Source organism: Salvelinus alpinus, chromosome 9 (assembly GCF_045679555.1).
Source record: "Salvelinus alpinus chromosome 9, SLU_Salpinus.1, whole genome shotgun sequence".
NCBI classification, from domain to species: Eukaryota; Metazoa; Chordata; class Actinopteri; order Salmoniformes; family Salmonidae; genus Salvelinus; species Salvelinus alpinus.
In genome coordinates, this window is record NC_092094.1 from 65,981,573 (window position 1) to 66,053,661 (window position 72,089).

The 72,089-nt window shown below is 41.9% G+C and overlaps 1 protein-coding gene across 1 annotated transcript; it reads right to left on the reverse strand.

Moving 5' to 3' along the window:
- Positions 1-4,453: 4,453 nt before the first annotated feature.
- On the reverse strand, positions 4,454-49,197 carry LOC139530485 (GTP cyclohydrolase 1). The gene is made up of 6 exons (XM_071326959.1): positions 48,658-49,197; positions 26,358-26,467; positions 11,156-11,211; positions 6,063-6,094; positions 5,598-5,682; positions 4,454-5,118 (listed from the first exon to the last, which is right to left on the reverse strand). Exons 1-6 carry the CDS (start codon positions 49,025-49,027, stop codon positions 4,992-4,994), a joined length of 780 nt encoding a protein of 259 aa, XP_071183060.1. The 5' UTR covers positions 49,028-49,197; the 3' UTR covers positions 4,454-4,991.
- Between the last annotated feature and the right edge of the window lie 22,892 nt (positions 49,198-72,089).

Below are 72,089 nucleotides of genomic sequence, written 5' to 3' on the forward strand. Positions count from 1 at the left end.
GCTACTCATCCAAAAATTCCACGAATCAGAGGAGCTGAAGCACATTCATAAAACCTGTTGCCAAGAGACGGGTTCCAGTTATGGAGGGTACCGCTCTTCACAACACCAGCTAAAAAAGCTGAATCATTCTCCCCCAAAAAATCCCTGCACCTCCATAGCAAGTGAACACAATGTTCAGTTATCTGGGTGTCTTATGCTGCGTTCGTAGCCAAGTGGGAGGTGGGAATTTACGAGTTGGATGCATACGTGTGCTTTGAACTCGTTGAGAAACGCTGATTGGCTAATGGCCAACAAGCTGTGTAAACCATAAACTAAGGGCTCTATTCAATCACATCCGCTGTAGCCGACATCTGCGTAGTGGTTTTGACAGTGTGAGGGGGAACTGAGAATGTGTTCAAAAACCATATTACTATACTGAACAAATATATAAACGCATCATGCTCAAAGATTTTAGTGAGTTATAGTTCATATAAGGATTTCAGTCAATTGAAATAAATTCATTAGGTCCTAATCTATGGATTTCACATAGCAGGGGTGCAGCCATGGGTGGGCATAGGTCCACCCACTGGGGGACCAGTCCAGCCAATCAAAATGATTTTTTCCCCACAAAAGGGCTTTATTACAGACACAAATAGTCCTCATGCTGTTTAATATCACACACCTATCAGGTGGATGGATTATCTTAAAGGAGAATTGTTCACTAACAGGGATGTAAAGAAATTAATGCACAACATGAGAGAAACAACTTTTTTGTTCATATGGAACATTTCTGGGATCTTTTATTTCAGCTCATGAAACGGGATCAACACTTTACATGTTGTGTTTATATTTTTGTCCAGTATACTGTATATGGGGGTCCCGAGTGGCGCAGCGGTCTAAGGCGCACTGCATCTTAGTGCTAGAGGTGTCACTACAGACTCTGATTCCATTCCAGCCTGTATCACAACCGGCCATAATTGGGTCCCATAGGGCGATGCATAAATGGCCCAGCGTCGTCCGGGTTTGGCCGTCATTGTAAATAATAATTGATTCTTGACTGACTTGCCAAGTTTAATAAAGGTTAAATAAAATAAATATTGCTTTTCATAAATAATGTTTTGTTGCATTTAACTGCCGGAAATTGCATTAGAGGTAATTTCCTTAGTAGGTGACGTCAGAGGTCAGCATGTGGAAGCAGTAGGAGCACAGGATGATAGACGAGTTCCCCACTAGTAATTATAAGTTGGAAGGCCATTCAAGTGGATTTTTCCCAGTCGTATTTTGTAAATTCCCACTTCCCACTTGGTTACCAACACAGCATTAAGCACAGTATATATTATGCTAGCATCCTGTGATCACAACCAGTTATTTTCATTATTTAGACCAGTCTAAAAATGTGAGCCCAATCAGAATGTGGACAAGATCAGGACAGGCATGTTACCATCAGGTATAAACAGGGCTTTACAAATAAGAGCACAGTACCCATGTTCCTAGTTCACACATACAGATTTATTTTCCTTTGTTGAAAACTCTTTCAAATGAACACAGTAAGAAGTGTAATAATGTAAACGACAGTAGTGAAGGAACCCAAAGAACAAATCCTTCTAAAGAAGGCCACAGAGACGATGCAGGAGCTGTCTGACTGACTAGCGCTCATATACTCCAACCCCCGACACACACACACACTGAACCCCAATGACCAAATCACATTGGTTAAAACCTCCCCATTTCAATATGAGTATTATATATTTCCAATCAATTAAAAAATATACCGCTCGTCAGAATATATGTTCCTTGCTACTATACCTATTTATCCTAACACTGTACATCATTTTCATATAGGTTACTATATTTTATTATCCCTAATTTGCTGAGATAATACATGAAATTGCATACATACAATATATGTGACGTAGCAAAGAGGGATGTACTGTACTCTGTAAACGGCAGAATATTTTTTACATTTGAAAAGGTACACTACAATTCTGAAACATTTATACACTGACATACGTAGATATTTAGAAGTGTAACAGAATTGACATTAGAAGGGTAAGAGAGTAAAACGTGTTTCTTTACCAAGAGATGAGTGGAGACAGCCAATTCCTTTGCGTCTAGTCTCTTCACATTCATCCGCGGAAGTGAACTCTACGTATCAAGTGAAAAATCAGTAAGGCAGAAGGACAGCAGAATATATACTGGGCTGGCCTTCAATGCACACAAACAAATACCCACGCACATAGGCCTACACGACTTACAGAGAGATACAAAGGGGTGCCCAATAGAAATCCTCTGAAAGGCGAAATGCCCACTTGGAGGATACAGAGAAAGCAGACTATATCAGTCACACGTCTGTGAATCTGTACTATCGTGACATTTTCAACAAATAACTACAATAGTGAGTGAGACTATTAGCGAATAATGTAGGGTGTCCATATTAAGACAGGGTGACCTAAAGTGGACACTTTTTAGTCCCATCTGATCATCCTTCGTTGCACTAGCCAGTTATCATCCAGTCACTTTAACTGCACCCTTGGAAACCTTGGTCCTTTGGTTATAGAACAAATGCAAAACTAACAGCGACATTACCTCACATAATTTGACCACCACAGTTAATTAAGGATCGGACCCTTTTTTTCCAATTTTCGCCTAAAATGACATACCCAAATCTAACTACCTGTAGCTCAGGACCTGAAGCAAGAATATGCATAGTCTTGATACCATTTGAAAGGAAACACTTTGAAGTTTGTGGAAATGTGAAATTAATGTATGAGAATATAACACATTAGATCTGGTAAAAGATAATACAAAGAAAAAAACATGCGTTTTTTTGGTCCATCATCTTTGAAATGTAAGAAAAAGGCCAATATATGGAATGTAGGCACAATTTAGATTTTGGCCAATACATGGCAGCAGTGTATGTGCAAAGTTTTAGACTGATTCAATGAACCATTGCATTTCTGTTCAAAATGTTGTATCAAGTCTGCCCAAATGTGCCAAATTGGTTTATTGATACATTTTCAAGTTCATAACTGTGCACGCTCCTCAAACAATAGCATGGTATTCTTTCACTGTAATAGCTACTGTAAATTGGACAGTGCAGTTAGATTAACAAGAATTTAAGCTTTCTGCCCATATCAGATATGTCTATGTCCTGGGAAATGTTCTTGTTACTTACAACCTCATGCGAATCACATTAGCCTACGTTAGCTCAACCGTCCCGCGGGGGGACACCGATCCTGTAGAGGATATTATTCAGTAACCCTCAGAAAGCCATCATTCTTAGTTCCCCCAAGTTGCAGGGTGCAGTATACTGTACTATATATATATATATATATATATATATATATATATATATATATATAGTACAGTATACTGCACCCTGCAACTTGGGGGAACTAACAATGATGGCTTTCTGAGGGTTACTGAATAATATCCTCTACAGGATCGGTGTCCCCCCGCGGGACGGTTGAGCTAACGTAGGCTAATGTGATATATATATATATATATGGTGGGGAGAACAAGTATTTGATACACTGCCGATTTTGCAGGTTTTCCTACTTACAAAGCATGTAGAGGTCTGTAATTTTTATCATAGGTACACTTCAACTGTGAGAGACGGAATCTAAAACAAAAATGCAAATGAATTACTTAAAAATCATACAATGTGATTTTCTGGATTTTTGTTTTAGATTCCGTCTCTCACAGTTGAAGTGTACCTATGATAAAAATTACAGACCTCTACATGCTTTGTAAGTAGGAAAACCTGCAAAATCGGCAGTGTATCAAATACTTGTTCTCCCCACTGTATATATACTGGTAGCGGTGGCTACCAAATTTGAAAGCGAGCATTTTGCTCTCCTTCCTTTACTAGTTAAAGATAATTACAGTAGACCAGGACTGAGCCTTGTAACCGGCTGACAGATTGACCAAAGTGTTGATTGTTTGACGAATGGGTTTGATGCATTTGGCTTGAGCGGGGATATGTTGCCATGTGAAAAGGGCACTTGGCACTTTTGAAGAGGTTTGGCTCAAGGCAAGTTTAAATGCATACCATTAGTAAATTGTCTTAGGTCTCTCTTTATGTAGTGTTGTCATCTCTCTTGTCGTGATGTGTGTTTTGTCTTGTGTTTATATATTTAAAAAATATATATATTTTAATCCAAGCCCCCGTCCCCGCAGGAGGTCTTTTGCCTTTTGGTAGGCCGTCATTGTAAATAAGAATTTGTTCTTAACTGACTTGCCTAGTTAAATAAAGGGTCAATAAAATAAAATAAAAAGTTAAAACTGACATATGGTCCTACTGGGCCTAGCTTACTTCGGATAAAGATATCTTGCAAAAATATATCAGGAAAGAAGTAAAGAATAAAACAATGCTTCTAAAAAAAACATTGATTTTAATGTTAGGATGTTTCTACGTAGGTGTAAGTATCTTTGTCGTACTTGGAGGTTCGATCTAATGAAAAGTTACTTCTTCTTTCTTTTTTTTACAGGATCAAAGTCCTTTAAATTAAGCAACCATAAGAAACACTAATCGTTGATCCAAACTATTCATTTTTAGGTTAAGCCAGCCACCTGACAGACACCATTTAGTAAGACTGTCATGTCCTAGGTTGTCAAGACTGGCAAGACTGTCATGTCCTAGGTTCTGGCCTTTCTAGGGAGTTTTTCCTAGCCACCGTGCTTCTACACCTGCATTGCTTGCTGTTTGGGGTTTTAGGCTGGGTTTCTGTACAGCACTTTGATATATCAACTGATGTAAGAAGGGCTTTATAAATACATTTGATTTTGATTTGATACACACACAAGACAGCTATGTCATGCGACCATGTGATGTGTGTGATTATTTGGAAGGGAGTGGAGGGATAGACACACACACACCCTCTCTGCAAGCCCGGACTCTAGGCTTCGTACCAAAACTGCTGTGTGGACGGCTCTAGCTCCAGGCAGGCGACAGGGAGAGGGGTCTGCGCTGCGCTGGGCTGGGCAGCAGGTTCGTGGGCCAGCCGTCCCTCTCAGTTCCTGATTAGGGTGAGGAACTCGTCCCGTGTCTTGGGGTCCTCCCGGAACACCCCCAGCATGGTGCTGGTCACAGTCTTGCTGTTCATCTTCTGCACCCCCCTCATCACCATGCACATGTGACTGCATGCAGGAAGAAAGGCATCATTCTCCATTACTGTTATAGTTATTAGATTTGGGTGTATGGGAAATGTTCTGTTAATGACACATTGAAGATTGTCCAGATATGGCCTCTCCCTTTATCTTTGGTTTCATTTGTGCATGTTTCTGTTTTGACTGCCGTGACTGCATCATTTAAAAAAGTCAATCAGGTACTTTTACCTATGGGGGTACACCTAAATGGACAGAAATATTGTCCAGAAATGAACACATTGAACAGAAAGAGCACACCTTGTGAGCAAAAGCATATTGTTTTCCTAAGGATTTGTGAGATCATGTATTAATATTCATTTATGCGTATGCACCATCCGGCCTACATTCCAGAAAAAAATTGACAAACGATTAGCAACAAATTCCATAGTGTATCTTTTAATGTCTGTCTGTATGGGCCTGTTAATATCAGTGGTGAGTGTAAAAACAAAAAAAGTGAGAAAGAGACATACGTTGCCTCGATGACGACGCCCACCCCGGCAGGCTGCAGAGCTTCAGTGATCGCCACAGCGATTTGTTTGGTCAACCGCTCTTGAACTGAAAGAGAACAGACGGATCAACAAGGTCCAAGTAAGAGAACGTCAAAGAGAGCAAAGTCAAACCTCTGACATCATCGCCCATGACATGGTATGTTCATGGCAGGTTATTGGTAAGGTGTGTTCTAAGGTTCCAACAACAGCACTGTTACGAGTCAACCAACTGACCATCTCCAAAAAGTAATAGAATTTTAATGGAATTACTCAAATATGTCGCTACTGTAGTAATTACAGTGTGAGTGTACAGGTATAAGAACAACTTAATGTAGTGTTACATAAAACAATAAAATACACAAATAGACAAAAGCTCTAGGTGCAGCTCATTGTATTGTCTGTCAACTATCAAGTGTATAAATGGATTATTAAAACGTATGGAAGTACCTTGCAGCCGACGGCTGTAGATTTCAACAATCCTGGGGAGAGACGAGGGGAAAAGGCAGGATGAAATACTTCCATTACATGGGAAAACCCAAGTGGCAGGATTTACAATGAGAGGCACAGAGAGGCTTACATAGACAAAGAGGGATTAGACATTCTTCAGGGACAGAGTGGAGACTTGAGAGAGACATGGGAGCTCTTCACAACAGAGGTCTCATTTTACAGTGTCAGTCAAATAGGTTGTTTTGTATTGGTTCGGACAGGTTGAAGTTCCTAAGAGATTGTGCTTTTACAAGTGGGTTGGTATGCTGTTGTAATTTGGGTGTTTAAAGAGTAGACAACAAATCCATCACAGCAATGATTATGCAGAATTTGTGCACACACAATGACTGTGAAATTGGATGATCTATCTACAATAGGAGTTTATCTGCTACAGTGTTTCTTCAGAACCAATAATAACTTTGTGATTTTTTTATGTATATGGTGGTAAGAAACTGCTTTTTACAGTTTATTGAGAAAATTCTGCAATTAGTCTTTGAGTTAAATAAGCCCCAAGTCAACATTCACCACAGGCCTGTCGGTAAACTTTCCAAATGTCGACAAAAAACAAAATACATTAGACATGGTGGGATCTTTTTGTGTCTGTAAAATTATATTTATGAGCCAATATTGATATGAGATGGTATATGTTTGTGTGGTCCTCATACTATGACTCAGGAAAATATGCAGTTTTAGGCTACAGATGAAATACTTCACTGGGGGTTGAAAGTGCACAGTGATGAGCGTGATGCGTGATGCTCATTTCCAACAACTATCAAGGGTCTTATTCTGATGACACGATTGATGCTTGGCTGCCGTATGACAAATCAAAATAATCTTGCTCTTTTGTCCATAATAATCTCATCGTGTAGGCTACACCCGCACTGTATCCGTGATGAAGCTGTTGGCTGGAGCGCACGTGCCAAGACCTGAGCAGGCACAATCGCTATACAGTACAACTTTTTTTGCGACAAAAAGTACCGAATATATTAGATGTTTTATTCAGTACATGGCTATTTAACAGCAAAAGTTATTATTATAATTTTTAACATTTTACATTTTAGTCATTTAGCAGACACTCTTAACCAGATTGATTTACAGTAGTGAGTACAGACATTATTCTGACTTTTTCCCGTTTTCTTTTTATGTGCACTACATCGTCACGCACAGCCTTTTATCTGCAACAAGTCAATTTGATGGAAACATCTCTGGTGGGAAAATGCGCATATTGTTTTTATGTAGATTTTTTAAGATTTGCATGAAAATCTTTCGCCAATTGGATCGAAACTTAGCTACTAATACTGAGAACCAGTTGCACGTTCCAATCACCAGTGAGTCAACGTGAGTAGGCGAGGGGCGGGTCACGCTAGCCTCGTTATAGTCTGACATCCCTTCCACTTTGACCCAATGCTCTTTTCCAAACATGACCTCTCCTATCGCTGTAGCTCTGTCACTCTGCGCAGCAAAATGCCACAGAAGAAGAGGATTACGAAGACTTTTAAAATGGGCAGATGCATCGATATGAAGGTATAAAGGTGTTGCATCCATCTCAAAGAAGCTCATTCGTTTTTTGGGGGGGATGCAAAACCAAACTGAGTTCACTTCATAGAGGCCTATAACTCAAGTGTACTCTACAAAAAAAAAGTACTGCAGGTGTAGGACAGCCCAGCCCCCAAAGTGACTCTTTACACTCTATTCAATAATTCCCTAGTGCTGTTTTAGGAAGTCAAGTCTTCTCTGCATAATCTCACCAACCCCCTCTTGTCTCAGGGGTTCTGCTGTCTTTATACCCTGTAGGTCTGACATCTGATTGGAAGTTAAGTCAACAGTACTGGTCAACAACTCCAATTTTGAATCCAAACAACTCAGATGTTATAAAGGGGTCTCAGATTCATTGTCTCATTCTCTTTTTTGTTCCTGACCTGTGCTGGGGAGATACACTCTCTTTCTTTCTTTCTTTCTTTCTCTCTCTCTCTACCCCATGGACTCTTGGGGCATGGCCTTTCAGGCTATGACTTACTGTATCCCTCTCCCTCTCTGATCATGCCTAGAATAATGTTTTGTAATGCGTGTTAATGCTTTCTAACTTAAGCTTTATGCCTTGTACACAGTATATGATTTCAGTCATTTTACAAAGTAATTAAATACACTTGTATTTAGAATTCTATTCTCAGACATTTCTTGATTGTCTATTACTGTACCTCAACTTTAGTCTCTTGCATACTGCTAAGTAATCTTTATTTTAATAGGCTAATTACATAGTCGTCGCATGTGAGGTATATATGATTTTTTAATTATTTGTTTAAATTGAACCTTTGTTTAACTAGGCAAGTCGGTTAGGAACAAATTCTTATTTACAATAACAGCCTAGGAACAGTGGGTTAACTGCCTTGTTCAGGGGCAGAACGACAGATTTATACCTTGTCAGCTCGGGGATTCGATTTAGCAACCTTTCGGTTCCTGGCCCAACACTCTGACCACTAGGCTACCTGCCGCCCCAGGCAGCCTAGTGATATACACATATCAAATATTACCCCACTACAGTAAATGGTAAATTCTGACTTGATATATCTTACGGATACTTTGGACTAAATTGGAGTTTATTCCATTAGATTTCCCGATATTTAAGTCATAATGCCTAAGAAGCCAGTGTTTGGAGGATATATTGGCATGGGTGTTGTTAGGCCCAAGATGTGGTTAAGAAAACAGTGCATGGGGAGGGCTATGCGAAGAGATGGGTGAAGTGAGAGGCCTCGCAAAGTTTACAACTGGCAGGAGGATAGTAGTAACGGGCACTGCCTAGCAACCTTCAAGAGCTTAAGAGTGTAGTGCGTGCCAATGCAGCCTCAGCATTACAGCTACATTTCCTACTAAGCGGTTCGCAGAACTTTACCACAATCATGACTAGGTCGGTTGGCAGAAATAAAAATAGAGGCTTTGTCGCCGGGAAAAGTAGGCAAAACGTTGGCGGGATGCTTAAGTTAGTAGAAAAATATCTTAGTTTGAAAGGTGTATGGGTGTATTGATACATCAGCCAAAGTGTAATTAATAGCTTCAGCATGCTTAAAGGGATATTCAATGTCTGATTTACTATTTTACCCATGTACCAATAGGTACCCTTCTTTGTGAGGCATTGGAAAACCTCCCTGGTCTTTGTGGTTGAATCTGTGTTTGAAATTCACTGCTCGACTGAGGGACCTTCCAGATAATTGCATGTGTGGGGCACATGTTTACACCTGAACTTATTTCGGCTTGCCATAACAAAGTGGTTTAATACTTATTGACTCAAGACATTTCAGCTATTACATTTTAATGAATTTGTAAACATTTAAAAAAAAACATAATTCCACTTTGACATTATGGGGTATTGTGTGTAGGACAGTGACAAAAAATCTAAATTTAACCAAGTAAAAATGTAACAACAAAATGTAGAAAAAGTCAAGGGGTGTGAATACTTTCTGAAGGCAATGTATAATATGCACATATATACAAATATTACTCCACTACACAGGTATTGTCAATCACATCACTTGGAGGTATCTTTGTGATTTGGAAATATATTGTGTTATGTGGTGTGTGTGGTCTATGTGTTTGTGTAAGCACTGGGGTATCAGCTTGTGTGCTAACAGAGTGTATAAGACCATGTGCTTAAAGTTTGCATGCGTGACTGTATGCGTGCGTGCCTGGTGAGATGTCCGTGAGTGAGACTCCAGGCCAGGGAAGGGAAGTAAGAATAGGCGTTAGTGAAAGGGGCTCAGGTATTGGGGTCAGGTGGAATCAGAGTCCTCGCTTGTCACTTACACACTCCTAATCAGCATACAGCTCCACCATGAGCAGCCTCTCCACTTAAACAGCCCCACCGGAAACACTAGCGCTATGCTAAAACTATGTTATGTGAATGCTACATTGTAGAAGCTAATGTACCGCTAACCCACTAAACCCAGGACCAGCTTACTCTGAGTTACAACATGAATCAGGTTCTTAGTTCAGCCTCATCACCGCTAAGTGTTCTAGTTCCTATTATTTAATAAGTGACCGTACTGATGAAGGACTTTCGAAGAACAGATTACATATTCACACGATGATACTGCACGAGTCTAGGTAATCCCAATCCCTCCAATATCACAATAGTCAACCTTCCTGTTATTATTTTATTGTCATGTGAATTCGGAACCTTGGTCGGTTCCCTGGTATATTGACAAGAATTTAAATAGCTAACGATACCTACACACTGAAGAAGGCTATTAAAACCTCTACAGGATCGGTGCCCCGACCTCGGGACGGTTGAGCTAACGTAGGCTAATGTAATTAGCATGTGGTTGTAAGAAACAAAGAAAATCCCAGGACACAGACATTTCTGATATGGGCAGAAAGCTTAAATTATTGTTAATCTAACTGCAATTTACAGTAGCTAATGTAATGAAAGAATACCATGCTATTGTTTGAGGAGAGTGCACAATTATGAACTTGAAAATGTATGAATAAACCAATTAGGCACATTTGGGCAGTATTGATACAACATTTTGAATAGATATGCAATAGTTCATTGGATCAGTCTAAAACTTTGCACATACACTGCTGCCATCTAGTGACCAAAGTCTAAACTGCGCCTGGGCTAGAATAATTTATTATGGCCTTTCTCTTGCATTTCAAAGACGATGGTACAAAAAAAATACAACAAAAATATGTTTTTTCTTCGTATTATCTTTTACCAGATCTAATGTGTTATTATCTCCTACATTCATTTCACATTTCCACAAACTTCAAAGTGTTTCCTTTCACATGGTATCAAGAATATGCATATCCTTGCTTCAGGTCCTGAGCTACATTTTAGACGAAAATTTAGACGAAAATTGAAAAAAAGGGGCGGATCCTTATTAAGTCGAAACGTTTGGGTATGCTATCCCTGAACCAGTAAACATTATTTAGAAAAACGAAAAATGAAGTAAGCTTTTTGCGACATCTTTTTGTGTGCAGAGTGCTGACCCATTAAATGTTTTTGTTATATCTTTGACAACAATAGCAAACAAAATGTTAAATTGTCCATACTCTCTTACCTGGCCAGCTTGCTGAGGCCCAGCACCCTTTTATTGGGGAGATAGCCTATGTGGACCTGGGGGAAAAGAGAGAGACCATGTATGTCATTAGTGATGTCCAAGATACTTATTATAGCATATCCACAACCACAGACAGCAAATCATGTTGCCCCATATACTGCAATTCCCAAGACAGACCCAACTGGTATGTCAATGTACAGTATACACTCAGTGTACAAAACATTAAGAACACCTTCCTAATATTGAGTTGCACCCCCCATTTTGTCCTCAGAACAGACTCAACAAAGTGTCGAAAGCTTTCCACAGAGATGCTGTCCCATGTTGACTCCAATGCTTCCCACAGTTGTATCAAGTTGGCTGGATGTCCTTCGGGTGGTGGACCATTCTTGATACACACAGGAAACTGTTGAGCGTGAAAAACCCAGCAGTGTTGCAGTTCTTGACACAAACCGGTGCACCTGGCACCTACTACCATACCCCGTTTAAAGGCACTTCAATCTTTTGTCTTACCCATTCACCCTCTGAATGGCACACATACACAATCCATGTCTTAATAGTCTCAAGGCTTCTTAAACTCGTCTCCTCCCTTCATGTACACTGATTTAAGTGGATTTAACAAGGGAAATCAATAGGGTATCATAGCTTTCACCTCGATTCACCTGGTCAGTTTATGTCACAGAAAGAGCAGGTGTTCTTAATATTTTGTACACTCAATGTATCTCAGTGGTTAACTGTGTTAGCTCGCTAAGCCAAAGCCTAGGCAACACAAGCCTTCAGGTCTCAGGCAAGGTTACTCATCTCACAAACATTTTTTATCATAACAGTGGAGGCTTCTCAGAGGAGGACCATCCTACTCAGTGAATTACATACAAATGAAAATTGTAAAACATTATACTAAATATATTCACGTCACCAAATAATTGATTAAAACACACTGTTTTGCAATGAAGGTCTACAGTAGCCTCAACGGCACTCTGTAGGGTAGCACCATGGTGTAGCCGGAGGACAGCTGGCTTCCGTCCTCCTCTTGGTACATTGACTTCAATACAAAACCTAGGAGGCTCTTGGTTCTCACCCCCTTCCATAGACTTACACAGTAATTATGACAACTTCCAGAGGACATCCTCCAACCTATCATAGCTCTTGCAGCATGAACTGACATGTTGTCCACTCAGTCAAAGGATCAGAGAATTAATCTAGTACTGAAAGCATAAGCTACAGCTAGCTAGCGCTGCAGTGCATAACATGTGGTGAGTAGTTCACTCAAAGAGAGAGAGAGAAGGACAATAGTTGAACAGTTTTCAACAAATGAATTTCTTCAAAAATGAAGGAGAAGCGAGAGAGAGTAATTTTTTTTAACTTTCAGCTGGCTAGTTTAGTTACTCAAACACTCAAACAGAGGGATGCTATGTTAGCTAGCTGGCTATGACTATCCAACACAACACTGGAACTCTTCCAAGTCAAGGTAAGCTTTTGGTTTTATTAATTTATTGCCACCAGGGCCCGCCGGTCTATCTGCTTACATGATTGTAGCAGGTTTACTAACACATTAGTTCGATTAGCTATGTTGACTAGAACGTTACTTTAGCTAATATGGGGACAACGGTGTCGGCTGTGTGTAGCGGTTATGACATGGTTTGGGCTTGGAAAGGTTTTTTCGCCTGGTCACATACAGCTGATGTGTTGTTCATTGAAGTCCACAAACCAAGGGAAAAGGTGAGAGGAGAGTGAATAGAGGCTAGAATGAAAACAACCTCTGTTTATGCGTGATCAGGGGTGTATTCATGCCGCTGATTCTGTTGATAATTTTTTTCTTAAAACGGAAGCAAACGAAACATGGATAGAAATACTTGAATTTGTCCAATATACTGTTGGACTAATGATTACACCCTAGATAAGCTAGGTGCAGGCAAGTGGGCAAGGCGGTATTGACGTGTCACTGTCTGTCATCTCAAATTCTTCTCTCGACCTGTGTGCACCTACGTTGTAAACTTTCATTCATAGGCTAGGTTCAACCTCATGATGGGTATAGGGAAAATTAGAGGATCATGTAGTAGCGTAAACCTATCGATGTTACATTGAACTGGGTGAATGGAGTATGAATGACAGTCATCCAACATGCTGTAATAGAAATAAGGCCGTGCTCATGAAAAAAAAATCCTCCCTCATCATAAACGGCACTGACCGCCACTGCATCATACAGTATGAAGAAGGCAAGCTAAACCTGTGTTTCACCATGACAGGCGTGGTAAAGACATGAATCATGAGACGCCAAGACAAAAGGCAACATTATCTAAAGGTCATCGGAGGAGTGCAGGGGAGGTAAGGGAGTCACGTCTGCCCGTGGATAAATAAACAGCAGATAAAAGATTAGAAGCAGATCGAGATCTAGACTCTCCTCCCAATCCAACTGGTTGAGCCTGCTTCTGCGTATGACTGGGAGGCTAAGTGGCACCCCTCACCCTCCATCCTCCATTCAAATGTCAGTGGCAATTTGATGAAACAGGCTGAGAGAAAGGGCATGCATGCAAGGATGCATGCCCTTTCTTCCCCCCCCCCCCCCCCCCCCCCTCTCTCTTTCTGGTTTGTGGTGATAAAGACGGCGTCATTTAACTATCTTGGTCCAAGCTCTTCAGCTTCTTCCTTTCGGCTCACTGCTGCACTTTTAAAAAGCGCATTTCTGGACTGGGTAAATAAACAACACTTTCACTTCACTTCGAAAAGAGGGGATTCAAGTTTGATTAAAAGTAGGGTTCAGAGATGGGTTTCGTGGTTTTCCAAAGGTATGCGGTGTAAAGGTATACATTAAAGCCAAACACAATGAAAAACAATATAAACTTGTCGCGAGGTGATGACAAACATTAAAAGCGTTATTAAAAGACAACTGACTGACTGGAGGCGTGACGAAGATGACAAAAAGTGCACCAAACGGCCCCATATTTCAGTTGGCGGGGAGAAATCGGTGAGTCATTATAGCACTCAGCGGGCAGCATGGATAGACGTGCAGGGAAATAGATGAGTGCGTGGATAAGAGGCGACTAGCGCTTGTGACGACAACAGGGAGCTATCAGCGGGGGAAGGAGATGAACGGAAACAAAGTGGCCTTCTGACAGCCAGCTGCTGACAAACAAACACACACAGCACAAAGAGAAAAAGTCACAGTCTGTGTGTGTATGTGTAACGCTTGCTCCCTCTATCATCATGGCCCATTTGCAGGCGTGAAAGGGATGTGAAAGTATAAATTGCCTCTCTCTTTGTCTTAAATGGCAAACACCTGCAGGGTAAGATGAGTGAAGAATAGAGGGCAGGATGCTAGGTCTACGGTACTAAATGTCAAACAGGAGAATTTCCAGAGGCAAGCGTGTCTCACTTGAATCCCCGCTAATGGGATTTCATCTGATTTGCGAGTCGTTCCAAATGTCACCCTTTTCCCAATATAGTGCACTACATTTTATCAGTGTCCTATGGGCCCTGGTCAAAAGCAGTGCAATAGGGTGCCATTTAGAACACAACCTTGGTCAGTGCTGCGGGCCATTTGTATTTACCAGTAGTTTAATCACAGCTGGGCTCAATTACAGGCTCATCAGTGGACAAAGAAAGCCTTTATCAGTAGGTTACTCCTCTCACAATTGTGGCATCATCAGTGGGGATTTTAGCATGCAAATCTTGGTGGGGCAAACTCCCCCAAAAATGTTTAGATGCATGCCAGCAAAGCCACTATACAACACTAAACAATACATTAATTGCACTATAACGGTGACAAACGGTGCCCACAAACTGTTAGGGCCTACATAAAGCTGTCTTTTCAGCACCATGGAGTGAATCCTTACCACTGCTACACCTGGCTATCAGCGAAACGGTTAATTCAGCCTCGTTTATAGCCCTTTTAAAAAACATAGCTTATATGGCTGACCTGCTTAAACAAATGTGGTTTCTACTTACAATTGAGATGTACAAACTATGGCATAATTAAACATTAATGAGTGAGCTAGGACGAACGTAGTCAATATAACTATTTGTTCAGCACTTTTGAAATGTACATCGACAGAATTCAGAACATGGGCCGTTCTTACAGTATTCTTCCTGTACACCAAGTCAGAACCGTAGGATAAATAACGGGGGTATATAAGCAGACAATAAAAGCTCTTACAATATTCAATGATTACATTTCTCCAAAACAGGCACCACCAAGTCAGAACAGTAGGCTAAATTATGAGGGGGCAAAGGCCCAAATAATTAGGGTGAGGCACATGGGCTACTAACAGCTTACTACACATCATACACTTAGTATTACTTTCTTAGCTACAGGATACATATCTCCCTGGAAAATGACAATTTATGCAGCAGCCTACAATACATTTTTGGACTCACCTTGATGTGCTGTGCTCACTTGAACAGGAAGGTGGCGTGGCAGTCCTTGTAGGCAAATTTTGTCATCAAACTTTGTAATCAAAGGCAGGCATTCTCTGGATTTATGGTGCTTTGAAGACAACTGGGAACTTAAAAAAAAAAAAAAAACAAGGTTGAATCATGACGTCACTGATCTTCAGGTCGGAGGTCTAGGAAAAGGCCTGAGTTCCTGACTTGGAATTCTGAGTTGGATGACTGTTCTAAACTCATTTTCCCCAGTCAGAGCTCGTTTTTTTAGCAGAATTCCCAGTTGTCTTGAACTCACTGAAGTCTGAGATTTCCCAATTCTGAGTTTCCAGTTGTTTTGAACGCGACAGAAGTCATGCTGGATTGACAGCAAATCAAATCAAATCAAATTTTATTAGTCACATACACATGGTTAGCAGATGTTAATGCGAGTGTAGCGAAATGCTTGTGCTTCTAGTTCCGACAATGCAGTAATAACAACAAGTAATCTAACCTAACAATTCCACAACTACTACCTTATACACACAAGTGTAAAGGGATAAAGAATATGTACATAAAGATATATGAATGAGTGATGGTACAGAACGGCATAGGCAAGATGCAGTAGATGGTATAGAGTACGGTATATACATATGAGATGAGTACTGTAGGGTATGTAAACATAAAGTGGCATAGTTTAAAGTGGCTAGTGGTACATGTATTACATAAAGATGGCAAGATGCAGTAGATGATATAGAGTACAGTATATACATATACATATGAGATGGGTAATGTAGGGTATGTAAACATTATATTAAGTGGCATTGTTTAAAGTGGCTAGTGGTACATTTTTACATAATTTCCATCAATTCCCATTTTTAAAGTGGCTGGAGTTGAGTCAGTATGTTGGCAGCGGCCGCTAAATGTTAGTGGTGGCTGTTTAACAGTCTGATGGCCTTGAGATAGAAGCTGTTTTTCAGTCTCTCGGTCCCTGCTTTGATGCACCTGTACTGACCTCGCCTTCTGGATGATAGCGGGGTGAACAGGCAGTGGCTTGGGTGGTTGTTGTCCTTGATGATCTTTATGGGCTTCCTGTGACATCGGGTGGTGTAGGTGTCCTGGAGGGCAGGTAGTTTGCCCCCGGTGATGCGTTCTGCAGACCTCACTACCCTCTGGAGAGCCTTACGGTTGTGGGCGGAGCAGTTGCCGTACCAGGCGGTGATACAGCCCGACAGGATGCTCTCGATTGTGCATCTGTAGAAGTTTGTGAGTGCTTTTGGTGACAAGCCGAATTTCTTCAGCCTCCTGAGGTTGAAGAGGCGCTGCTGCGCCTTCTTCACAACGCTGTCTGTGTGGGTGGACCAATTCAGTTTGTCCGTGATGTGTACACCGAGGAACTTAAAACTTTCCACCTTCTCCACTACTGACCCGTCGATGTGGATAGGGGGGTGCTCCCTCTGCTGTTTCCTGAAGTCCACAATCATCTCCTTTGTTTTGTTGACGTTGAGTGTGAGGTTATTTTCCTGACACTACACTCCGAGGGCCCTCACCTCCTCCCTGTAGGCCGTCTCGTCGTTGTTGGTAATCAAGCCTACCACTGTAGTGTCATCCGCAAACTTGATGATTGAGTTGGAGGCGTGCATGGCCACGCAGTCGTGGGTGAACAGGGAGTACAGGAGAGGGCTCAGAACGCACCCTTGTGGGGCCCCAGTGTTGAGGATCAGCGGGGTGGAGATGTTGTTACCTACCCTCACCACCTGGGGGCGGCCCGTCAGGAAGTCCAGGACCCAGTTGCACAGGGCGGGGTCGAGACCCAGGGTCTCGAGCTTGATGACGAGTTTGGAGGGTACTATGGTGTTAAATGCTGAGCTGTAATCGATGAACAGCATTCTCACATAGGTATTCCTCTTGTCCAGATGGGTTAGGGCAGTGTGCAGTGTGGTTGCGATTGCGTCGTCTGTGGACCTATTGTGTCGGTAAGCAAATTGGAGTGGGTCTATGGTGTCCGGTAGGGTGGAGGTGATGTGGTCCTTGACTAGTCTCTCAAAGCACTTCATGATGACGGAAGTGAGTGCTACGGGGCGGTAGTCGTTTAGCTCAGTTACCTTAGCTTTCTTGGGAACAGGAACAATGGTGGCCCTCTTGAAGCATGTGGGAACAGCAGACTGGGATAAGGATTGATTGAATATGTCCGTAAACACACCAGCCAGCTGGTCTGCGCATGCTCTGAGGACGCGGCTGGGAATGCCGTCTGGGCCTGCAGCCTTGCGAGGGTTAACACGTTTAAATGTTTTACTCACCTCGGCTGCAGTGAAGGAGAGCCCGCAGGTTTTGGTAGCGGGCCGTGTCAGTGGCACTGTATTGTCCTCAAAGCGGGCAAAAAAGTTATTTAGCCTGTCTGGGAGCAAGACATCCTGGTCCGCGACGGGGCTGGTTTTCTTTTTGTAATCCGTGATAGACTGTAGACCCTGCCACATACCTCTTGTGTCTGAGCTGTTGAATTGCGACTCTATTTTGTCTCTGTACTGGGACTTAGCCAGCATGGCCAATGCCCATGGTGTTGAATGTTTATCCATTTAAGCTTGGAAAAGAGACCCTTAAACCCAGACTTGGACCACACACCCACTCCACCGAATAGCCGGCTAGTGATTGCTTTACAAAGCTTGCAGTTAGCCACTGATTCCTTCCAAACCACCATGACAAGGATTGAAAAGCATTTGCCAGTAGATTGTCCACGTGATTCATGAAGATGACTGCTTGTCTAGCTAAGATTTTGAAAGTATGATGTTGACACGATCAGTTCAATCAAAGCTACGGTAGATATAACGTGATTTGATGTCATTTTATCTGTGGCCAATTTTTAATTTCACCTTTATTTAACCAGGTAGGCCAGTTGAGAACAAGTTCTCATTTACAACTGCGACCTGGCCAGATAAAGCAAAGCAGTGCGACAAAAACAACAGAGTTATATATGGGATAAACAAACGTACAGTCAATAACACAATAGAAAAATGTGAAGTAAGGCAATAAATAGGCCAATAGTGGCGAAGTAATTACAATTTAGCATTAACACTGATGTGATAGATGTGCAGATGAGGATGTACAAGTAAAAATACTGGTGTGCAAAAGAGTAGAAAAACAAAAACAAATATGGGGATGAGGTAGGTAGTTGGTTGGATGGATGGGCTATTTACAAATGGGCTGTGTACAGCTGCAGCGATCGGTAAGCTGCTCTGACAGCTGACACTTAAAGTTAATGAGGGAGACATAAGTCTCCACCTTCAGTGATTTTTGCAATTTGTTCCAGTCATTGGCAGAAGAGAACTGGAAGGAAAGGCGGCCAAAGAAGGTGTTGGCTTTGGGGATGACCAGTGAAATATACCTGTTGGAGCGCGTGCTATGGGTGGGAGTGAGCTGAGCTAAGGCGGAGCTTTACCTAGCAAAGACTTATAGATGACCTGGAGCCAGTGGGTTTGGCGATGAATATGTAGCGAGGACCAGCCAATGAGAGCATACAGGTCGCAGTGGTGGGTAGTATATGGGGCTTTGGTGGCAAAACGGATGGCACTGTGATAGACTGCATCCAATTTGCTGAGTAGAGTGTTGGAGGCTATTTTGTAAATGACATCGCCGAAATCAAGGATAGGTAGGATGGTCAGTTTGGCAGCATTAGTGAAGGAGGCGTTGTTGCAAAATAGGAAGCCATTTCTAGATTTAATTTTGGATTGGAGATGCTTAATGTGCGTCTGGAAGGAGAGTTTACAGTCTAGCCAGACACCTAGGTATTTATAGTTGTTCACATATTCTAATTCAGAACCGTCCAGAGTAGTGATGCTAGTCGGGCAGGCGGGTAGCGATCGGTTGAAGAGCATGCATTTCACTAGCATTTAAGAACAGTTGGAGGCCACGGAAGGAGTGTTGTATGGCAATGAAGCGCATTTGGAGGTTAACACAGTGTCCAAAGAAGGGCCAGATGTATACAGAATGGTGTCGTCTGCGTAGAGGTGGATCAAAGAATCACCCGCAGCAAGAGCGACATCATTGATGTATACAGAGAAGAGAGTCGGTCCGAGAATTGAACCCTGTGGCATCCTCATAGAGACTGCCAGAGGTCCGGACAACAGGCCCTCCGATTTGACACACTGAACTCTGTCTGAGAAGTAGTTAGTGAACCAGGTGAAGCAGCCATTTGAGAAACCAAGGCTGTTTAGTCTGCCGATAAGAATACACTGATTGACAGCCTTGGCCCGGTCGATGAAGACGGCTGCACAGTACTGTCTTTTATCGATGGCGGTTATGATATCGTTTAGGACCTTGAGCGTGGCTGAGGTGCACCCGTGACCAGCTCGGAAACCAGATTGTATAGCGGAGAAGGTACGGTGGGATTCGAAATGGTCGGTGATCTTGTTTGTTAAAACTTCTCACGAGTCACCAACCCTGATCCGGTAGCACCCCCCACCCCACTGAGTAGCATAGCTAGCATAGCGTCACAAGTAACTTGTAGCATCTAAATATCATTAAATCACAAGTCTAAGACACCAGATGAAAGATACAGGTCTTGTGAATAAAGCCACCATTTCAGATTTTTAAAATGTTTTACAGGGAAGACACAATATGTAAATCTATTAGCTAACCACGTTAGCAAAGGACACGATATTTTTACTCCCAACAGCTTTTTCCTGCGTCAGTAGCTATCACTAATTCGACTAAATAAAAATATATATAGCCACTAACCAAGAAACAACTTCATAAGATGACAGTCTGATAACATATTTATGGTATAGCATAGTTTTTTTTTGGAAAAATGTGCATTTTTCAGGTATAAATCACAGTTCTACATTGCAGCTGCAATCTGAAATAGTGCTGACCCAGCCAGAACAATTACAGAGACCAACGTCATATAACGAATTACTCATCTTAAAACATTTCAGAAAAATACACAGCGTACAGATATTGAAAGCCCAACATCTGGTGAATCCAAACAATATTTCAGATTTATGAAATGTTTTATAACGAAAACAAAATGTAGCGCTAAATTAGCATAGCTATACCAGGCAGATTCGGCTAGGCGCCCACGGCCAGTTCACATGCACAACAGATATGATATAACATCGGAAATTGGGTCTTACTATGGCTGATCTTTCATCAGAATGTTGATCAAAGTGTCCTTTGTCAAGATGAGTCGTTGGTTCCGTTCAGAATTGTTCCTTTCCCACTCCATTTAGCACAGGTACCGGTCGAGTGGCACGGATCTCTCAAACGTAAATAAATTCAGACAACGGAACACCACAAAACTCCCGAAAAAATTCAAATAATCTGATTAAACTATATTGAAAAAACATACATTACGATGATCTGGTCACATGTATCAAACAAACTTCGAGACGGAGATAGTTTTCATCCATAATGGCCGCACAACAGAAGACAATCGCAGCTACAAGTCGCACGATTTAGACAACCGGAAGTTGTCGGTCACGCCAAAGAATTAGCTCTCATTTCACGTCAGTCCCAGATAAACAAGATATTTTTCCTCTGACGTCCTCTTGACACCCAGAGGAAGGCCAATGAGGTGTGTTTCGGGTCATAGGGGGCACGACCATATATAGGCAGAGCGTTGAAGCTGGCATACACATCTTGCTTTTTTCTTCTTGGTCATGGAAAGTGCTGTCAAATGACTTCTGTATCACTCAGAGACAAAATTGAAACGGTTTTAGAAACTAGAGATTGTTTTCTTTCCAATGGTATTATTTATATGCATATAGTAAGAGCAATAATTGAATAAGAGGCAGTTTAATCTGTAGAGCAAATTATGCTAATGGGAAAATAGCACCCCCTGTATTCTCAAGAAGTTAACTTGGCTTTCGAAGATTTTAGAAAGGCAGGGCAGGATGGATATAGGTCTATAACAGTTTGGGTCTAGAGTGTCTCCCCCTTTGAAGAGGGGGATGACCGCGGCCGCTTTCCAATCTTTAGGAATCTCAGACGATACGAAAGAGAGGTTGAACAGACTAGTAATAGGGGTTGCAACAAGGGCGGTGGATAATTTTAGGAAGAGAGGGTCCAGATTGTCTAGCCCAGCTGATTTGTAGGGATCCAGATTTGGCTGCTCTTTCAGAACATCAGCTGTCTGAATTTGGGTGAAGGAGAAGCGGGGGGGACTTGGGCCAGTTGCTGCGGGGGGTGCAGAGCTGTTGGCCGGGGTTGGGGTAGCCAGGTGGAAAGCATGGCCAGCCGTAGAGAAATGCTTTTTGAAATTCTCAATTATCATGGATTTATCAGTGGTGACACTGTTTCCTAGTCTCAGTGAATTGGGCAGCTGGGAGGAGGTACATATATTCTCCATAGACTTTACAGTGGGAATTGGTGCTGCAGGATGCAAATTTCTGTTTGAAAAAGCTAGCCTTTGCATTCCTAACTGACTGTGTGTATTGGTTCCTGGCTTCCCTGAAAAGTTGCATATCGCATATTTTAATGTAACTCTATGGTAGCACCCAAGGGGCTTGAATTTTCGAGCTCTCCCCATAGATTTTGTGGTGACAGTGTCCCCATGAGGACAGAACACTGAGCCAATCACGGCACAACTAGAGAACATTACCAACCCATACGCTCCATATTTTCCGCTGGCTGCCCAACCACCACAGAAGGCACTGAGCTAGGCTGAAACACCAGTATTTTGGAGCTGCTTTACTCAAGAAAGCAAAAAAGAGAATGTTCGTATGCGGCTTTATTAACTCAATTTCTTTTTTTCACATTGTTTGCAAACTAATAAGTGACACGTATTAATGCCAAAATAACATGCAAAACAGGTGGGGCTCAAAGCTGTATGATGGGTCGCCATTGGGCATCATTAGCCAGTATGAACATGTATGCACGACTGCAAGTCGCTCTGGATAAGAGCTTCTGCTAAATTACTTAAATGTAATGTAAATGGATGGAGTTGGATAGAAAATCCACAAACCCTCCTGACATTTTTGTGAACAACATTTCCACTTTACCACTTTCAGTGATTTAACATACAGTATTACCCAGCAGGAAAAACAGGTTCAAAGGACTTTTATGTCATCACGGTCAGGTTGTTTACTGGTTGTAAAGGGAATAAAATAAAATAAATGTATCTGGTTGTAGCAGAGACCGTGAGGTTGTAATCTCGTTATATGATGTCCTCTGAGGTTTTTTTATCGCTTCGGTACTATTTTCACAAGTACAACAAACAAAATCACACAGTAACTTTTTCACCAAACCTTCATCGAGAAACATCTTTCATATAAAGTAATTGCCTTTCACAATGCAATATTCACAATACTTTTAATATGATTCTCTTCTCATATGTTTAAATACATTTGACCCTCACCTAATCCAACTGTGCTTAATGGTTAAATCACTTAACCTTTTGGTAAACCTATAGATTTTATACTGGTTTCTCTACTGTATATAGATTTTGAGAATGGCCCCCATCAAAGAGGTCAAAGAGGTGGGCATGGGCCCCATCAAAGAGGTGGCCATGGGCCCCATCAAAGAGGTCAAAGAGGTGGCCATGGGCCCCATCAAAAAGGTCAAAGAGGTGGGCATGGGCCCCATCAAAGAGGTGGGCATGGGCCCCATCAAAAAGGTCAAAGAAGTAGGCATGGGCACTGTCAAAGAGGTGGACATCAGAGAGAGGGAGGCAGACGGCAGGGAACTGTTGTGTCTAATAAACAGAGACCTTACCATAGCAGAGGCTGCCAGATTAGTTTACCCCAATCTGAAAAGATAAATTGTCAATTCGATCATGAGAACTGGTAAATCTGCAGGATATGCTTTACATTTACATATACAGTACACAACATATTGTAATGCATGTAAATTCACAAAACATTTCACAGTATTCTTCCAGTATGATATATTGACAGTATACTCTGTTCTACCCTCAGAACCGACAGAAGACCCCATGGTGGTGTCCGTGGTCGTGTGCTGACCGACCAGCAGGAGTGGGCAGTGGTGGAAACGGTGAGGGCCAGGAATGACATACGGCTGTCTGAAATAAAGCAGGTCATTGAAGAGAACGATGACACCTTTGCCAATGTGGCATCCATCAGCCTACCAACAGTCGCACACCTTTTGAAGAGGAACCAGGTATCTAGGAAACACATTTACCTGGTGCCTTTTGAGAGAAACAACGACCGGGTGAAACAACTGCAGGCCGAGTATTTTCAGGTACCACACTATATACTGTATTGCTGTTACTATTTAATGCACATGCTACTTCACAATTTCATATTGGAACTATACTGTAAAAATAACTATACCAATATATATTTTTAGAGGGTGATGGTGCTTGATACTGCTGTGAACCATAACAAGCATATCTTTGTTGACGAAGTGGGCTTCAACCTGGCCAAAACTCAGTGCCATGGGCGCACGGGCGACCGTCCGAGTGCCAGGGCAACTTGGGGGAAACATCTCCATGTGCACCGCTATCTCTGAAGATGGTGTGGTAGGACGTAGGCCATTACTTGGGTTCTACAACACTGCACACCTCATTGTGATACTCAATGAAATTGATCAAGCCTGTCAAGGTGAAGGGGATGATAATTTATGGCCAAATGATTAAGACAGGCTTGATGCACATGAATGTGTGCTGGACATTGTTTTATTTTCATTAATTTGTTTCATTTAATTTCAGACAGTAATTGCAATTATATCCGAAAAAGAAAAAAGAATTTTTTTGCAAGAATGATTTTAGAGGATGTCTTCATTGATCACACATTGTATAGATATTATGGAAAGTATACATTTTCTTGGTAATGTAAGTGTATTGCCTAATGTAAAACTGTGTAATCTATTGTAATTTACAGTATTGTAGCATATTACTCTCAGCACTTTTTGGGGCCAATTGTGCCTCGCCTAATGGGTCTTCCGGTCGCGGCCGGCTGCGACACAGCCCGGGTTTGAACCCAGGATCTGTAGTGACGCCTCGAGCACTGCAGTGTCTTAGACCGCTACGCCACTCGGGAGGCCCACTTTCAGCACTTCTAAGGGCGATTTGAAAGACGTATCTTACATAGTTTGTTATTGGATTAACTGGTAGTTAAAACGACTACGTTGAAAATATATCATTATATTGTGTTTTGGTGATTAAACCAATTACCATCATTACCAAATTCCCAATCTGGCCCTCAACCATCACGGTCACCTAATAATCCCCAGTTTACAATTGGCTCATTCATCCCCCTCCTCTCCCCTGTAACTATTCCCCAGGTCGTTGCTGCAAATGAGAACGTGTTCTCAGTCAACTTACCTGGTAAAATAACGGTAAAATAAAAAAAATAAAAATAAATAAACATTTTAAGTGTGACCAGTTTGGAGTTTTGTACTAAGAGTTGTGAAAATGTACCACACACACGTGAAAATAGTACCAAAGAGATACATTTAAAACTGTGATCAGAAAATAATGTAATGTGCCAAATGTCTCCCACTGAGTAATGTACCTTTTCGGTTATGTGTGGAGAATGCAAAGTAGAAGAGATCAGAGGTGTGGACTCGAGTCAAATGACTTGGACTTGAGTCACAAATATGATGACTTGCAACTCGACTTTAACACCAATGACTCGTGACTTGACTTGGACTTGAGCCTTATGACTCGACCTGACTTGATACCCTCCCCAAGCCCAAATATAAAAAATGATGCTATTTAAAAAAGTGTGCGGCGCATCAACTCTTCATTTAACGGATTACAATTTGAATTGGACAGCAGCCACTCAAATTGTGCCAGCTGAGAAAAAGTTGTGCGTGGAAGTGCAGAGGAATGTCGGCGGGTGAATTCAGATGGAGCCCTTGGAAAGATGATACCCAAAATTATTATTTTCGGATATAAAGACGCTGTATCAACAAAAAACGGATTGCAACTTGCAAAACATGCGGGAAGAAAATTACAGACGGAGGCGCAACAATTTCCAACTTTAACACCCCTACTTATCACATGTATACACGCAACCACTCACCTACACTACTGACTACTGACTACACACACACCATTGTTAATTGTATTTACTTTACCTTAGTTAATAAATATAGTTTGTTATTCCTTATCTCCATGTGGTCTCCCTTTTGTTACGGGCTTTGAGCCGGTTCGTGACAGTATCATGTAGGCTAACGTAACGTTAAATCAATGAGCCTCCACAGTCAGTCAGTCCGGGAACGTGATCATTGCACCCAAGATTGAGCTACAACTGGCTAGGCCTTTGGTAGCCTAAATCCTGCCTGATGTTACTGCTGTTCCTAAAACCATTGACATACGTTAGCCTACTGTAACCACACAGAGAGAGTGTGTGTGTGTTAAGGTTGGGCGATTGTGTACAAGCCTACATCATCCGATTGCGCCCCGTAACAATCCTCGATAGTCGATCACTATTAGGGGGGGGTGTATCTTTCTCATGGCTACCCATGTATTTCCATGGAAATATAAAATTTATTTGGAAAGTAATAAATATATAGATATTTTTAAAAGCATTCATGATTTGCGTAAATGTAATATACTAACTATTACTCTTGTTAAAAATATGAAATGGTATTACATTTGGCGAAGAGCACATTATGACTTGTTTAGGACTCAAAACTCAAAGTTTGGACTTGAGACTTGACTCGGACTTGCCTGTCTTGACTTGGGACTTGACTTGAGCGCTAAGACTTGAGACTTACTTGTGACTTGTAAAACAATGACTTGGTCCCACCTCTGGAAGAGATTCTCCATAACTGGTGATTGAATTGTACACCTTTGGACTGGTGTGGATCTGTGGTGCTGATAGGGGCATAGGGGTGTGTGTGTGTGTGTGTGTGTGTGTGTGTGTGTGTGTGTGTGTGATATTACCCTGCCAAAGATGGGCACCAGGTGGTGCTCGCACATGGAGAACATGTCGATGTCCTTCACGATAACCATCTCATCGTGGTCCTCGTCGAAGATGGCATCGTTCAGCACATCTGCGGAAGCAAAAGAAAATGAGAGTGACACGGATGAGTGCGAGGGCCATCGAGTTGACGCCATAAAGCTCCGAGACCCTTGACGAGAAACTCAGACGAGACAGCCCCCCCAACCTTATCACTCTCCCTCCATCCCATATGACATACAGTGCCGTGATAAAGTATTTGCCACCTTTCTGATTCTCTATTTTTGCATATATTTCTGACACTGAATGTGATCAGATCTTCAACCAAAACCTAATATTAGATGAAGGGTGAACAAATAACACAACATACTGATACTGCTTTAATTTATTTAATAAACAAAGTTACGCAACACCCAATGCCGCCGTGTGAAAAAGTAATTGCCCCCTTACACTCAATAACTGGTGGTGCCATCTTTCGTCGCCGGGGGAAATTTGAATATCTGAACATATATCTGTCCTTTAGTCTGAGTCCACATTTTTGCTTCCAACTGCTGTGTCTTTGTGAGACGCAGAGTAGGTGAACGGATGATCTCTGCATGTGGGGTTCCCACCGTGAAACATGGAGGAAGTGTGATGGTGCTTTGCTGGTGACACTGTCAGTGATTTATTTAGAATTCAAGGCACACTTAACTCTCTAGGGGGTGTTGGCCCCCTCTCTAGGGGGTGAAATTGCAGAGTGCCAAATTCAAAAACAGAAATACTCATTATAAAAATTTATGAAACATACAAGTGTTACACATCGGTTTAAAGATTAACTTCTTGTTAATCCAACCACGGTGTCAGATTTCAAAAAGACTTTACGGCAAAAGCAAACCATGCGGATATCTGAGAACAGCGCCCAGCAGACAAATTACAAACAGTAACCAGCCAAGTAGACGAGTAACAAAAGTCAGAAATAGCGATAAAATTAATAACTTACCTTAGATGATCTTCATATGGTTACACTCACAAGACTCCCAGTTACCCAATACATTTTAGTTTTGTTCGTTAAAGTCCCTCTTTATATCCAAAAACCTCAGTTTTGTTAGCGCGTTTTGTTCAGTAATCCACTGTCTCAAATAGAGGTCGACCGATTATGATTTTTTAACGCCGATACCGATTATTGGAAGACCAAAAAATCTGATACCGATTAATCGGCTGATTTTTTTAAATGTATTTGTAATAATGACAATTACAACAATACTGAATGAACACTTATTTTAACTTAATATAATACATCAATAAAATCTATTTAGCCTCAAATAAATAATGAAACATGTTCAATTTGGTTTAAATAATGCAAAAACAAAGAAAGTAAAAGTGCAATATGTGCCATGTAAGAAAGCTAACATTTAACTTCCTTGCTCAGAACATGAGAACATATGAAAGCTGGTGGTTCCTTTTAATGAGTCTTCAATATTCCCAGGTAAGAAGTTTTAGGTTGTAGTTATTATAGGAATTATAGGACTATTTCTCTCTATACGATTTGTATTTCATATATCTTTGACTATTGGATGTTCTTATAGGCACTTTAGTATTGCCAGTGTAACAGTATAGCTTCCATCCCTCTCCTCACTCCTACCTGGGCTCGAACCAGGAACACCGACAACAGCCACCCTCGAAGCAGCGTTACCCATGCAGAGCAAGGGGAACAACTACTCCAAGTCTCAGAGCGAGTGACGTTTGAAACGCTATTAGCGCGGACCCCGCTAACTAGCTAGCCATTTCACATCGGTTACACCAGCCTAATCTTGGGAGTTGATAGGCTTGAAGTCATAAACAGCGCAATGCATGAAGCATTGCGAAGAGCTGCTGGCAAAACGCACAAAAGTGCTGTTTGAATGAATGCTTACGAGCATGCTGGTGCCTACCATTGCTCAGTCAGACTGCTCTATCAAATCATAGACTTAATTACAACATAACACACAGAAATACTAGCCTTAGGTCATTAATATGGTCGAATCCGGAAACTATCATCTCGAAAACAAAACATTTATTCTTTCAGTGAAATACGGAACCGTTCCGTATTTTATCTAATGGGTGGCATCCATCAGTCTAAATATTCCTGTTACATTGCACAACCTTCAATGTTATGTCATAATTACGTAAAATTCTGGCGAATTAGGCGGCCCAAACTGTTGCATATACCCTGACTCTACGTGCAATGAACGCAAAAGAAGTGACACAATTTCACCTGGTTAATATTGCCTGCTAACCTGGATTTCTTTTAGCTAAATATGCAGGTTTAAAATTTAAAAATATATACTTCTGTGTATTGATTTTAAGAAAGGCATTGATGTTTATGGTTAGGTACACGTTGGAGCAACGACAGTCCTTTTTCGCGAATGCGCACCGCATCGATTATATGCAACGCAGGACACGCTAGATAAACTAGTAATATCATCAACCACGTGTAGTTATAACTAGTGATTATGATTGATTGATTGATTGTTTTTTATAAGACAAGTTTAATGCTAGCTAGGAACTTACCTTGGCTTCTTACTGCATTCACATAACAGGCAGGCTCCTCGTGAGGCAGGTGGTTAGAGCGTTGGACTAGTTAACCGTAAGGTTGCAAGATTGAATCCCCGAGCTGACAAGGTAAAAATCGGTCGTTCTGCCCCTGAACAAGGCAGTTAACCCACCGTTCCTAGGCCGTCATTGAAAATAAGAATGTGTTCTTAACTGACTTGCCTAGTTAAATAAAGGTGTAAAAAAAATATATATATATATATAAATATAAAAAAAGAAATTGGCAAAAATCGGCGTCCAAAAATACCGATTTCCGATTGTTATGAAAACTTGAAAATCGGCCCTAATTCAATCGGACATTCCGATTAATCGGTCGACCTCTAGTCTCCAACATCCGGTGAAATTGCAGAGCGTGAAACTCAACAAAACAGAAATTCTCATAATAAACATACATAAAAGATACAAATGTTATACATCAGCTAAAAGATAAACTTCGTTTAATCCAACCGCTGTGTCAGATTTCAAAAAGGCTTTACGGCGAAAGGAAACCATGCGATTATCTGAGAACTGCGCCCAGCAGACAAATCATTACAAACAGTAACCAGCCAAGTAGATAAGTAACAACAGTCAGAAATAGCGATAAAATGTATCACTTACCTTTGATGATCTTCATATGGTTGCACTCCAAAGACTCCATGTTACACAATAAATGTTTGTTTTGTTCTATAAAGTCCCTCTTTATATTCAAAAACCTCAGTTTTGTTGGTGCAACAGAAATCAAAAAAGTGCCATAAAAGTTCGTAGAAACATGTCAAACGATGTTTATAATCAATCCTAAGGTTGTTTTTGTAAATAATCGATCATATTTCAACCGGACGATAGCTTCGTCAATCGAAAAGGAAAAACAAGAAAGGCACGCTCCCGGTCATGCGCAGGACTCATGTCTGGAAATTTCCACTGTCCTCTCATTGAAAGTGGTGTTTCTGCCTCATGTTTCATAGTAAAAGCCTGAAACAATGCCTAAAGACTGGCCACATGTAGTGGAAGCCATAGGGATCGTGAACTGGGTCATAAGTCTTTGTATGGTGAATAGGCTTTCAAAGGTAAAACAGGCATTTTAAAATAATAGCACTTCCTGGATGGATTTTCCTCAGGTTTTTCCCTGCCATATGAGTTCTGTTATACTCACAGACATCATTCAAACAGTTTTAGAAACTTCAGAGTGTTTTCTATCCAAATATACTAATAATATGCATATATTAGCAACTGGGACTGAGGAGCAGGCAGTTTACTCTTGGCACCTTTTCATCCAAGCTACTGAATACTGCCCCGCATAAGAAGTTATTTGGTATAATAAGACATTATAAAAAAAAATCTTCCTATTGCTTCCCTTCAACATAAAAAAAACTATGAAACATACAGTACCAGTCAAAAGTGTGGACACACCAACTCATTCAAGGGTTTTTCTTTAGTTTTATTATTTTCTACATTGTAGAATAATAGTGAAGAAGACATCAAAACTATGAAATAACACATATGGAATCATGTAGTAACCAAAAAAGTGTTTAACAAATCAAAATATATTTGGGATTTTAGTTTCGTCAAAGTAGCCACACTTTGCCTTGACGACAGCTTTGTGTTGGTCAGTCCTTACACCTGTGTTGGTCAGTCCTTACACCTACACACACACACCCCTCTGTATTGTTTGTGTGTGTGTGTAACAAAACAATATTCATCTTCAAACAATATGCTGACAGGCTATAGTGCATAAACATAAATCCTAACACCCTATCGAATAACACAGTGGGATATGGGTCATTTTGCACTTCCTACGGCTTCCACTAGATGTCAACAGTCTTTAGAACCTTGTCTGATGCTTCTACTGTGAAGTGGGGCTGAATGAGAGGGGATTGAGTAAGGTCTACCATGACCTGAACATGCGCTGACCATGCGCTGACCATGCTCTGTTCTATCGCATTTCTGAAGACAAAGGAATTCTCCGGTTGGAACATTATTGAAGATTTATGTTAAAAACATCCTAAAGATTGATTCAATACATCGTTTGACATGTTTCTGACTGTTACGTAACTTTTTGACATTTCGTCTGCTTTTAGTGAACGCGCTTCGTGACTTTGGATTTGTTTACCAAACGCGCTAACAAAAGTAGCTATTTGGACATAAATGATGGACATTACCGAACAAATCAAACATTTATTGTGGAACTGGGATTCCTGGGAGTGCATTCTGATGAAGATCATCAAAGGTAAGTGAATATTTATAATGTTATTTCTGACTTCTGTTGACTGCACAATATGGCGGATATATTTTTGTCTTGATTGGGCTCCGAGTGCCGACCTCAGATTATTGCATGGTTAGCTTTTTCCGTAAAGCTTTTTTGAAATCTGACACAGCGGTTGCATTCAGGAGAAGTGGATCTAAAATTCCATGTATAACACTTGATCTTTGATCAACGTTTATTATGATTATTTCTGGAAATTGATGTGGCTCTCTGCAAAATCACCGGATGTTTTTGGAACTACTGAACATAACACGTCAATGTATACGGAGATTTTTTGATATGAATATGAACTTTACCGAACAAAACATACATGTATTGTGTAACATGAAGTCCTATGAGTGTCATCTGATGAAGATCAAAGGTTAGTGATTCATTTTATTTCTATTTCTGCTTTTTGTGACTCCTGTCTTTGGCTGGAAAAATGGCTGTGTTTTTCTGTGATTTGGCGGTGACCTAACATAATCGTTTGTGGTGCTTTCGCTGTAAAGCCTTTTTGAAATCGGACACTGTGGTGGGATTAACAACAAGATTACCTTTAAAATGGTATAAGATAGTTGTATGTTTGAGGAATTTTTATTATGAGATTTCTGTTGTTTGAATTTGGCGTCATATCGATTCCGTTAACGGGATTGCAGCCATAAGAAGTTTATAAGGTAACACATTACTTGACACCCAGTGTCATAAGGTGAGATGACAAGGTCATAATGTGTCATAACTTGAAATAACCTGTCATATGGTTATAACACTGTCATGACCCATATATTTACACCTGTTGTGACATATATTGCATTATTTTATGGCTGGTTATGACACCTACATAAAAGTGTCAAAACCCACATTTATTCAAATGTGTTATTTCCCTGCCAAGAAGTTTCATTTTAAAGTTTGCTCATTAAATCCTTTATAGTTTTTGTTGAAATAAATTATTTACAGTCATGTTGTTTTCATCATGTTTTAAATAGCATGTAGAAAATAAACTTTATGACACTGTCAAGAAGCATGATGACAAACATAATCATATAAGCTAGATAGGCCTATCAGGTACAGGCCCTTAAATCAGCCATCAATCAAAAAGAGGGTGTCTTGTCGTGCTCCTGAACTCTGCGCCTGCATTCATCCCAGTCATCACATACAGAGCATTGGGGTAGGTGCATGTCTAACATCAATGTGTGCGCAATTAGTGATAATTGAATTTTGTTAATAAAACAAATAAACATATAACATAAAACATACTGTTGACACGTAGGCTATGGTGTAACGGAATGTTTTGCCTTGTGTGGTAGGTTTTGTGGATTTTGACACTTATGTAGGTGTCATAACCAATGTTCCCTAAAATAAATGTCGGCCCTGAGTAAATTTCAGGTCTGCAAACTTGAACTCTGTGAAAACTACTAGCGTGCATTTACTGTGAACATTGAGGCTGTACCCTCTTTTAATTAAAGTTTTAACAGTGGCCAAGTAGACAACTGTGGCTATTTGATCATAATATAGGCCTACCAGGGTGGCCTAGCATCAAAAACAATGGAGAAATAAACACACTCCATAACATTTTAACATGTTAAAATTTTAACAAAATAAAACTCATTATTATTCCCATACCATTATTACAGAGAATCAGACAAATTATGCTACGCTCTGCCTGTTGGCTACTTAGCTTATTCAAGACGTCTCAAAATACAACACTTGCCCTTTTAAACACACATTTTGTGCACTTGGAGGCAAACACTCCCCCACTGTCTAGAAATGAGTTATAACTGGGCTAATAACTCACTAAGAATATGAACACATGTGCACAGGTGGCTACACAGGTGGCTACACAGGTGGCTACACACAGCTCTCACTTTGATCTCAAAACAAGCACATCTACTCATGACTACTGTAGCCTAAACACAGTCCAGTTCAAAGATAATGGCACAGATCCATAAATGCCCATGGCTATTTGCATATAGGCCTACCGCAGCTCTGATTGGTTGTGGTGCACAGGTCTGTGTAGAGTATGTGCCTGAGTCTAGTTGTGCCCGTCAATGCAATAGAATCCTACTCCAATGCGCTCTGCCTACAAGAAAATCAGTTGGTTTAGCATGCTAAATCTTGCAATCTTGTTTGTTTTGGTATATTACATTAAAAGTGGCTAATATTGCGTTTATTTGATCAGAATTTCCACAGTAGAGCGAAAACGTCGATAGTGTTAACTAAAGTGGAAAACTGTAGAAAGTTTAGTGAAGTAAAATTTCGTGCTTCTCTCTTGAGAATGGCGCTGAAGGAGATGGCTGCCGTTTTACGATCCCGTAACCAATTGTGCTACTGTGTATGTTTTTTCGGCGTTATTTGTAACTTATTTTGTACATAATGTTTCTGCGACCGTGTCTTATGACCAAAAAGAGCTTCTAGATATCAGGACAGCGAATACGCACCCCGTACCAGAGGAATACTTTTTCTTCAACGAGTCAGACGGGAAGGATTTACTTCAGATGCCCGACAAGGTCCTGATCCCCGTCATTCACAGAAGAAAGAGACGGAGGTATCGAGGACAAAGGTCCCGGGTACCTTGTAAGGATACGTCGCCGAGAGGGTAATCTATCTTTACCATCGGTCCTCTTAGCCAACGTACATTCGATCGATAATAAAATAGACAAACTACAATCAAGTATATCCTAAAAACGAGACATTAAAAACTGCAATATCTTATGTTTCACAGAGTCATGGCTGAACGACGACATCAATAACATACAGCTGGCGGGTTTTAAGATTTTTCGGCAGGATAGAACAGCGGCCTCTGGTAAGACAAGGGGTGGCGGTCTATGTATATTTGTAAACCACTGCTGGTATACAAAATCTAAGGAAGTCTCAAGGTTTTGCTGGCCTGAGGTAGAGTATCTCATGATAAGCTGTAGACCACACTATTTACCAAGAGAGTTTATCTGTATTTTTCGTAGCGGTCTATATACCACCACAAACTGATGCTGGCACTACGACTGCACTCAATGAGCCATAAACGGCCATAAACAAACAGGCAAACACTCATCCAGATGCGGCGCTCCTATTGGCCGGAGACTTTAATGCAGGGAAACTCAAATGGGTTTTACCTCATTTATACCAGCATGTTAAATGTGCAACCAGAGGGGTAAAAAAAAAACAAAACATAATTCTATCCTCCTGATTCTTGCTTACAAGCAAAAACAAACGCAGGAAGCACCAGTGACTCGGTCAATAAGAAAGTGGTCAGATGAAGCGGATGCTAAGCTACAGGACTGTTTTGCTAGCACAGACTGGGATAAGTTCCGGGATTCTTCCAATGGCATTGAGGAGTACACCACATCAGTCACTGGCTTCATCAATAAGTGCACCGATGACGTCGTCCCCACAGTGACCGTACGCACATACCCCAACTAGAAGCCATGGATTACAGGCAACATCCGCACTGAGCTAGAGGGCAGAGCTGCCGCTTTCAAGGAGCGGAACTCTAACCCGGAAGCTTATAAGAAATCCGCTATGCCCTCCGACGAACCATCAAACAGCCAAAGCGTCAATACAGGACTAAGTTTGAATCGTACTACACCGGCTCCGACGCTCGTCGGATGTGGCAGGGCTTGCAAACTATTACAGACAACAAAGGGAAGCACAGCCATGAGCTGCCCAGCGACACAAGCGTACCAGACAAGCTAAACAACTTCTATGCTTCCTTCGAGGCATGTAACACTGAAGCATGCATGAAGCATCAGCTGTTCCGGACGACTGTGTGATCACGGTCTCTGTAGCCGATGTGAGTAAGACTTTTAACCAGTCATAAAATAACTACTGTGGTAGGTTTTTACACTCTTATGTAGGTGTCATAACCAGCCATAAAATAACACAATATACAGTATATCACAACAGGTCTAAATATAGGTGCCATGACGGTCTTATGACCATATTATAACAAGTTATGTCAGCTGTTATGACATATGACATGGTTATGGGTGTCAAGTAAAGCGTTAACCAAAATAATACAAAACAACCCAAAGCGCAGCGTGGAAAGTGTTCATGATCTTTATTTGTCAAGAATCACTCAAACAAAAATAACGAGGGGGATTGGAGGGACGCCATGTGCGACTGACGTGTTTTCCGTTTGCTCCCGTGGTATTTTTAAAGTTTATGTGAATTTTGCAGCAGAACCGTATTTATTTTCATATATTATTTTGGTGATCCCTTCCCGTAAAAACCAAGACTACTTTACTTCCAAATGTCAGCATGTCGACGAAACATAAGGCTAAAAGCATGACTTTGAGAAAACCCGGCCTACAAGACACACTCTCATCACCGCCCTCTCCTGAGCCTGACGGCCCGGGGACTGACACTTTACCCGGGGGGGCGGCTTGGCCTGGCGGCGCTGAAATGAACATTCTCGAGGCCATCAAACTACTACGCTCTGAGATAGTTGAAATGAAAACGGAGGTGGTTAATACGATTGAGGCCCGAATAAAGGAGGTTTCTGATACTTTAAAAGCAGATCTAACCATCCTGCGGAACGAGACGGTGCCAGCAATCACATCACTCAAAACAACAATGGCGTCGCACACTACAACGATTGCAGCACTGGAGACCTCCGCTACAAATGTCTCCGACTTAACTACATCCCTGGAGGCTGACGTGAAACGCCTCGCTGCGGATTTGAAAAAGGTGAAGGAGAGCTGTGTAAGTTTAGAGGGATTCTCTCGCCGCAATAACCTGAGACTTGTATCAGTCCCAGAGTCAGCGGAAATGCCTCGCGCCACGGATTTCGTTTCTGGGCTGCTGAAGGATGTTCTTGCCTTAGATGAAAAGCCCCTGATTGATCGTGCCCACCGGTCACTGCGCCCAAAGCCCCGGGATGGGGAGAGGCCCCGTGACATAATTCTTCGAGTGCACTTTTTCCATGAAAAGATGGAGATTCTCCGACGAGCCCGCAATACCACTCTGAGCTTTCAAAGACAGAGCTTCTCCATCTACCAGGACTACTCCCCCACTGTTTCCAGGCAGCGCGCAGCTTTCGGGCAGGCCAAGCGACTACTTCGGGACCATCCAGGTGTGAAGTACGGACTGCGATTCCCGGCCCGTTTATGGCTATCTCATGATGGTAAAGACTACACATTTGAATCTCCGGATGAGGCTCTCTCTCACATTCAACGTCACATCAAGAAGTCTTGAACTTGCTCATAGTTCAGCAACTGTTGCTTGCGAACTGTGGATAGTAAGTAATCCACCTGTGGTACAATTATGTTTAGCTACAACATGCTAATTTTGTATAGTTGGGGAGTTGGCGAACCCATTCAGGCTTATTTGATGTGATCAAATGTTTTGATCATCTAGTGTGCTTGCCTTACAAGCATTCAGTCATTTTAATTTCATTGTATTGAGGTTTTACTTTACTCCTGTGTTTCTAGGCTGTCTTGCTCACCTATTCAGTTTGTTTACATAGTGTCTCAGTGACTCAAAATATTCTTGGCTATTTGTTTACTGCATCCGTTTGCATTGACCCAGTAAACAGTAAATGCTTCCCGAGGCGACACGTTTTTTGGGGTCCGCACTTAAATTTTAAAAGTTCTGAGCGTCATTTATGCCCAGCAAGCGTTCAACGTTGCGCACACGTAGTTTTTTGGTATTGGTTGTAAGCTGTCTCAGCATTCAACTAGACAACTATTATAATAATAATCATTATTATTATTTTTGATTGTCTTACTACGATTTCCTTACTTCAAATTAGGTCTTCGGCTGAGAGCCTTTATACATTTTATTTATTTATTTTCTCTCTCAAATGCCTGTTATAAGACTGGGAATATAATTATATACATCTACAAGTGGTGCTTTTGTAATTTCGTTTGCACAAGGGATTCACTTTTATTTATTTTTATTTAAAAAATGATTATCTTTTTTTTTGCTGTTTGATCCACTAACAAAACGCGACTTTAAAGAGCGGGACTGTGGGTTTAGGTTTAAGACCGCACTCTCACAGACATACTGTGCGAAGAGAACATGTTCTATTTAGGCTTGTACCTCGTTTGGGGAGGTATTGTCTGGGATGGGGGGAGGGGGTGGGGGGAGGGGTTGAATTGTTCAGTTCTAATGTTGTCATTCTGTCTTTTTCGTTTTTTTTCCTGTACTTTTTCCAAACATCTACCACCGTACATTATTACTCTGAGACAAGTTATTCTGGGGTTTTTGGGCGCTCATTGCTTTTCCATTCTATGCTCTAATGACAGGGTTGTATAACGGGAATGCCCAGAGGGGCCGAAACAATGCGATCAAGTACATTTCGTGGAACATCAAAGGGGTTAATAACCCAGTGAAGCGTAAGAGGGTGTTGACACACTTAAAGGGTTTGAATGCAAATATTGCATTTCTACAAGAGACTCACTTGAGGACTGGTGAGCACTTTAGGATGCGTAGGGACTGGGTTGGTCAAGTGTTCCACTCTAACTTTCATAGTAAATCAAGAGGGGCTGCCATTTTGGTTGATAAAGCTACTCCCTTTGTAGCTTCTGAGGTTATCGCTGATCCTAAGGGACGATACATCATAGTAACCGGTAAACTGTTTTCTACCCCTCTTGTTTTGGCTAGTGTTTATGCTCCCAATTGGGATGACACAAGTTTCATTTCTTCCTTTTTGTCTGCTATACCAAATTTAGATTCTCATTTGTTGATTTTAGGGGGGGATTTCAACTGCAAAATGTCCCCAGTTCTTGACAAGTCCTCACGAACAACTACAGGCCCATCTAAATGTGCCCTACTTATTCAAGCCTTTCTTCAGAAATATGCCATGTTTGAGGCCTGGCGTTTCCTACATCCTACAGATAGACAGTATTCCTTTTATTCTCATGTCCATCAAACATACTCCCGGATTGATTACTTCTTTTTGGACAAAAAACTTCTGCCTAACCTTCGGCAGTGTACTTACAAGAGTATTGTTATTTCTGACCATTCACCATTAGTGCTTGAACTAGAGTTTCCCCAGCGACCTCCTATGTGTTATCAATGGCGTCTCAACCCCATTTTACTCTCAGATAAGGAGTTTGTCAATTTCATTTCTTCTGAAATCACCTTATTCCTAGAAACTAATTCAACACCAGGTATGTCCTGCTCTACCATATGGGAGTCTCTCAAAGCATACCTACGTGGCCAAATTATCTCTTATACAGCCAACCAAAACAGAGTTCGCTCTCAGCGACTTCGGGACCTGAGCGAATCCATAGCCACATTGGATGAGAAGTATGCTACGGTTCCTTCCTCTGATCTGCATAAAGAGCGCCAACTACTCCAATCTGAATTTGATGAGCTTTCTACCAGGCAAGCTGAACAGTTACTCTTGCGAGCTCGGTACAGAGTGTATGAACAAGGCGACAAGGCCAGTAAACTCCTTGCACATCAGATCCGTAAATCTGAGGCCTCACGTTTAATCCCACAAATAAGGACCCCGTCTGGTGCCACCACAGTTATACATAAAGAGATCAATGATCAATTCAAACAATTTCACTCTGCGCTATACACCTCTGAATCCCCTCAAGACCCTTTGCTGATTGATTCCTTCTTTAATGGCCTGAATATGCCTTCAATTGATACAGACACCCATGACTGTCTAGAAGAAGAATTTACACCTGAGGAGATTGCAACAGCAGTGTCCGCAATGAAAAGTGGTAAATCACCGGGTCCGGATGGTTTTCCAACCGAATTTTACAGGACGTTTTCTGGTCTGCTTTGCCCATTCTTGTCTCGACTATTTGCAGAGTGCCTTGATACCTCAAAGCTACCGCCTACTCTTTATCAGGCTTCAATTTCATTACTATTAAAGAAAAACAAAGACCCCCTGGAATGTGGATCCTATCGCCCAATCTCGCTTTTAAACTGTGATTACAAAATTCTAGCCAAGCTTTTAGCCATCCGTATGGAAGGCTCGCTGCACCAAGTAATACACTCTGACCAGACTGGCTTTGTGAGAAATAGGCATTTGTTTTTCAATATTAGGCGCCTTATGAATATACTGTACTCCCCAGCGTCGGAGGACCCAGAGGTAGTGGTCTCACTTGATGCAGAAAAAGCGTTTGACCGCGTTGAGTGGGATTACCTAACAGCTACCCTTTATAGATTTGGCTTTGGTCCCAAATTCATTGCGTGGATAAAGATTCTTTATTTTTCCCCCATGGCTTCGGTACGGACTAACAACTTGTCCTCTGACTATTTTCCCTTGCACCGCGGATCCAGACAGGGCTGTCCACTCTCCCCCTTGTTGTTTGCTTTGGCAATCGAACCTCTCGCCATTGCACTACGCTCTAATGATGCCATTCAAGGAATAATCAGGACGGGCTCAGAGCAGAAAGTCTCGCTATATGCGGATGACCTCCTTTTGTTTATCTCTAACCCTGATACCTCATTGCCACGCGCCTTATCTGTTCTTAAAAGGTTTGGATCAATCTCAGGGTACAAGCTGAATCTAGGCAAGAGTGAGCTTTTTCCTGTAAACAAGGCTGCTTTAAAGTGCTCTTTTACAAGTTCTCAGTTTAGGATTGTCCGGGATCAATTCACCTACTTGGGAGTTAAAGTGACAAGGAAATATTCAAATCTGTTTCAGGAAAACTTGGTCGCTCTAGCAGACAGTTTGAAACAATCTTTTACTTTTTGGAAGTCGCTACCTCTTTCTCTTATCGGAAGGATTAATGTCATTAAAATGAGTGTGTTGCCCAAATTTCTATATTTATTTCAATGTTTACCCATTTTTATTCCAAAATCTTTTTTTATTTCACTGGATCAAACATTCATGCATTTCATTTGGGATGGCAAGGTACCACGGATTGGTAAAAAACATTTACAGAAGCCTAAGTCATTGGGGGGTTTAGCTCTACCAAATTTTCAGACATACTATTGGGCTGCAAATTTCAGAGCCCTTCTGTACTGGCTGCAGACTGATCCTACTGGCCCCAGACCACTCTGGGTCCAGATGGAGTCTGAATCGTGTAAACCTGCTGCACTTTCTTCTGTGTTGTGCTCGTCTCTCTTAGTGTCCCTAGGCAAAAGGTGTCAACCCAATTGTAAAGCAGTCTCTTAAAATTTGGAATCAGTTCCGTTTAGCCTTTGGCCTCCGAGGCTTTTCTCTATCAGGCCCAATCAATCAGAACATTTTATTTCCTCCATCTTTGAATGATGGGGCTTTTGGCATCTGGCACTCACTAGGCCTCTCCTCACTAGCCCAATTATTCTTTGATGACACATTTGCCTCTTTTGCTCAGCTACAGGAAAGGTTCAACCTCCCCCAATCCCACTTTTTCCGCTATCTCCAGACTAGGAACTTTGTCAGAGCTAACACACCTGAATTTCCCCATAGGCCTGCGAATACAGCTATAGAGAGCATCTTGGAGCTGAACAAGCTTCCTAGGGGCACAATTTCAGATGTATATGCAATCATTCATGACTTACAGAACCCTTCTTTGGTGCCTTTAAAGACTCGATGGGAAAAGGATTTGGGGGAGGAACTTGGGGAAGACACCTGGGAATCTGTGCTGCGCAGGGTGCATTCGTCCTCTTTTAGCACTAGACACAGCCTCATTCAATTCAAGGTGGTTCACCGTATCCACTGGTCTGGGGCCAGACTTGGAAGAATATTCTCTGATTTTGATCCTACCTGTGTCAGATGTAAAATTGAACCAGCCACACTGTTGCATATGTTCTGGGGCTGTCATAAACTGTCAGGTTTCTGGGAATTAATATTTAAATGTTTCTCTGATATATATGACACTGTTATAGATCCGTCTCCCCTTACAGCCCTTTTTGGTGTACTGCCCATAGGTACCCCCCTGTCAAGAATCCAGTCGGACACTGTTGCTTATACAACTCTTTTAGCTAGACGGCTAATACTACAGAACTGGAAGATGGCAGCTCCCCCATCTTATACATATTGGGTGAGAGATGTGTTGTGCTCTCTGAAACTAGAAAAAATTCAATTCAATTCACGTGGGAACCCCAAACTGTTTAATGAGGCTTGGGCTCCATTCCGGTGTTACTTTAAACAGTCCATCCTCTGATGGCATTCCTATTAAAACCAAAATAAGTCTGTATTTGACCCCCCTGTGACTTACTTAGGGGTTGGATGAGCATTTCTCTGTGTTTTTTTTGGGGGGGGGGGGGGGCATTAAGGTTGATGTGCTTATTGATTGTGACCTGCGGATGCCTTGTTCATCTTGCCGGGGCAGAGACTAAGGTGTGAGCTTGTTTTTCCCAGTTATTTTTATTTTTAAATTTTGTTCACGCCTACATAAAATTATTATTATTCATTTTTTATTTTAAAGCATTGTAAACTTTTCATTTTTGGTCCAGTGGATGGTTGGTCTGTGGCCTTGACTGTCTGTGAGTGGTTGCATTTCTCCACCCCATCCCTTGACTGTTTACAGGAACAATGGTGAGGTGGTTGCTCTGTCCCTATACTATAGATTGCCCTTTAACCTTTGTAGCCTTCTGCCTGGTGTGTTTAACTTGTCTAAAGTATGGTATCTTTAAAGCTATTTTTTTTTTATGTATTATTTGTATTTTTTTCTAGTTGAGTATATTATTTATATTGCTTTGTCTTGTCTGTGTGTGTAAAACTTAATAAACAGAGTTTTCAAAAAAAATAAAAAATAAATAACGAATACAAAAACGAAAGCGAACAGTTCCGTCAGGCACAGATACTAAACGGAAAACACCCCACAAAACCCAAACGGAAAATGACAACTTATATATGATCCCCAATCAGAGACAACGATAGACAGCTGCCTCTGATTGGGAACCACACTAGGCAAAAACAACAAAGAAATAGACAACATAGAATGCCCACCCAAAATCACACCCTGACCTAACCAAATAGAGAAATAAAACGGCTCTAAGGTCAGGGCGTGACAGTACCCCCCCAAAGGTGCGGACCTGAACCTATAGGGGAGGGTCCGGGTGGGCATCTACCCTCGGTGGAAGCTCCGGTTCGGGACGTAGCCCCCGCTCCCTACGCGGCTCTCTAAGGTCAGGGCGTGACAAGCTCAAATGCATAAACACCTTGACAGCTTTACAAAATGAAATATTAAAGCCAAACAATACAGGCTTTTAATCACACCAAAGACCAAAACTATATTGACAAATTATACATACTGTAGCCTAACTATCAAACGTGGACGAGCATCCACACTGGAGGATAGTTTGTTTTACAGTCGGCCTACATCTGTCAATCAACTGAGGGCCCAAATCAGCTCATCAACTCAGCCATGGGAACACAGATGCCTATTATTGGTTTTCACACCGTCCATTATGTGACATTGGATAGGCTAGCGGGTAGACTACAGAATGTAGCCAATTGGAATATAATCAAATAACAAGGGGCCTATTGCAACGATCGACGGCACTATATTATCACCAGCTGATGTCTCATTAAACCATCAATACATGCTAAAATCAAAATCAATCATGTTTGTACATTTGAATGTTGCAGAAATAGGACCTATAGTAGGCCTAGCATTTGAGCGAGCGAGAGACACACTTCCATGCAGAACAGGGCTCTACAGTGTGACCATTTTACTCGCATATGTTCCTAAATATTTCGTTCAGGAGCACCAGTGTGCCTAGAAAAATTAAGAAATTAATATGGATCTTTAGTGACCACAGAGATTTAGGACATCCGTTTAACATCCCATGCGAAAGACTGCACCTTACACAGGACAATGTCCTGGGGCATTGGGATTTAAAAAAAAAATTGACCAGCGATAAGAGTGCCTCCTATTGGCCCTCCAACAGCATCTGGTCTCCCATCCAGGGAGAATGTCAGGCCATCCATCTGTGAGCTAAAGCTGAAGCCAGCTGGGTCATGCAGCAAGACAATGACCAAAACACACAAGAAAGTCTACATTAGAATGGCTGAAAAGCAACAAATTCAAGGTTCTGGAATGGCCAAGTTAAAGTCTAGACCTAAATCCAATTGAGATGTTGGACCTCCTGAAACGAGTGGTTCATGCTCAAAAACCCACAAATGTCGCTGAGTGAAAGCAGTGCTGCATGGAAGTGGGCCAAAATTCCTCAACAGCGATGTGAGAGACTGATCAACAACTACAGGAAGCATTTGGTTGCAGTCATTGCAGTTAAATATGTCACAACCAGTTATTGAGTGTAAGGGGACAATGGCTTTTTCACACAGTGGCATTGGGTGTTACATAATTGAAATAAATTAAATAAGTCTCAACATTGTCTCATTTGTTCACACAGGTTCCAATTATCTAATATTAGGTTTTGGTTGAAGATCTGATAACATTCAGTGTCAGAAATATGCAAAAATAGAGAAAATCAGAAAGGGGGCAAATACTTTTTCAAGGCAATGTATGCCTGTTGTTTCTCTGGCAAACACTGTAATTACCTCTCGACCCCATATAGGCCTACCACTCTCTGTTTTGTTTTCCCTCGTAGCGGAGCTCATATGATTGTTCAAATAAATCTAACGGCTATAGCGGTTTGTGCGGACGCACCCTCCTTTCTCCCTGACTGAGGTTTTTAATTTCCTGGCCGCCTATCTACGGAGGTTGTGGTGGGAGGAACGTTTCTGCGGTAAGCCAACTGTCTGACTTGTTGCTTCAGGGCCCTGCAGTGTTGTTGCAGTGTCGTCGTCTCGTTGCCTGAATGAGCAGCAGCTGCCAGGTTTGGGTGCCGTGATGAGATCATGGCTAACAACAAAATAAAACGGTAACAGGTTCTCCATACATCGTAGGGTGTGATAAGTCAGTCATCACCATCTAACCAAGTTTCGATGATGGACTATGCATGTTTAGACCAATGCCTTCAGAAAGTATTGATACCCCTTGACTTATTTCACATTTTGTTGTTTTACAGCCTGAATTCAAAATGGTTTAAATATTTTTTTTCTCACCCATCTACACACAATACCCCATAATGACAAAGTGAGAAGAAAAAAATGTAACATTTTTGCAAATTTATTGAACATGAAATACAGAAATATCTAATTTCTCGTAATTTTGACGAGGGTAATTATTCATACTCTCGTCAATACTGTGTAGAAGCACCTTTTGCAGCAATGACAGCTGTGAGTCTTTCTCTGTAAGTCTCAAAGAGCTTTCTACACCTGGATTGTGGAACATTTGATGATTATTTTATTACAATTCTTCAAGCTCTGTCAAATGTGTTGTTGATTATTGCTAGACAACCATTTTCAGGTCTTGCCATAGATTTTCAAGTAGATTTAAGTCAAAATTCTAACTCGGCCACTCGTTCACTGTCTTCTTCGTAAGCAACTCCAATGTAGATTTGGCCTCGTGTTTTCGGTTATAGTCCTGCTGAAAGGTGAATTAATCTCCCAGTGTCTGGTGGAAAGCAGACTGAACCAGGTTTTCCTCTAGGATTTTGCCTGTGCTTAGCTCCATTACATTGATTTTGTACCCTGAAAAACTCTCCAGTCCTTAACGATTATAAGCATACCCATAACATGATGCAGACACCACTATTCTGATGCACACACACACACACAGGAAAAGAACAGGAAACCAAATCAGCATCTCCCCAAGTCATCTCAGACAAACACACACAATCACAAACGCGCACGCAGGCACATATGCACAATCACAAACATGACACCAACACAAACAACCTCATACACACACAATGAGTCTCTATGGTTACACCGCAAAGGGGTTGAGAGGGCTGGTGGCCATGTTGGCTCATACTCAGCTTTCTCACGCTCTCCCTTTCCCTCTCATCCTCTTCTCTCCTCTCCCTACCCACTTCACGGTCTCTCTCTTTCCCATCCGTTGCTCTCTCCTCTCTATCCCTTTCTCTCCCTCGTCCCCCACTCCCTCTCAACCCCCTGAAGGAGTGCTGTCCTCCCCCTGCCCCTTCACGTCGACACCTAATGACGACATTAAAGCCTGAGGCCAGTCTTCCCAAGTGACTGAGATAATGACAGTATTACACATCCTCCCACTCCTCCATCAATCTCAATGAACGGCTCCTAGTGTGGGCTTTTCGTTCTTTATAAAAGAGGAGTCCACATGAAAGGATACCTCCTAATTAGGTGAAAGGAGAGATCATGCATATTGCTTACAGGCCTCTGTTCAAATGCAGTTCTGAAGGATCTGTGTTATGAATTTTATGAATAATGACTAAATGATGTATACATTTAACGTAGAACTATAACTAACAGAATTCTACCCTGTCTCTGTATAATGATAAATAATGTTTGTCCATAAGAAAGAGGGACTGTTAGCAGGCGAGGAACTGTGGCAGACAACTTGTGACCACTGTGGAACTGATAACAGGGAAGGAAGTCTCCCCACCCAGGGAGGGGAGAAACCTTGGGCTTGTAGTAGATTGTATAACAGGTGGCAGGCAATGTATGAGTAGGAGAAGACTTGTGAACTATATTGTCATTGTCTTAGAGGAGGAGGGACAGTTATGACGAAATGAGAGGTATATAAACCAATGTACATGTAAGGATGGGCAGAGCTCTCGTAAATAAACGTTGCTGACTATTGTAGACTGGCCTCCGTCTGATTCACTTCAACCAGTTTCTTACAAATTCTGGGTTTCAGGCTGAGTAATTCATTGAATTGGGTTTATGAACATGGAGAACATAATTCTCGTGACAATCTGTCATTCCGATTTTTTTTGGAAGGTCATGTGTGTTGATAGCATCATACATAAACATGAATGGTAACACTTCCTACGAATAATTCCTAAACAATGCTTTATAAGCGCATAGCATCATACATAAACATTAACACATGAATACCATCTTTATAATGCATTATAAGCACATAGGATCATATACAAATATGAACAGTAACACTTCCTATGAATACCCACTTCACAATGTATTATAAGCACATTTATAACACCTTATGAGCTATTCTTCATGCATGACATAGGTGCTAATAACTGCCTAATAGCATATAAATAAACAATGAATTAGCAACTAGATTCATAGGGCATTATGACCAGGCCTTATAAACCAAACTGTATAATGCACTATATGAAAATAATAAGGACAGAGAGCATCATAGGGATTGATTTTCATTCCTTTACACACCCTTTTGGACACAGTCTGTCTTGCACAGCAAACATGAGTGAATGTTTTTATTAGAACATGGAAATGACAAAGTCTTGGTCAGCAAAAAGGGATTTTAAATGGAAATTCTGTGACTAAGTGAGAATTTTTACAAATAGTGTGTGTGTGTCCACTGTTGGAGTAAGAAGATCCAGTCCTGCATCCTTCAAACTCACTTCCTGTATTCCCTGGGCACTCAATGAGTCACTCATATGAGCACACACAAAAGACACACATGCACACATGAAGACTAGGGCCGGGACGATACCAGTATCGCGAAAAAATTTCAATGACAAATAAGCAGACCAAATTCTTCGCTCCTTTAAAAACCTGCTATATGTAAAATAGTGAGTGCTTGGAAAATAAATAAATGTGACTCTGGATGACAACATAATGAGGTTTGTTTCCCATTACACTGTTTTGTTTCCTTGCCACGATACTAACTCGTATCGCTATACTGGTATAGTCCCGGCCCTATTGAAGACACTCATGAAGAAACATATCCACACACACACACACACACACACACGGCATGTGCTAGTCCTGCATTGCACGTTTAAACAAAGGGGTTGTGCAAAATAAGAACCAATCCAAAAAGGGGGAGAAGACCACCACTGATGTCTGTGCTGAACACACACATTATATCATCATGACTCTTCACTTTTTGCAGGGTTTACAGTTTGGTTCGTCCCCTCATGTTCCCAAACCACACATACCTCAAACAGGGGGGGGAGAGCATTGAGTACATACATATAAACCAGGCAGGTTCCAAGCATTCTCAAGCTATTCCAGATGCATGTTTTTATGCTCCGGAGAGCCAGAGAGCGCTACTAACGCATTCCTCGCGTGCGTCTCTCTCTCTCAAAATGTAATACACAGAGCCTCAAAGTGCTCCACATGAAACCAACTCCAGATGAGAGGGGGAGGAGGAAGAGGGTAGGGGTAATAATATTGTGAGGGGCAGCTCCCCAGCTCCACCACTAAAACAGTCCCAACCGTGGAAAAGAGAACCAATATGGTCAGGTCAGGATGACCAGGGGATTTGTTGAGCCTGGATGTGCACGTGATTTATTTTGTAAGGATGGAGGGATGGGGGTATTGTGTAGAAAGGGGGATTTCACAGATGGATGGGAGGGAAAGTACATCAATTGAGAATCTGAGATACAACACCATATTTCTTGTAGGGCTAGGATACTCGTCTATAAATGTGTGATGAACATAACATATTGTGCATCCTTCCTTCTTGATGTCGTCTTCATCTACTTGACTGCCTAAATCACATTGGTCAATGTAATATTTCTTATTTGAGTGAATTTGGTCTCTCCAGCGCCAATAATTACTATTTTACTCCGCGTCTCACAAAGACATGGCGGTTGGAACCAAAAATCTAAAATTTGGACTCAGACCTAGGGACAGATTTCCACCGGTCTAATGTCCATTGCTCGTGTTTCTTGGTCCGAGCAAGTGACTTCTTCTTATTATTATTGGTGTCTTTAAGTAGTGGGTTCTTTGCAGCAATTCGACCATGAAGGCCTGATTCACGCAGTCTCCTCTGAACAGTTGATGTTGACATGTGTTGGTAACTAATGAACTTATCCTCTGCAGCAGAGGAAACCCTGGGTCTTCCTTTCCTGTGGCAGTCCTCATGAGAGACAGTTTCATCATAGCGCTTGATTGAACATTTCTTCAAGTGCAGTCGCAAAAACAAAGTTCTTGACATTTTCCGGATTGACTGACCTTCATGTCTTAAAGTAATGATGGACTGTCATTTCTCTTTGCTTATTTAAGCTGTTCTTGCCATAATATGGACTTGTTTTTTTACCAAATAGGGCTATCTTCTGTATAATACCCCTCCCTCCCCAACTGATTGGCTCAAACGCATTAAGAAGGAAGGAAATTCCACAAATTAACTTTTAACATGGCACATCTGTTAATTGAAATGCATTCCAGGTGACTACCTCATGAAGCTGGTTGAGAGAAGCTGTCATCAAGGCAAAGGGTGGCTACTTTGAAGAATCTCAAATATAAAATATATTTTGATTTGTTAAAAACTTTTTGGGTTATGACATGATTCCATACGTGTTATTTCATAGTTTTGATGTCTTCACTATTATTTTACAATGTAGAAAATAGTACAAATACAGAAAAACACTGGAATGAGTAGGTGTGTCCAAACTTTTGACGGGTACTGTATATAGATGGGTAATGGTCAGATAAGCACCATAAATGTCATATTTGCATATTGCATAGGTCTTAGATGAGAGTTAGGTAACCAAGTCAATGACATCTAAATACCACATGTAAATCTCAGGTAAATTAAAAGGTGAGTTGTCACTTTTTTGACAACATAGGAGATTGTTGACACTATTTGAGTTTTGACAAAGGGCATTCTGAACTGACTCACCTATTATTTTCTCCTGGTATCCCTTGGTGAAGAACTGCATCGCAGTTGCGGCTCTCCACGGAGTTTTGAGAAGTCCCTGTCTTTGCGGGTCTTCCCCGAGTCCCCGGATAATAGTGGTGTAGGCAGCTGCCAGACTAGGCAAGCTCATCTCGTTGTCTTCTATACTTCGGGTGCGCTCATGCTTCCAGTTTTCCACGACTGACGACCCTGTGTGCGAACTCGACTCACCGGCGGTCCCCGTCCCTTGACATCCCACATTCCGGGTGTCTTTTTTTACCAAGCTGTCAAAGTGTCCGTTATTAAGAGAACTTTCGTTTGTAGTCGGTCTACTGTCAGCTTGGTTGTCGTGACTCTGTTTTGAGCGCTCCATAGTTCAGATTTGACGAGAGGTCCCTTCGCGTTCACCTTTTCTCCGACTTGGAAGATGCGCTTTCCAGTGTTCTCGCTTCGCAAACTCAGCTTTGTTTAGGGCGCACCTACCGAGTACACTGTCGGCAGCTGAACGTGTCAAATTATTTGAAACAAGTAGTTGGTAGTACCAACTGGCGTTATAAATATATAATCCTTGTGCATTTCTATTGGTCGAGCATTTTGAATACGTCACGTTCTGTCAGTGGTAAACAGATGGATAACATGCACTGCTCGAATTCAGTATGGATCCGATTAATCCCATATTCCCATGCCAATGGTAGCCATAATATTCACTATTAAGCAAAATAAAATATAAGCCATCTTGTATTCATATATTAAACAACATTGTCAAAAGTAGACGATTCACATGTCAATCTTTGGAAAATGTGTATATTTCAATATTGCAGTGTGTTTTTCAAAAAATAAATCAGAATTTACTAATAGTTAAGAAACCACAGTGAATCACAGGCTACCACACACTTTAGTTTTTGCACTCTGACAAAAGGTGCAAACGAATTTGTGTTTTTAGGGTGACAAACAGCTCTGTTGTACAACAGATCAATAAATATATTTACGAAGGCAGAGGCGTAGGAAGAAATTGCTGTGTTGTTGGGAATAAGTAAAAGTGGCTGGGCCAACATTTTCCAGCAAAAATACCCCGACATGTTTAAATGAAAATGTGTGCAATCACATTGCATCATTTAACACCTAACACAGGACACATTTGACCAAAAAACACCACAAATGTCCATTGAAAAACAAGCCTGTTATTGTTTATGTAATAAGGCACGAGTGGGTGTGGTATATGGCCAATATACCATGGCTAAGGGATGTTCTTATGCACGATGCAATGCCTGGATACAGCTCTTAGTCGTAGTATATTGGCCATATACCACAAACCCCCAATGTGCCTTATTGTTATTATAAACTGGTTACCAACGTAATTAGAACAGTAAAAAAAATGTTGCAGCCAATCATCATTCAGGGCTCGAACCACACAGTTTATAATGCCAATTATACAACGGGTGGGTCTAATCCTGAATGCTGATTGGTTAAAAGTACATTCCAGCCAGTGTCTATTCCACAAGTTACCACCGGCTAAATCTATTTACTCTGTTCCATCTGACTGCGCAATCCACTCTCATCAGCCCAGCCAGGCAATTCATAAACTTCATCTCCACTGTAAAAAGCATCTAGACATGTTCTCATTATTGTTTCTTTTAGACTAATATTTCGTTTTCAACAGCAGAGATTTATTTAAACCTTGCAGTCTGTCTCTCTGACATTTGCAACATTGTTTCAAAATTCAAATTCGATCTCCAGCTGTCCCATAGTAATGAACTTGTAGGGGTCGGGAGTCGGGACCAAACAGACAGGTAGGCAACATTTCTTAGCCAGTCAAAATCATGAATCAACTGACATCATTTTTATGGATATATATAAAGATATATCAATTGAAAAAAGGTCAAATGAACCGAAGTGCAGCTAGTTTGCAGTCTTTACTGCTTCAGTTTGAAGTTATTGTGTTAGCTGTGTTGTTGACTAGCTCCTCTGATCAACGCTGAGGTAAAAAGAGTTTCAAGTTGGATATTCAACGGATATTCGCACTTTCAAACCTCAATAGCTTTCAAACCACTTGAGCCACAGACTCCAAATAAGTGTCATGATGTTGGGAAAATTGCGCACAACATTGCACAGGACTTATTTTCACGATTTGGACATTATTTTGCTTTGCAAAGCTAATAAACATGTGGAAATGTGAGCAGAATTTTGTATTCCTAGTTGAATTAGTTAGGGGGTGTAAAAAACATACAACATTTTTTACAATCAAATTTCAATAGCTCCTTGGTCATGTGACCGACTGGACTCAAACAAGATTCAGAATGTCCAGTGACTACCCTTCTATATTGCACACCCTTTAGTTTGTCCCTTGTCAATCTCAAACGATTTTACATGAATTTTTCCAAATTTCAAATTTTAATAGCTCCTTGGTCATGTGACCTACTGGACTCAAACAAGGTTCGGAAATTACAATCAGAGGCCCTACACCCTTTAGTTTGTCCATTTTCATCTCACACGTTTTTACATACATTTTTCAAATGTTCTCATTTCAGAATGTCCACGGACTGGCGGAGACAGGCGCTGCAAGGCATCCAGTGTGGTAACGCGACAGATCCCGGGGGAAGGGGACAAACTAAAGGGTATGCAATATAGAAGGGGAGTTAGTGGACACTCTGACCCTTGAGGTCAGTAGGTCACATGACCAAGGAGCTATTGAAAAATATAGACAATTCTTGTAAAATTGTGTGAGATGAAAATGGACAAACAAAAGGGTGTGTGATGTGTAGGCCCACTGAGTGTACATTTTGAACCTTGTTTGAAGTCAGTAGGTCACATGACCAAGGACCTATTGAAATTAGAAAGTTTGAAAAATGTATGTAAAAACGCGTGAGATGAAAATGGACAAACTAAAGGGTGTGCAATGTGTAGGCCCACTGAGTGTACATTCTGAACATTGTTTGAAGTCAGTAGGTCACATGGAATATCCACAGTGCGAGGTGTTCTACATTGGACGGACAAAGAGATGCCTTCAAGACCGCTTAGCGGAACACAAGTACGCCATACAGGTAGGCAATGAAGACTACCCCATGGCAAGGCACTACAAGTTCTTACACTATGACAACCCTGCCTCCCTACAAGCTATGGGTATTGATCATGTTCCGGCCTCAATTAGAAAAGGGGACCGTCTTAAACAGTTTTTGGATTTACAAACTACAGGCTACTAAGTACCCTGGTTTAAGGGTCGTGATAGGTCCATTTGCTGTCATCTAGTGGACATTTTGCTCTATTGCCCTCAGCTATGTTTGGACTGTTGTTGTCCATGTTTGTTGTGTTCTAGAGTACTATGGAATAGATTGCTTTCCTATTCTTGGCACCTTTCCCAGTCATATTTAAGGTTAGAACTACCTTTCTAGGTGTTCTGATACTTCTAGCTTTGAGTTGACTTTTTTGATAACATATCTACAGTACTTCACTTTTTAATGTGTATAGTATCGCTTACTAGGTGTTGTCCAATGACTTCTGTAACCACTCCCTCTTCAAATCAGGGCTGATTGGAAAAAGCTGTTCAAAAGAGGACATTGCATTATAATTTCTTTGTACTCCCTGACAAAGGCCATGCAGCCAAACCGCGCCAGAGTTTTTAAACTTAGTTTCCATTGAACATGCCATACAAATAAAGACATTTTAATTAATTATATTAAGAGTGCATTGGTCCTCCTTTCTTTTTGATGACCAATTCACCCCTTTTACCAAAGAGCACCTTCTGTCTACCAACATTTACTATTGTGTACCTTAGTAGCACTTCCCTTCATCCTCTTTTCTTCTACAAGTTAATGTATAGGCATTCAGGTGTGAAGTCATGAAATCATTATAAATAAAGCACAGCGGGTTTGAATACACTAGCTCACTTGAATCAGCAAACATATACAGTGCCTTGCAAAAGTATTCATCCCCCTTGGAGTTTTTCCTATTTTGTTGCGTTACAACCTGTCATTGAAATAGATTTTTATTTCGATATCATGTAATGGACATAAACAAAATAATCCAAATTGGTGAAGTGAAATGAGAAAAATAACTTGTTTCTAAAAATTCTACAAAATAAAAAACAGAAAAGTGGTGCGTGCATGTGTATTCACCCCCTTTGCTATGAAGCCCCTAAATAAGATCTGGTGCAACCAATTAGCTTCAGAAGTCACATAATTAGTTAAATTAAGTCCACCTGTGTGCAATCTAAGTGTCAAATGATATGTCACATGATCTCAGTATATATATACACCTGCTCTGAAAGGCCCCAGAGTCTGCAACACCACCAAGCAAGCGGCACCATGAAGACCAAGGAGCTCTCCGAACAGGTCAGGGACGAAGTTGTGGAGAAGTACAGTTCAGGGTTGGGTTATAAAAAAATATCTGAAACTTTGAACATCCCACGGAGTTTCTGAACCATGCCTTAGGAAGGCCACCAAAAATCCTGACATTTCCATCCCCAGCTACAACATTTTCCGACAAGATAGAACTGCCAAAGGGGGTGGAGTTGCAATCTACTGCAGAGAGCCTGCAGAGTTCTGTCCTACTATCCAGGGCTGTGCCCAAACAATTTGAGTTTCTACTTTTAATAATCCACCTTTCCAGGAACAAGTATCTCACTGTTTGTCACGCCCTGATCTGTTTCCCCTGTCCTTGTGATTGTCTCCACCCCCTCCAGGTGTTGCTGATTTTCCACAGTGTATTTATCCCTGTGTTTCCTGTCTCTCTGTGCCAGTTCGTCCTGTATGTTTCCAAGTCAACCAGCGGTTTTCCCGTTCTCCTGCTTTTTGCATTCTCCTTTTTCTAGTCCTCCCGGTTTTGACCCTTGCCTGTTTCTGGACTTTACCTGCCTTGACCACAAGCCTGTCTGCCACTCTGTACCTAGTGGACTCTGATCTGCTATTGACCAGATCAGATGGCCTGTCCACGACCATTCATTCTCTTGCCTACCCCTTTGGATTAATAAACATTGTAAGACCTTGTGCCGTGATACCGTTGCCGCTTGTTATAGACCCCCCCTCAGCCCCCAGCTGTGCCCTTATCTTCAGAGTTCGTACTGTTGTGACCTACACTGGGATATGCTTAACACCCCGTCCACCCTACAATCTAAGCTAGATGCCCTCAATCTCATAAATTATCAAGGAACCTACCAGGTACAACCGCAACTCCGTAACCATGGGCACTCGCTTAGATATCATCCTGACCAACTTGCCCTCTAAATACACCCCTGCTGTCTTCAACCAGGATCTCAGCGATCATTGCCTCATTGCCTGCGTCCGTAATGGGTCCGCGGTCAAACGATCACCCCTCATCACTGTCAAACGCTCCCTAAAACACTTCAGCGAGCAGGCCTTTCTAATCGACCTGGCCCGGGTATCCTGGAAGGATATTGACATCATCCCGTCAGAGAATGCCTGGTTGCTCTTTAACCTCTCTGATATCATTGGGACGCTAGCGTCCCACCTCGACAACAGCCAGTGAAATTGCAGGGTGCCAAATTCAAACAGAAATCCCATAATTTAAATTCCTCAAACATACAAGTATTATACACCATTTTAAAGAAACTTCTTGTTCTTCAAAAAGGCTTTACGGTGAAAGCACACCATGTGATTATGTTAGGACAACGCCTAGCCACAACACCATACAGACATTTTCCAGCCAAGGAGGACTCACAAAAGTCAGAAATAGCAATTAAATTAATCACTTACCTTTGATCTTCATCTGGTGGCACTCCCAGGACTCCATGTTACACAATAAATGTTTGATAATGTCCCTCTTTATGTCCAAAAACCTCTGTTTTGATGGTGCGTTTAGTTCACTAATCCAAAGGCACAAAGTGCGCTCTCAACATCCAGACGAAAAGTAAAAAAAAGTACAATAAAAGTTAGTAGAAACATGTCAAACGATGTTTAAAATCAATCCTCACGTTGTTTATGTCATGAATAATCAATATTTCAACCGGACAAAAGCTTCGTCAATAGAAAAGGAGAAACAAGAAAGGCGTGCTCCCGCTCACGCGCTGGGCTCATGTCTGGAAATGTCCACTGTCCATTCATTGAAAGTGCTGTATCTCCCTAATTTTTCAGAGTAAAAGCCTGAAACAATGCCTGAAGACTGGCCACATGTAGAAGAAGCCATAGACTGTGAACTGGGTCTTTGTCTTTGTATGGTGGATAGACTTTCAATGGAAAAACAGCCTTTCAAAATAATAGTACTTCCTGGATGGATTTTCCTCAGGTTTTTGCCTGCCATATCAGTTCTGTTATACTCAGACATTATTTTAACAGTTTTGGAAACTTTAGAGTTTTCTATCCAAATCTACCAATTATATGCATATCCTAGCTTCTGGGCCTGAGTAGCAGGCAGTTTAATTTGGGCACGCGTTTCATCCAAAATTCCGAATGCTGCCCCCTACCCTAGTGAAGTTAAAAGTGCTTTCCTCACCATCTTAAATAAGCATGCCCCATTCAAAAAATGTAGAACTAAGAACAGATATAGCCCTTGGTTCAACCCAGACTTGACTGCCCTTGACCATACACAGGTGAAGGCTAGCCTTATCAAAAATAAATTTGCAACCTGTAGCACTAATTCCAAAAAGTTTTGGGACAAGTCCATGGAGAATAACAGCACCTCTTCCCATCTGCCCACTGCACTGAGGCTAGGAAACACTGTCACCACCGATGAAGTTATCGTAGATTTAAATAAGCATTGCTCTACGGCTGGCCATGCTTTCCACCTGGCTACCCCTACCCCGGCCAACAGCTCTGCACCCCCTGCAGCTATCCTATCCTATCAATCCTTGAATTCGGCGACATCATTTACAAAATAGCCTCCAACACTCTACTCAGCAAATTGGATGCAGTCTACCACAGTGCCATCCGTTTTGTCACCAAAGCCCCATATACTACCCACCACTGTGACCTGTATGCTCTTGTTGGCTGGCCCCCTCGCTTCATATTCGTCACCAAACCCACTGGCTCCAGGTCATCTATAAGTCTTGCTAGGTAACGCCCCGCCTTATCTCAGCTCACTGGTCACCATAGCAACACCCACCCATAGCACGCTCTCCAGCATGTATATTTCACTGTTCATCCCCAAAGCCAACTCCTCCTTTGGCCGCATTTCCTTCCAGTTCTCTGCTGCCAATGACTGGAATGAATTGCAAAAATTACTGACGCTGGAGTCATACATCTCCCGCTCTAACTTTAAGCATCAGCTGTCAGAGCAGCTTACCGATCACTGTACCTGTACACAGCCAATCTGTAAATAGCACACCCAACTACCTCATCCCCATATTGTTATTTATCATCTTGCTCTTTTGCACCCCAGTATCTCTACTTGCACATCATCATCTGCACATCTATCACTCCAGTGTTAATGCTAAATTGTAATCATTTCGCCTCTATGGCCTATTTATTGCCCTACCTCCCTAATCTTTTACATTTGCACACACTGTACGTAGATTTTTCTATTGTTATTGACTGCATGTTTGTTTGTGTAATTCTCTGTTTTTGTAGCACTGCTTTGCTTTCTCTTGGCCAGGATGCAGTTGTAAATGAGAACTTGTTCTCAAGTGGCCTACCTGGTTAAATAAAGGTGAAATAAATAAATAAATGGTTTCATGTATTAGTTGTATTTTTTATGTTTTAACTGTATACGCAAACGCAAATCTAACTGCGATAACTCTAGCCTGTCAAGCCTATATGGTTGCTATTAGCTTAGAGGCTACCATTAGCTGGCTCTGTATTGAGATGGCTGTACTGGTTTATTGTTCATTTAGCTATTTAAAGACATTTTTTTATTGAAACTGTGCATGAGGTTAAGATAAATACTTGGAAGGTATATTTTTAAATACAAGTCATTGTATTAGCTAAATCAAATCACATTTATTGGTCACATACTGTATACATATTAGATGTTATTGCGGGTGTAGCGAAATGCTTGTGTTCCTAGCGCCAACAGTGCAGTAGTATCTAACAATTCACAACAATACACACCAATCTAAAAAGGAATTAAGAAATAAATATTAGGACGAGCAATGTCAGAGTGGCAATGACTAAAATACAGTATATACATATGAAATGGGTAAAACAATATGTAAACATTATTAAAGTGACCAGTGTTCCACGTCTATGTACATAGGACAGTAGCCTCTAAGTTGCCGTGTTAAGTAATCGGGTGGAAGCCGGCTACTGATGGCTATTTAAGTCTGATGGCGTTGAGAAAGAAGCAGTTTTTCAGTCTCTCGATCCTAGCTTCGATGAACCTGTACTGACCTTGCCTTCTGGGGTGGCAGCGTAGCCTAGTGGTTAGAGCGTTGGACTAGTAACCAAGAGGTTGCAAGTTCAAATCCCCAAGCTGACAAGGTACAAATATGATGTTCTGCCCCTGAACAAGGCAGTTAACCCACTAGGCTGTCATTGAAAATAAGAATTTGTTCTCCTAATTAAATAAAGATAAAATAGCAGGGTGAACAGGCTTTGGCTGGGGTGGTTGTCCTTGATGATCTTCCTGGGGTGCTCTAGGTGTCCTGGAGGGCAGGCAGTGTGTCCCCGGTGTTAGGCAGACCGCACCACCCTCTGGAGAGCCCTGCGGTTACGGGTGGTGCAGTTGCCGTACCAGGTGGCAATACAGCCCGACAGGATGCTCTCTGTAAAAGTTTGAGGGTCTTAGGGGCCAAGCTGACTTTCTTCAGCCTCCTGAGGTTGAAGAGGCCACACTGTCTGTGTGGATGGACCATTTCAGATTGTCAGTGATGTGTACGCTGAGGAACTTGAAGCTTTTCACCTTCCCCACTTCGATCCCGTCAATGTGGATAGGGGAGTGTCTGCTGTCTCCTGAAGTCCACGATCGGCTCCTTCATTTTGTTGACGTTGAGGGAGAGGTTATTTTCCTGGCACCGCTCAGGGCTCTCACTCCCTCCCTGTAGGCTGTCTCGTCATTGTTGGTAATCAAGGCTACTACTGTTGTGTCGTATGGAAACTTGATGATTGAGTTGGAGGCGTGTGTGGCCACGCAATCATGGGTGATCAGGGAGTTGTCATGACGTTGGCCTGTGGGTAAGGTTTATGACCCCCCCATAAATACCTTTCTCCCTTCCCTCTCTCTCTGACTCTACTGAAGGACTCTTGAATAGCCTTTGTTAAACAGAGTCTGGGAATATCAAACAAGTGGGGGGAAAGGAACCATATTTCGGTAATAGAACCAGTTGAAAATATGCGTTGGTACCTAATGAATATGATGTCAGTTCGGTTGTCATCTGAGACATTATGACTGATAACAGGATGACATAAAGTGTATCTGGGAAAGTCTACACATTCTAGTTATCAGATTCATATGGAATTGTTGTGCAATTTAAATGTTTGAATATGAAACTATTTGTGAAAAGATGAAATGTAATTGTAGCTTCCAAATGAGAGAATTGGGTTTTCATAAGGTTAGAGCTCTGCGCTATCAGTGGCCCGCCCCTGTGAAGAGACATTGGTTATAAATTATGAAACACACCCTTCTCTCCCTCCACTATATAAGTCCTTGACAAATGTAACCTTCTATTCCGAAGGTTACATTGCGTTAACAGGGAGAATAACTTTCTGTTCGGGGTACATTAGGGGGATGGTCCGATGTCAGAAGGATTCAGATAACTACAGAACTAAGCCGACCTCGGCGTGAGCTTTGGTGGCGAATGGTATGAACTTCGAACTCTTATTCACTACAGAAGGGATACCTCCTAGCCGTTGAGTTAGCAGCGGCCGCTGTAAACGTGGGCTAGGAAAGGACGGACAACGTATCCAGTCTAACACACAACGGCGATACTACAACGTATCCAATGTACCACCAGAGACATTCTTCCGAGGACAGGAAGATCTCTGTTGGCCAATACGGCCAGCATCTACGACCAACCTACCGAAGCGCAGCTCAGAGTAAATATTTATTGCATTTTCCTTTTCCAAATGGGCGGTAATTTAGAATGCATAAGAAACTGTATTTACGATAGCATAGGCTCTCCCTTTGTTCCTCAGTCTTCCCGCTCTTTCACTCAAACCCAATCCCCCTTTCCTTTGTGTAACCAGCCGTCATGTCGGCTCCATCCACCAGGGTGGTTTTCTGTATGACATAATTTGCATTCTGTGTATATGTAATTCTGTGTGATTAGTTAGATATTTAGTAAATAAATAATTTAACCCAATTTTGTATTGCTGATTCAACTTGTTAGCCAGGGTTCGTGAAAACCAAGAATTTACAACTTTCAGATGAGACTGAAATAAGGTGGCAATTAATATTGACTGCTATTGATATAAAATATTACTAGGTCTTTAAGAGTTTCTTCGGAAGATAACAGCTCTATAAACACTCTTTCGTGGTGCCCCGACTTTCTAGTTAATTACATTTACACGATTAGCTCAATCAGGTAATATTAATTACAGAGAAAGGATGTTTTAGAATAGCATGTCATATCCCTTAATCCGCCATAGCCAAAGACACGACAGAGTACAGGAGGGGGATGAGCATGCACCCTTGTGGGGCCCCTGCGTTGAGGATCAGTGTAGTGGAGATGTTGTTTCCTACCTTCACCACTTGGGGGCGGCCCGTCAGGAAGTCCAGGACCCAGTTACACAGGGTGGGTTTCAGATCCAGGGCCCTGAGCGTAAGGATGAGCTTGGAGGATCCTGTGTTGTTGAAGGCTGAGCTATAGTCAATGAACAGCATTCTTTCATTGGTATTCCTCTTGTCCAGATGGGATAGGGCAGTGTGCAGTCATGTCGGCCACGGAGAACGACAGCCCACAGTCCTTGGGAGTGGGCCGCGCCGGTGGCACTGTGTTATCCTCAAAGCGGGCAAAGCTTGTCCAGGAGCAAGACGTCGGTATACACGACGTGGCTGGTTTTCCCTTTGTAGTCTGTGATTGTCTGTAGACCCTGCCACATAGGTCTCGTGTCTGAGCCGTTGAATTGCGACTCCACTTAGTCTCTGTACTAACGCTTTGCCTGTTTGTTTGCCTTACTGAGTGAATGACTACACTGTTTGAATTCGACCCTATTCTGAGTCACCTTGCTGTGGTTAAATGCGGTGGTTTGCACTTTCAGGTTTGCTGAAAGTTGCCATCTATCCATGGTTTTTGGTTTGGGCAAGTTTTAACAGTCACAGTTGGAACATCCCCTATACACCTCCTGATGGGTACTTCCTGTTTTTTTTGTTTCTGCCTATGGGAAGGGAGGCGCAGGATGGAGTCGTGATCTAATTTTATGAAAGGGAGGGCGGGGGAGTGCCTTGTAGCCATCCCAGAAAGGAGAGTAACAATGATCGAGAGTTTATGAAGCGTGAGTACTGCAGGCAATCTGTTGATAGAATTTCGGTAGCATTTTCCTCAAATCTGATTTGTTAAAATCCCCAGCTACAATCAATGCGGCCTCAGGAGATGTGGTTTACAGTTTGCACAAAGTCCAGTGTAGTTCCTTGAGGTCCGTCGTGGTATCGGCTTGAGGCGGAATATACTCGGCTGTGACTATAACCGAAGAGAATTCTCTTGGGAGGTGCACCCAGCGGGGGCCCCAGGACCGAGTTTGCGAAACCCTGCTGTAGATGTCGACATGTTGCTGAAAAACAACCTGAGTGGTGTATATACAGAGATTTGTATAGACCTTAGAATTACTAGAAGGGGTATAGGCTCTTAGAACATGGCTAGTAGGGGCTCTGCCTTGGGTGTGAGGAGCGTTCTCAGGCTCAATAGTTCGAAGAACATCCAATAACACTGGATAATTTTTGGGAGGTCTCCATCTCAGAATGCACATACTATAAGGATAACAGCCGTTGTGTCGGAGATGCGTCGCCTGTGAAAAAGGGTTACTTGCTGTTACACTGTTTCGGATGGGAATGTCCGTTCTTCTCATTCTAATTCTATGCGACAATGTACCAGTCAAAAGTTTGGACACTTACTCATTACAGGATTTTTCTTTATTTTGAATATTTTCTACATTGTAGAATAATAGTGAAGACATCACAACTATGAAATAACACATTGAATCATGTAGCAACCAAAAAAGTGTTAAACAAATCAAAATATGTTATATTTGAGATTCTTCAAAGTAGCCACCCTTTGCCTTGATGAAAGCTTTGCACATCTTCAGACCTAACTAAATTGTAAATATCTGGCTGTGTTATTATGACTTTGGATAAGTATTTATGACACTTAAGTTATTTCATTTAAACAATTCTAGGTGGCAAAGCTAAAAGGGGAGATGATAGGGAGAAAAAATTAAGATTGGATCCTGAAAAAGTGGCCGCAATAACTGGTGAGTAGGTTTTTGTTCACCGATTGCAAATGAGCATTTTACAGTGTTGTCATGATATTTAAAAAATAATATTATGACTCATGGCATGTTGACTTCATTCATCTCCAAACTGCACGCTGAGACTGGTATTCATTCAAATGGTATTCATGAGTTCATCTGACTCTCAGTATCCCTTTAAAAATGAATACCCCAAAACAGGGTTAGTTCACTTCAAAAATAATGTATAGTCAGTTGGCTAACAAAAACACTGTGGGTGGTGGGGGCAATTAGACAAAGTTCCATGTTAGTGGCAGAATCCCCTCAAGTTAATAGTGGCTATTTAAACAACCCTAAACCATGGATTACAGTTTCTCCTGGCCCATAGACTACTTTCAGAGCAAGGAACCAGCAGACTGGCTATAAGCTGTAAAAAAAGTGAACTATCCCTTAATTGAATTTACAAATCAATCATTGCAAATAGGGAATTAAAGGTCAATGATTTCTTATTAAACTGAATCTGATAAGCTTTTCACAAGTTTTCCCGTGCCTCAGCTGGCATGACAGGTTCTCGCGCATCAGCAGGGGTGACCGGTCCGCTCCTGATCCCCGGGTTCGTCCCCTTTGACGGCGTCCTGCGGCTGGAGCTGCGTGTCGGGGAGGGGGTACTGTTACGTATACTCCCTCTCCGGCCTCTAGGCCATCAGGCGGCTGATTATCCCGCACACCTGTCACCCTCGTCTTGTGCACCTGCGCCTCATGACACTCACCTGGACTCCATCCCCTCCTTGATTATCTTCCCTATATCTGTCGAGGATAGCTGTGCTGCAAGCCCAGCTTCAGACGCAATCGTTAGGCAAGGGTAATTTCAGTGTAGGAAAGGATGAAACAGAGTCTGTGCCACCAGTAAGTACAGATAGTAGTATAAACCCCCCCCGCACAGTCCCCACAGCCGGACAACTTTCTCATGGCTTCTGGAGGGAAATGCTGTAGGAATGCTGAATGGTGTCGCTCATTCAGCCGACAGAAACTTTCAACCAGTTTTCCCCATTAAGTAGCGAGTCGGAGTCTGAGGCCGAGTCTTCTCTTGTCTCTACTCCTCCCGTTACGGGGTCTGAGACGCCGAAGGCTCCCACCATTAGCTCTGACAAATTGAAAACCCTAGTCATTGGCGACTCCATTACCCGCAGTATTAGACTTAAAACGAATCACCCAGCGATCATACACTGTTTACCAGGGGGCAGGGCTACCGACGTTAAGGCTAATCTGAAGATGGTGCTGGCTAAAGCTAAAACTGGCGAGTGTAGAGAGTATAGAGATATTGTTATCCACGTCGGCACCAACGATGTTAGGATGAAACAGTCAGAGGTCGCCAAGCGCAACATAGCTTCAGCGTGTAAATCAGCTAGAAAGATGTGTCCGCATCGAGTAATTGTCTCTGGCCCCCTCCCAGTTAGGGGGAGTGACGAGCTCTACAGCAGAGTCTCACAACTCAATCGCTGGTTGAAAACTGTTTTCTGCCCCTCCCAAAAGATAGAATTTGTAGATAATTGGACCTCTTTCTGGGACTCACCCACAAACAGGACCAAGCCTGACCTGCTGAGGAGTGACGGACTCCATCCTAGCTGGAGGAGTGCTCTCATCTTATCTACCAACATAGATAGGACTCTAACTCCCCTAGCTCCACAATGAAATAGGGTGCAGGCCAGGCAGCAGGCTGTTAGCCAACCTGCCAGCTTAGTGGAGTCTGCCACTAGCATAGTGTCGTGTCTTTGCTATCGTTAAATTGAAGACTTATAGTTTTTATCATATTCCTATAATTAGGGATTACGCGATCACTTGAGTAATAACGTAATTAATTAACTATGAATTCGAGGGCACCAGGGAAAGTTATTAGATTACAAAGTTATAATTTCCCAATATAACCTTTCAGATATTTTCATATCTGATCAATGGTCTTCTAATTAATGATTTATTTACTCTACCTTACGTCAGTCTCATTCCAAACGTCGTAAATCGTTGATCTGCACGAACCCAGTCTTCACTATGAGTCATCCATACATCAATTGTCTTAAATCATTTATTTATTACTAACTAATTAATTCACAGAAATGCATAAACAAACAAACAAATTTAAAATAGTTACATGAAATGATAGGAGAAAATATGCCCTAGTGGGCTAAACCGGCATGGCGGCTGTTAGACAAAGGGAAAGTTGCGTTCGACTAAGAATTCACTACAGAGTCCATAATTATAACAATTGACATGCTAATCCTTACACATGAACGCTCACTCATTCGGGAACAATTGCAATCAATATATATATATAGTTACGCTCGGTGTGTTGTCTTGATCGTTGGAGAGAAGTTCGTTTCGGTTATTGTGGATTGTTCAGAGTGTCATTCGTTATAGAATGGATGTTTCGGCGGTTGTCTTTCTTCGCTTTCACTGATACCGAATTACTAGCTGCAGACTAGTAGTCAATATCAAAACTTGTTATTATTGGTATAAGAGTTTTAACCACGTGGTATAGAAAGTAATTCTACTCAACCTTCGTTCTCCTCCTTGGAGGATAAACATGGTCTGAATGGTAATTTCCTAAGAGTTGGTGTCACGTTCCTGACCTGTTTTCTGTTGTTTTTGTATGTGTTAAGTCGGTCAGGGCGTGAGTGTGGGTGGGCATTTCTATGTTATGTGTTTCTATGTTGGTAAATGGGTGACCTGATATGGTTCTCAATTAGAGGCAGGTGGTTTTCATCTCCTCTGATTGAGAACCATATTAAGGTAGGTGGTTTCACATTGTTTGTCGTGGGTGGTTGTCTCCTGTGTCTGTGTTTGTCGCGCCACACGGGACTGTCTCGGTTTGTTTGTACGTTCGTTCTTTTGTGTAGTCATTTTCCTGTTCGTGAGTTCTTCGTTGTATGTAAGTTCGCATGTCCAGGTCTGTCTACGTCGTTTGTTATTTTGTTAGTTATTCAAGTATAGTTCGTTTTTGTCTTGTTCAATAAATTCATTATGTCCTATGACAACGCTGCGTTTTGGTTCAATCCATGCTCCTCCTCGTCCGAGGAGGAGGAAGATGAAGAAGATCGTTACAGTTGGCTTTTATTCAGATAGCAGAGAGGGGTGGTCCCATGGTCTCTGACCCATACTGGGCTCAGGGCGGTCCTTGGATTTAGTTAAAATCAAAAAGGTATTTGTATTTTTCTTAATTAAACAGTCCAAAATCATATTACACAATTATACAAACAGTATCATACTCACTCATTCATTTTATACAACAAACAGGTGTAAACCTCATATCTGAGGTTATTATATAAACAGCGGTATGGTAATGTGGTCAACCCGTCTCTCCTGAGTTTCCCACATGGGGACAAATGGACATGTTAATAGCTGGGATCTTCACCGATCATTCCTACTTGTGCAGGAATATGAAATATGTTCGTACCTCAAGTTCTGTGAGGTGGAAGAGAATTCCTTTGTCCTGAAAGTTTACCCTCTCTCTTAATACTGTTTGTGGTGGGGAGATTCTCAGGAATTTACGACATCTCTCTGTGATCACCGCATGGGTTGTGGTGGAAAGGGAGAGGCAGGGGGATGGGGTTTGCAGTACCCAAGCAGGCAACATCATGACAATAGTCAGTGTAGTCAGCTCAGCCATCCCCATTGAGACTGTGTCTGTGCCTCGACCTAGGTTGGGCAAAACTAAACATGGCGGTGTTCGCCTTAGCAATCTCATTAGGATAAAGACCTCCTCCATTGCTGCCATTATTGAAAGAGATCGTAATACCTCACATCTCAAAATAGGGTTACTTAATGTTAGATCCCTCACTTCAAAGGCAGTTATAGTCAATGAACTAATCACTGATCATAATCTTGATGTGATTGGCCTGACTGAAACATGGCTTAAGCCTGATGAATTTACTGTGTTAAATGAGGCCTCACCTCCTGGTTACACTAGTGACCATATCCCCCATGCATCCCGCAAAGGCGGAGGTGTTGCTAACATTTACGATAGCAAATTTCAATTTACAAAAAAAAAAAAATATGTTTTCGGCTTTTGAGCTTCTAGTCATGAAATCTATGCAGCCTACTGAATCACTTTTATAGCTACTGTTTACAGGCCTCCTGGGCCATATACAGCGTTCCTCTCTGAGTTCCCTGAATTCCTATCGGACCTTGTAGTCATAGCAGATAATATTCAAATTTTTTGTGATTTTAATATTCATATGGAAAAGTCCACAGACCCACTCCAAAAGGCTTTCGGAGCCATCATCGACTCAGTGGGTTTTGTCCAACATGTCTCTGGACCTACTCACTGCCACAGTCATACTCTGGACCTAGTTTTGTTCCATGGAATAAATGTTGTAGATATTAATGTTTTTCCTCATAATCCTGGACTATCGGACCACCATTTTATTACGTTTGCAATCGCAACAAATAATCTGCTCAGACCCCAACCATGGAGCATCAAAAGTCGTGCTCTAAATTCTCAGACAACACAAAAATTCCTTGATGCCCTTCCAGACTCCTTCTGCCTACCCAAGGACGTCAGAGGACAAAAATCAGTTAACCACCTAACTGATGAACTCAATTTAACCTTGCGCAATACCCTAGATGCAGTTGCACCCCTAAAAAAGAAAAACATTTGTCATAAGAAACTAGCTCCCTGGTATACAGAAAATACCCGAGCTCTGAAGCAAGCTTCCAGAAAATTGGAACGGAAATGGCGCCACACCAAACTGGAAGTCTTCCGACTAGCTTGGAAAGACAGTACCGTGCAGTATCGAAGAGCCCTCACTGCTGCTCGATCATCCTACTTTTCCAACTTAATTGAAGAAAATAAGAACAATCCAAAATTTATTTTTGATACTGTTGCAAAGCTAACTAAAAAGCAGCATTCCCCAAGAGAGGATGGCTTTCACTTCAGCAGTAATAAATTCATGAACTTCTTTGAGGAAAAGATCATGATCATTAGAAAGCAAATTACGGACTCCTCTTTAAATCTGCGTATTCCTCCAGGTCTTAGCTGTCCTGGATCTGCACAGCTCTGCCAGGGCCTGGGATCGGGAGAGACACTTAAGTGTTTTAGTACTATATCTCTTGACACAATGATGAAAATAATCATGGCCTCTAAACCTTCAAGCTGCATACTGGATCCTATTCCAACTAAACTACTGAAAGAGCTGCTTCATGTGCTTGGCCCTCCTATGTTGAACATAATAAACGACTCTCTATCCACCAAACTCACTAAAAGTGGCAGTAATAAAGCCTCTCTTGAAAAAGCCAAACCTTGACCCGGAAAATATAAAAAAATATCGGCCTATATCGAATCTTCCATTCCTCTCAGAAACAAACAATGTATACGAAATGCTTCAGTCTGGTTTTAGACCCCATCATAGCACTGAGACTGCACTTGTGAAGGTGGTAAATGACCTTTTAATGGCGTCAGACCGAGGCTCTGCATCTGTCCTCGTGCTACTAGACCTTAGTGCTGCTTTTGACACCATCGATCACCCCATTCTTTTGGGGAGACTGGAAACCCAAATTGGTCTACACGGACAAGTTCTGGCCTGGTTTAGATCTTATCTGTCGGAAAGATATCAGTTTGTCTCTGTGAATGGTTTGTCCTTTGACAAATCAACTGTACATTTCGGTGTTCCTCAAGGTTCCGTTTTAGGACCACTATTGTTTTCACTATATATTTTACCTTTTGGGGATGTTATTCGAAAACATAATGTTAACTTTCACTGCTATGCGGATGACACACAGCTGTACATTTCAATGAAACATGGTGAAGCCCCAAAATTGCCCTCGCTAGAAGCCTGTGTTTCAGACATAAGGAAGTGGATGGCTGAAAACGTTCTACTTTTAAACTCGGACAAAACAGAGATGCTTGTTCTAGGTCCCAAGAAACAAAGAGATCTTCTGTTAAATCTGACAATTAATCTTGATGGTTGTAAGTCGTCTCAAATAAAACTGTGAAGGACCTCGGCGTTACTCTTGACCCTGATCTCTCTTTTGACGAACATATCAAGACTGTTTCAAGGACAGCTTTTTTCCATCTACGTAACATTGCAAAAATCTGAAATTTTCTGTCCAAAAATTATGCAGAAAAATTAATCCATGCATTTGTTACTTCTAGGTTAGACTACTGCAATGCTCTACTTTCCGGCTACCCGGATAAAGCACTAAATAAACTTCAGTTAGTGCTAAATACGGCTGCTAGAATCCTGACTAGAACCAAGAAATTTGATCATATTACTCCAGTGCTAGCTTCCCTACACTGGCTTCCTGTTAAGGCAAGGGCTGATTTCAAGGTTTTACTGTTAACCTATAAAGTGTTACATGGGCTTGCTCCTACCTATCTTTCCGAGTTGGTCCTGCCGTACATACCTACACGTACGCTACGGTCACAAGACGCAGGCCTCCTAATTGTCCCTAGAATTTCTAAGCTAACAGCTGGAGGCAGGGCTTTCTCCTATAGATCTCCATTTTTATGGAATGGTCTGCCTACCCATGTGAGAGACGCAGACTCGGTCTCAACCTTTAAGTCTTTACTGAAGACTTAACTCTTCAGTAGGTCATATGATTGAGTGTAGTCTGGCCCAGGAGTGTGAAGGTGAACGGAAAGGCTCTGGAGCAACGAACCGCCCTTGCTGTCTCTGCCTGGCCGGTTCCCCTCTCTCCACTGGGATTCTCTACCTCTAACCCTATTACAGGGGCTGAGTCACTGGCTTACTGGTGCTCTTTCATGCCGTCCCTAGGAGGGGTGCGTCACTTGAGTGGGTTGAGTTACTGACGTGATCTTCCTTTCTTGGGTTGGCGCCCCCCCTTGGTTTGTGCTGTGGTGGAGATCTTTGTGGGCTATACTCAGCCTTGTCTCAGGATTGTAAGTTGGTGGTTGAAGGTATCCCTCTAGTGGTGCGGGGGCTGTGCTTTGGCAAAGTGGGTGGGGTTATATCCTTCCTGTTTGGCCCTGTCCGGGGGTATCATCGGATGGGGCCACAGTGTCTCCTGACCCCTCCTGTCTCAGCCTCCAGTATTTATGCTGCAGTAGTTTGTGTCGGGGGGCTAGGGTCAGTTGAGTACTTCTCCTGGCTTATCCAGTGTCCTGTGTGAATTTAAGTATGCTCTCTCTAATTCTCTCCTTCTCTCTTTCTTTCTCTCTCTCGGAGGACCTGAGCCCTAGGACCATACGTCAGGACTACCGGGCATGATGACTCCTTGCTGTCCCCAGTCCACCTGGCCTTGCTGCTGTTCCAGTTTCAACTGTTCTGCCTGCGGTTATGGAACCCCTACCTGTCCCAGACCTGCTGTTTTCAACTCTTAATGATCGGCTATGAAAAGCCGACTGACATTTATTCCTGATTATTATTTGACCATGCTTGTCATTTATGAACATTTTGAACATCTTGGCTCTCTCTAATTCTCTCCTTCTCTCTTTCTTTCTCTCTCTCGGAGGACCTGAGCCCTAGGACCATACGTCAGGACTACCGGGCATGATGACTCCTTGCTGTCCCCAGTCCACCTGGCCTTGCTGCTGTTCCAGTTTCAACTGTTCTGCCTGCGGTTATGGAACCCCTACCTGTCCCAGACCTGCTGTTTTCAACTCTTAATGATCGGCTATGAAAAGCCAACTGACATTTATTCCTGATTATTATTTGACCATGCTTGTCATTTATGAACATTTTGAACATCTTGGCCATGTTCTGTTATAATCTCCACCCGGCACAGCCAGAAGAGGACTGGCCACCCCTCATAGCCTGGTTCCTCTCTAGGTTTCTTCCTAGGTTTTGGCCTTTCTAGGGAGTTTTTCCTAGCCACCGTGCTTCTACACCTGCATTGCTTGCTGTTTGGGTTTTTAGGCTGGGTTTCTGTACAGCACTTCGAGATATTAGCTGATGTACGAAGGGCTATATAAAATAAACTTGATTGATTGATTGATGGTTATGACACTGAAACTAACACTCAAAGGTTTTATAAATGTACAATACAAGCACAGTAAATATATAATTATTTTTTTCAACAAAAACAATACAAGCTAAAACGACGACATTTTCACAGCTATTTCAAGTGCTCGAGATATTTCGCTTTGATGTCATTTATGAAATTCCTCCAACCCCAGGGAACATATCGGGGAAAAAATTATATATCGACGATGGCTGCATAACAGGCATACCAAACAGTTCTAATGAGCATTTCTAGACACCTGGGAGACTACGTATTATACCAAATACATCTTAAAAGTTCTCGCACCAATCCACAAATTATAATATTTTGGGGGGTAATTATAGCTTTTATTGTTTCCTTTCACGGTATAACAATGCAATTGAATTACATTTGGCATTAAACAACAACTTGACAGACATGAATATGCTATGCACTCGGAAGGCACCCCCCCCCCCACCCGCCACAGCCCCACTCCAAAACAGACCAAACAGAAAACCTTCCTCATCAATCCACACACAACACCCCTCAATGACAACGTGAAAACACCTCACAAATGAGAATTATTTCGCTGTGACCTATGACCCTAACTAAATCGGTCCATGATATAGCCTTATATTTAATTTGTGTTGAAGGCGAAAGCTGAGAGGTTGGCTGAGGTGTCTAGGGGCTTTTTCTTTTTGGCACTGTTCTCTGCCTCGCACGATCTGTTCTCGTGTCCACTGTCCTCCGCTTCTCCACTCTTTCGTTTCTTCAGATCTGCCGTGTCTCCAGACTGTCCTTTCGCCCACTCTGTCCAGGACTGAACAAAAAAGAGTGAGAGGAAACATCTGAAAATCATAATACAGATGCAATAGAAACATTTTCAATATTCCTCTTCACAAAACCGTCTTAAATTGCACTTAATTGCAAACCAAATGTGACATTTGTATTGTACACAGCAAGACAACCAAGCGCACGCACAAACACACGGGGCACAACTCAGCCATGCAGTTTTAAATTGCATCCTGTTAGGTGTAATCACTATTGACAGACAGGACCACTTCTTCTCGTTCAGCAGCCTTTTCTCCTTGTGTTGCTCACTGGGCAGAGACAAAGGGTGCCATTTGAGACCTAGCCCTGGACGTAAATGGAGCCGTAATGAGTCATCAAGCGGAGCGGCAGGACACAATCTCCCCATTCTCACAACCTACAATTACTATTCTTCACCCGAATCACTGAATAGTGAATATGAGCCTTAAAATGTTCCCCCGGTCGACTGCTGTACATTTACTAGCTAATTTACGACCACACACACAAACACACACACAGAGACCCTTGAGCGATCATTATCATAAGATCAAGGCACTGTGCCCACAACCCCCAGACACACTGGGTTCCCAAGCAACAGACAAATAAAGCCTCCCTTTCTGTCTCATCCCCTCTTCCCCTCCTTTAGGCTGTGTGGAGTGTCATCCACCCTTCCGCTAAGTGGCTTGGTGTGTGCAGGGTCACGAACGGGAGCTCAACACAGGGGCACAAGCACAGATATGAATGCAGAGTGTGTTTTCGGAGGTTACTCTATCACAAAGGTAAAGGCAAGTCATATAATATCAGTTTAGAATATACTGGGGTTTCAGAGGGTCGGGTATGTGGCCAGGGGGCAAGGGGAGGTGGGGATGGCTACAGGTGCCCAAGTACTGGCCTGTGAAAGTGCCTCTAGAAATATGATTATCTTTTAGATTTTTAATATCCGTTTTTGTCAGGAGGGCAGTTGGGCACGGCAGAGTCCAAAATTGAAGGCAAACTAGGAAATAGTCAGTAAGAACTACCACAAAAATATATCCTGGTGAATATTTTTGACTTATTGCACATAAGAGGAAGGGGCCGTTGACCAACACAAACAAAATATCTCTGCACGGACTTGCAGAAGGTAAAAATAGCACTGGTCCTCAGCTTTACTGAGGTGTCCAACAGATGGGTTAGCTGACAACGTCACGAAAACGATGCGCACGCATCCGTCTGTTATGATCCTGGATGGTCAGATAGCTAGCAAAAATGACAAGAAGCAGCCATGTGGGGAATCGAAGTTGGCTTATTTCAGCTCGTTATAGCTTGTTATTGATAACATGTCTTGTTTTGAGGTGTCATGTCATGTCGATGCTAATATGGCTAAAATTTGCTAGCTAGCTAATCAACAACTAACGATGCATGAGAGGCAACAAGTGCTCATAATGCAAAGGTATTTATGTTTTCAATAGATTTGAAGAGGAAATAAAGTTTACATGTAAACATTTCTTTGATTCGAAGCCAACCCCATCTGTTTTGCTTCATGGTTGTGCATGCATCGGTTTTGTTGCTAAACATCAGATGGCGCCGGAGGAGATGGCTGCCGTTTTACAGGCTCTGAACCAATTGTGCTATTGTGTGTTTTTTTTTGCATTATTTGTGACCACCATCTCTTACGACCGAAAAGATCTTCTGGATATCAGGACAGTGATTACTCCCCTCGTACTGGAGAAAGATTTTTGTTTAACGAGTCGGACGCGAAGAATTTACATAATTAGGTGATTATTAGAGTTAGGTGTGTTAGCTGGGGCAAAACTGTGTCACCAATCAGGCCCTCAAGGAATGGAATTGCCCACCCCTGCTCTACCATCAGTCCTATTAGCCAACGTACAATCATTGGATAACAAAAGACATGAGCTACGATCACGAATATCCGACCAACGGGACATTAAAAACTGTAATATCTTATGTTTCACCGTTGTGGCTGAATGACGACATGGATCAAATCCAGCTGGTGGGTTTTACGCTGCATCGGCAAGATAGAACAGCTGCCTCCGGTAAGACAAGGGGTGGCAGTCTATGTATATTTGTAAACAACAGCTGGTGCACAACATCTAATATTAAGGACGTCTCAAGGTTTTGCTCGCCTGAGGTATAGTATCTCATGATAAACTGTAGACCACACGATATACCAAGAGTTTATCTATATTTTTCGTGGCTTTCTATTTACCACCACAAAACCAGGCTGGCACTAAGTCTGCACTCAATGAGCTGTATAAGGCCATAAGCAAACAGGAAAACGCCTATCCAGAGGCGACGCTCCTAGTAGCCGGGGAATGCAGGGAAACTCAAATCCATTTGACCTAATTTCTACCAGCATGTTAAATGTGAAACTAGAGGGAAAAAAACTCTAGACCACCTTTACTCCACACACAGAGATGCGTACAAAGC

Excerpts from the sequence above, each read along its gene's own strand:
- LOC139530485 (XM_071326959.1), bottom strand. The coding sequence starts at position 49,027 with ATGGAGCGCTCAAAACAGAGTCACGACAACCAAGCTGACAGTAGACCG. Across the intron at positions 6,095-11,155 it reads GGCCTCAGCAAGCTGGCCAG|GATTGTTGAAATCTACAGCC; the intron begins GTAAGAGAGTAT and ends GTCTCTCCCCAG. Across the intron at positions 5,683-6,062 it reads CTACAGCCGTCGGCTGCAAG|TTCAAGAGCGGTTGACCAAA; the intron begins GTACTTCCATAC and ends GTTCTCTTTCAG.